Raw genomic sequence first — 55,711 nt, 5'->3', positions numbered from 1 at the left:
TATATAATATTTTATTTATAAATTTGTAATTATTTATTAATATTTCTAAATATATAACTTTTATATATTATTAATATATATTTATTATAATTTTGAATATATTTAATTTATATATAAAAATTATAATAATAATATATATAGTATATTAATTATTATATATTTATTATATAGCCGAATTTTTAATTGGTGAACGTATAATATTCGTATAAATCACGTATTCAAATAATTACCAATCCATTTTTTATCCATATTTTTCAACGAATTTAAAAATCAAAAAACGAATTTTATCCTAATTATGCTCGTACCGAATTTTTTCCGAATCAGAATTAACTAACTAATCTTATCATCACTGTCATTATACATCTACATTAAATGCAAACTTAGCCTCCCCAATTAGTTTGTTTGTTTGTTCCTTCCAAACAGGTTTCTTGGGTTGTAAGGACCATTTTTTCATGCCTTCACTCCCACATCAAACCCCTTCTCTCTCTCTCTCTCTCTCTCTCTCTCTCCAATCCAAACCCAGCAAATCCCAACCCCACCAACACCCAATTTGTCTACTATAAAATCCCATGCCTCCTCTTTCCCTTCTCTTCATCCCACCACTAAATAGAGCAAAAGAGAGTCAAGTTTCATAAGCAAAAGCCAAAACACAACATTAGCAACAGCATCAAGAAAAGGGGAAAAGGGAAAAAAGAAGCACCCATGGCCAACTCTTCTTCTTCTCTTCTCCTTATCATATTCCCCTTCATCTTTTCTCTTCTCATTGTCCCCTCGCTCGCCGCCGATCCCGATATGCTCCAGGATATCTGCGTCGCCGATCTCAAATCTAGTAAGCTCAATCTACTCTTACAAGTCTCATATTTAACTTTTCATTTTCTTCTACTTTAAGTGAGTTAGATAATCTCTAACTCGGTCTGCCAAAACCATCCATCTTATGCAGACGTGTTTAGCAAAAAAAACAAAAGAGAAAAACGATCTTTAATGTTAACTCGAATACTAATGATTAGCGAATACTCAATTGATCTGCAGCTGTAAAGGTGAACGGATTTGTGTGCAAGGACAACGTGACGGAGGACGACTTCTTCTTCAAGGGGCTGGCCGCCCCGGGTGCCACCAACAACACCGAGGGTTCAGTGGTCACCGCAGCTAATGTGGAGAAGATCCCAGGTCTCAACACCTTGGGAGTCTCCCTATCCCGCATCGACTACGCTCCCGGTGGGTTGAACCCTCCTCACACCCACCCGCGTGCCACCGAGATGGTGTTCGTCCTGGATGGCACCCTCGACGTGGGCTTCATCACCACCGCCAACAAGCTCATCGCCAAGACCATCACTAAAGGCGAGATTTTTGTGTTCCCACGCGGCCTCGTCCACTTCCAGAAGAACAATGGCGACGTGCCTGCCGCGGTCATCTCTGCCTTCAACAGCCAGTTGCCCGGCACGCAGTCCATCGCCATCACCCTCTTCACTTCCACGCCGCCGGTGCCCGACAACGTGCTCACAAAGGCCTTCCAGGTCGGCACCAAGGAGGTGGAGAAGATCAAGTCCCGCCTCGCCCCAAAGGAAAGCTGATTTTATCACTGCATAGACTTTATTTTTTTCATTTATCTTTATTCTATTTACATGTATTGCTTCGTCTTGTATGTTGGTCCATGGCCAAAGAGAAGAGGGGCATGAAATATTACTTTCTTGTAATAATAATGATTATCTTCATTCGATCATTCCATCATAATAGTAATGATAATGATTTTTTCTTTTCTGCCTTCAGAGAATACTCCTCAGTAGTACTGCAAAACATATGATCACTAGGGAGCTTCTGTGCCACCTATTTTGACCGACCCAAAACCTAACTGTTAAATTTCTCACCACAACAACAAACGGTAACTGTTAAATTTTCCACATAGATTAGCATTAGTTGAGATAGGGACCCTTGAGAGAGAAATCCAGCTTCTTCTTCTCCTCCTTGGCTGTTTCCCACTAAAAGCACTGTTAAGATTTGTCCACATTGGGACTTATCTAAAATATTTCTAATCCATATCTATATGGGATAAGAAATAAATATTTCTTATTATCTGTTATATTCCTAGTCCACATGAGATAAGGAATAAATCTAACAGATAAATTCTAATCTGTTTAAATCTCTACCTATGTAAGATTTAGTTAAAATATGATTAGGATTAACGTCTCCCTTATAGCATATAAATACATGAGGTATTGACCACATACAACACACAAAAGAAAACAAAAAAAAAAAAAAATAGAATCATCTCTCCACAAAATTCTCTCTCTTGGGTTCGTTCTAGGACACCATAAAAAAACCCTAGGAATTTGGGCGGTGTGCGACGATCGACTCTAGTAGCCGGATTGCAACGAGCAAGAACAACGTGCAACAAATTGAGACAGATTTTCGACGCATCGAAGAGTTCGTAAAATAAGACGAGATCAGATCCTGATAATCACAACATTAATTCCGCAACGCAAAGAGGTATGCAAAAATCTATGTGATTTTTGTGTCTTTGTCTTTGAGTATTTAATTATTTTTATCCAACAGCGGTATCAGAGCCATATAGTGCTTGTTTTCGCTCGATGATTTTTTCGGATATATTTTTAGATTGTTAAAAATAAAATGAATCGCATATTAGTTGAGGCAAACTGCATGCTGCCCGCTCTGGGCTTGGGAGGCCTGCGGCCTGAGGGGGCCCGCATGCGCAGGGCCTGCCCGTGCAGGGCCTGAGGGGGCCGCATGCGCAAGGCCTGCGGCCTTGAGAAGCCGCCCACGCTGGGCTTGCTGGGTGGCCCGCCCTCTCTGGGCTTAAGGGCTTGATGGGTAGCCCACCCGCACCAAGCTTTTCACGTACTAGGCTTGCGGGCTCGCTGGGTCCACGTAACATAGGCCCTAACGCACTGCCTGTGACAAAGCCGTAATGGGCCGAGAAGAGGCCCAAGCCCAACCTCAACCCATGGGCTTGCAGGATTCTATTAAAAATAATAAAAATATGAATATGCATATTCCGATAGCTTTGGGACTCAAACCAACACCTTCAGCTCCAAGCTACTTGCTCTTATCCATCCTGACCAACAAGTACATATAAAAATTATGCATGTCTTCAGTTTATATGTAATATTATGATATGCAATTATTATTATTATTATTATTATTTAATATATTGTATATTAATTAATTTATGTTGTGAATTTATTTTTGATTAATTTGATATATTATTTTAATCTGCATTGGATGAAATGATTATTAGTCTTTTCAAAGGCAAAATTTTCGATTTGAAGATGCAGTGAGAAATTATATTATTAAATTAAATTGAGAATAAGATTATGGATATTTGTGCCTAATTTAAAATTATGTGCATTATTGTAGTGATATATTGTTTCCAAAAATCTTTCCATCGCGGATTTGTTAAATCAAGATAGACTTGATGGAACGAATTATGATATGTGGCATAGAAAAATTCAATATCTCCTAAATGAGAAAGGGATACTTAGCCATTTAACCAACAGTATGGTTCGGCCTGAAGAAGGCACGACGGCTCAACACCATCGCGATTTGCAAGCCTATAACAAGTGGCTTGAGAAAGATCGTAGTGCACGCTATACAATGTTGAGCTGTATGCACGATAATTTGATCAAAGAATTTGAGAATTATGAGACTGCTAAAAATATGTGGGAGCAGCTTAAAGTGACATACGGGGGCACGTCAACCACAAGACTTCGTGCCTTGAATCTCAAATTCAATCAATACATGTTGGACCCGAAGCATTTTATGGCAGAGCACTTAAGGGTGATGTCTGCTATGATAAGAGAAATTAAAGCAGCTGGTTGCGAGCTCACTGACGAACAACAGGTTCAATCAGTTATAAGGTCCTTACCAGATTCATCTTGGGATCAAATCAAGATTGTACTGACTCATAATGAAGGTATTAAGACCTTCAAAGATATAGCTCGACATTTTGAGTTGGAAACGGAGCGCAGAGAGGCGAATCGTGCCAATGCACTCGTTGCCCACGGTGGACAGCGCAGAGGTAAGTGGCCTAAGCACAAGCGCCGAAATGGAGAAAGTAAATATGCAAAGACTGGGAACCGCGCGCCAAATGAGGGCGGAATTGAAAAGCGCCGCAAAGGCAGGCGCGGAAAGAAAAAGTTAAATAAAGTGAAATGTTATAACTGTGGAAACATGGGATACTTCGCTCGTGATTGCACTGAGCCGAAGAAGGTAAATCCCAATCCTGACTCTCTTATTTATGTATGTTCGCATGTTTTTATTGCTCACGCTCTCTCTGATTGGATTGTAGACACAAGAGTAATAAAGCATGTAACGAGAGATCGAGCAGGATATGTGAATTATCGTCGGGTGTCTGCTGGCAGCCATTATGTCATGATGGGAAACGGGACTGAGGAAGAAGTCCTTGGAATTGGCGCATACCAACTTAAATTGCGAAATGATCGTTATTTGATATTACATGATGTGCTGTATGCACCGAACATCCGATGTAATCTACTGTCAGTTTTAGCGTTACTTAGATTAGTTTTTTTTTTTTCAATTTACGAATACTCAGTTAGCTATTTATTTGGGCAAGGACTTTTATGGTAATGGCTGTTTAAAGAATGATTTCTTTGTCTTAGATTTGGACTTGAATTTTATTAATAATAACAATAATTCTGCTTTATTATTTTTTTTCTGATATTGTGTCTGATTCTATCAAATGGCATGCAAGATTGGGTCACATTGGACAAGAAAGAATGGCTCGACTAGCTAGAGAAGGTTGTTGGGGTCACTCGCTAAACTTAGCCTACCTCCTTGTGAACCATGTTTAGCAGGAAAGGCCTGCAGAAAGCCTTTTGGTAAGGCACGCAGAGAACTCATCCATTAGAGCTAGTTCATTTAGATATATGCGGACCTATGAATGTGAGAGCACGTTCAGAAGCTTTAGATTATTTTAAACGCTTCTTAGTGGAGGTTGAGAACCAAACAGAAAGAACTCTAAAAATTCTACGTACTGATAGAGAACGAGAGTATTTATCAGACCAGTTTAGGAAACTATGTGAGGAAAAAGGAATACGCAGACAATTAACTATTCCCGGTACTCCGCAACAAAATGGTGTTACAGAGAGGAGGAATAGGACACTTTTGAAAATAGTTAGGCCTATGATGGCGCAAGGCAACCTCCCAATTGGTTTTTGAGGTGATGCGTTGTTGACTGCTGCCTATATGCTTAACCGAGTACCCTCTAAGTCAGTTCCTTCAACTCCCTATGAGCTATGGCATGGTATAAAGCCAAATTTGGAAGGCTTACGACCATAGGGATCGGCAAGATATGTGCATAATACTTCTCATAAACGCCCTAGAGCAAATAAACAAATTTTTATTAGATATTCTGATTGCTCTAAAGGCTATGTGATGTATGGCAAGCATCCTGATGGAGGAATGACTAAGATAGAGTCCCGTGATGTGGATTTTCTTGAGAATGATTTTTCAGACATTGGTGAGATTAAAAAGAACCTTGCACTATACGAGTTGCAAGAACCTAATGGAAATGCCCCATTGTTAGGCGAGAATGAGGCACTGAGGCCACATGAAGTAATAGCCCAAAACAGTGGGAGTGATCCTATGGTCAGTGGGAGTGTGCCGATTGACCATGGCTCACAAAGTTGATCATTACGGAGAACTAAACGTGGAGGTGTTCCCCGTCGTCGATTTGAGATCGAAGGGGAATCATTTATGTGTACTTCTACGGATGTTGATGAGCCGGCATCTTATGCTGAAGCTATGAGTTCACCAGTTTATGATAAATAGCTAGCTGTTATGGAGAATGAGATGAGTTCTATGGCTAAGAATAATGTGTGGGAGTTAGTTGATCTTCCGTCTGGACGTAAAACTATTGAAAATAAATAAATTTTTAAAATAAAATGGAAGGCGGATGGATCAATTGACAAATATAAGGCCCGACTAGTGGCGAAAGGATACACCCAAATGGAGGGAGTAGACTATAAAGAGACATTCTCCCCAGTGGTGAGGTTTGTCTCAATTCGCCTGATTCTGGCTATCGTCGCACATTTAGATTTGGAATTATTCCAAATGGATGTAAAGACTGCATTTCTCAATGGAGAACTAGACGAGGAGATTTATATGAATCAACCTCCTGGTTTTATAGCCGAAGGATAAGAGCGCAAAGTGTGCCACTTAAAACGTTCCATTTACGGCTTGAAATAATCGTCTAGGCAAAGGTATCAACGTTTTCATAGAGAAATTATATCAATAGGCTTTGTGATGATCGAAGAAGACCATTGCGTGTACGTTAAAAGGGAAGAAAAAAGTTTTCTTATCCTTTCACTATATGTAGATGATATCTTGTTGGCCGGAAATAATATGGAGTTAATAATCACCACACAGAAGTGGTTGTCCTCTACTTTTGAGATGAAGGATATGGGACAAACGGATTATGTATTGGGAGTCAAGATCCATAGGGATCGATCTCGAAAATTCTTAAGTTTGTCTTAAGAGGCTTACATTAAAAGAACTTTGGAGCGATTCCGAATGCATAATTCGAAACATGTTGACACTCCAATAAAAAAGGGTCATTATATTAGCCTTGAACAATGCCCTAAAATAGAAGAAGAGAAAAAACAGATGAAAAAAGTTCCATATGCGAGTGCAGTCGGCAGCTTGATGTATACAATGATGTGTACTCGGCCGGACATATGTTTTGTTGTTGGTATGATTAGTCGATATCAAAGTAATCCTGGTGCAGCACATTGGCAGGCAATTAAAAGGATTTTCAGATATCTGCGAGGAACTGCGAACCTTGCTCTATGCTATCATGGAGGAAAGCTTAGATTGACGGGATACACCGACGCTGATGGATCCGCAGATAGAGATGAACGCAAATTTATCTCGGGATATGCGTTTATACTTGGAAGAGCTGCTATTTCATAGTGTAGTAAGAAACAACCATGTGTCTCCTTGTCGACTATGGAGTCGGAGTACATTGCATGTACAGCAGTAGTACAAGAGGTTGTTTGCCTAAGAAGATTTATGATAAATTTGAGTGTAACAGCACGTGCAGATGATACTGTTATTATCTATTGTGACAACAGAGCAGCGATAGCTTATGCGAATGATGCAAAGTATCATGGAAGATCTAAACATATTGAGACCAGATATCACTTCATTAGAGATATAGTTGCACAGGGACAGATTGTAATTAAATTTGTATTTACTGATGATATGATAGTAGATCCTTTTACCAAACCCCTTGTTAGAAATGTTTTTCATAAACATGTTAGAGAATTGAATTTGTGTAGGACTTGACTCTTCTATATCTTGTATTAATAATTTTGCTAATAAATATTTTAGACGTCTTTTTTCATTCATATACATCTTTTTGAACGATCCCGCAGTACATGTAGAAGGAGTTCTTCGGATTCTTCACGATCACGATCATCCCCGGCAGGAACAGCGGAAGCTCCAGCGCCCGTTACTTCGGAACCTTCGTCCCCGGCGCGATCCCCACAAGCGCTTCCTCGTCCCCAGCCCCCTTTCGCGGAGGAGGGTTCTCCTCGATGAACCGCCTTAGGCCCTTCTCGCCCCCCGGGAACCCTCCCGTGAGCCCTAGGAACTCCTTCTCGAAGGCCCCGTCGTCGATCCCGAGGGGCGAGGGTTGTAGCTGCGTCGGCGGCGGAGGAGGAGAAGGCGCCGCCGCCGCCGCCGCCTCCGCTGGGCGGGTGAGCTCCTTGAGGAGGCCCTCTTCGCCATTGCAGAGGCCATGGCCGCCCATGATCTCGGAGAGGCGGAGCTTGGCGGAGAGGCGGAGAGATAGCGATGAGGGAAGGGAGAGGAGATGGTGGGGTGGGGCGGAGAGATGGCGATGGGGGAAGGAAGAGGAGATGGTGGGGTGGGGAGGGTTTCGTGGCTCTGCCACGAAGGAGGGAGAGGAGAGGGTTTTGGATCGAGTGGAGGGGATAGAGGAGGAGGACGACGCCATTCGAGACGCTTGCGGAGGAGCAGCGGGAAAAAGACAGTGTCAGATGTAGTACGCGACGAGGACGATGAATACCACAAATTGCGCATCATGTGCTTAGCACGTACCGTGGTGTATGGTGGGCGAGAACTTGGGCCAGGTTTACTTAAAATGTAAACGGATTGGACCCGCCCATTAGATAATGGCCCGACCCGAAAGATGATAAGAATCGAATCATACGTTTTGAGCCTTTACTGTATACTAGTTGAGCGTACGTGCAAATGTACGTAACAATTATTTTAATTTATTTTAAATTAATAAAAATTTGTAAATTATATTTATTCAAAAATTTAGAATAAAATATTTTATAAATTTATATGTTATATTTTATTAAAAAATACCTATAATATCAATTTTAAATTTTAATATAAAATAGATTGATAGATTTGATATTCAAAATCAAAAATTAAATTTAATTCACGATTTAAACTCAAAGTTAAATTTAATGTAAAATAGATGGATAGAGCATATTGATATTCTGGCAAAAATTTGGATAAGTATGAATTTATTTCTATTTTAGAGATAAAAAGAAATTAAACAAATTTTGAATTAAAATATAGATTCACAATAGATATCTTTCGGTTGGCAAAAACTTAAATAGATATTACAGTCCAAGCATCCAAGGGCGCTTATTTTTTTACCTGTCTCATCATTTTAGGAAAAAAAATTAAAAATTCAAAAAGTTTTGTGGTCACTAGGATACATGAGATATGAGATTTACACTTTTATTTCTAATAAACTAAATAGATTCTTTCTATTGTGGTTCAGACACATTGAATTGGAGCTTTTAGTTTTGTAGACCTAAAATTTCATTTCTATTTTTCACTGCGGGAGCACATTTTCTTTACCAAACACTATAAAAGGCCATTAGCAAAAGTGTCACGGAAAAAGAGTTTTTCTGCTTTGATGCATTAAAATGATCGTAGAAACCATCACCGAAAAAGCATTACCATTCCAAAAAAAAAAAGAAGAAAGAAACAAATAAACAAACTTTCAAATTTATGGCTCTTTCATTGTGACCCTAATCAATCGAACTGAAAATCGAGAAAATATCATATACAAAAGTATGTAGGTTTCTATCAGGTTTGTTGGTGCTCCCAGAAGTAAGATTTGTGCAGTAACTTCTAAGTTCAGGTTGGTCTCCAAAGCCAAGTATTACAAGTATATAGTGTAAAGTATTAATTATATTATGTTTTGAAATTTTAATTGGGGATTGTTACTTTTTTCTGTTTTCTATTTAAGATGGTTTGGTAAGATAAGGAACTTGTCTCCCATGGGAATATAACAGCATACCACAAAGAGATGTGTCAAAGTTCCGTGAAGTTTCTTTTCTCCACTCGATGTGTCAGTCTCGATAACTGTTCTCTTTTTATTAGATGGTTAGTGAGCCTGTTGTGTCATCACTGTTCTCTTTTTATTAGATGGTTAGTGAGCCTGTTGTGAAGGACTAGGAATTTTTCACCCACCCATCCCTTTACAATAATCCCTAAACTTCAAGGGAGCATTGGTTTGGAGGTTTTGCTAGATCTTTCTAGAAGCATCCGCAAAAGCTAGACGTAGTCCATTGGGAGTTCGTAGTTGTTTGTTTTGGCATATGATTTCACATCCTGGGATGACCCTCAAGTAATACAACTCAAATTTTTCCAAAAGTTTCTCTCTCGTATACTGCGAGTAGAGATAGACTTGCTCAATTTGCGAAAGGAAGCGAGTGCCGCGCGGACTTTTGCGAGCGAAAACCAAAAGTTCTTGTCAGTTGTCACTACTATGCTAACCATGCAAAGAAGAATCCTCTAACAGTAGTAGATGAACCTACTGATACTACTATTCACCATCCAAGAAAGCTCATGCTGATTGTTGACTGCTCAGCTGACTAAACAATGAGACCCTACAGAAATAACTTACCATCAATGTTCGTAAAATCGGTAATAATGAGACCTTACGAAAATAACTTACCATTAATGTTCGTAAAATCGGTAATAATGAGACCTTACGGAAATAACTTACCATTAATGTTTGAAAAATCGGTTCGAACCGGTCGATTGAACTGGCTGGACAATAAACCAGTGCTCAAGACAGTCCGAGTCCACTCATAGAATTGTAAGACTTTGAAAGGTGCCGTCAAACTGATCGAACAATACTAATAGAACAGGTTTGAAAAATCAATATCGCATTACTCCCGTTTTTGTTTAAATATTAGCTCACTCTTATTCTACCAATTTTTAATAAAACAGAATCATATTTTTTATTGCTTCGTGATATGTACAATTGAATTGATATATTATAATTTATGATGTCATATTGGGATCTCCGGTTCCCGTAGTAGAACACTAGTAAAACACTAGTCGAACCAGCGAACCTTGAAGCACTAACTTTTTTCATTAATAGTCAGAAATTGAAAACAAAGCATTGCTTACGATCTTTAAAGAATGCGGAGAAGTGGAGACGCAAAATGAAATGAAAGAAACAGACCATATAATATTCAAAACCTCGCGGATACGCGCCTTCATCTGTCTTATCAGTCTGTACAAGGTAGAAATTAATCCTAATCAACGATTAGAAAACCACATCTTTCTTATCATCATTGTCATTATACATCTACATTAAATGCAAACTTAGCCTCCCCAATTAGTTAGTTTGTTTATTCCTTCCAAACAGGTTTCTTGGGTTGTAAGGACCATTTTTTCATGCCTTCACTCCCACATCTCTCTCTCTCTCTCTCTCTCTCTCTCTCTCTCTCTCTCTCTCTCTCTCTCTCTCTCTCTCTCTCCAATCCAAACCCAGCAAATCCCAACCCCACCAACACCCAATTTGTCTACTATAAAATCCCATGCCTCCTCTTTCCCTTCTCTTCATCCCACCACTAAATAGAGCAAAAGAGAGTCAAGTTTCTTAAGCAAAAGCCAAAACACAACATTAGCAACAGCATCAAGCAAAGGGGAAAAAGGAAACAAGAAGCACCCATGGCCAACTCTTCTTCTTCTCTTCTCCTTATCATATTCCCCTTCATCTTTTCTCTTCTCATTGTCCCCTCGCTCGCCGCCGATCCCGATATGCTCCAGGATATCTGCGTCGCCGATCTCAAATCTAGTAAGCTCAATCTACTCTTACAAGTCTCATATTTAACTTTTCATTTTCTTCTACTTTAAGTGAGTTAGATAATCTCTAACTCGGTCTGCCAAAACCATCCATCTTATGCAGACGTGTTTAGCAAAAAAAACAAAAGAGAAAAACGATCTTTAATGTTAACTCGAATACTAATGATTAGCGAATACTCAATTGATCTGCAGCTGTAAAGGTGAACGGATTTGTGTGCAAGGACAACGTGACGGAGGACGACTTCTTCTTCAAGGGGCTGGCCGCCCCGGGTGCCACCAACAACACCGAGGGTTCAGTGGTCACCGCAGCTAATGTGGAGAAGATCCCAGGTCTCAACACCTTGGGAGTCTCCCTATCCCGCATCGACTACGCTCCCGGTGGGTTGAACCCTCCTCACACCCACCCGCGTGCCACCGAGATGGTGTTCGTCCTGGATGGCACCCTCGACGTGGGCTTCATCACCACCGCCAACAAGCTCATCGCCAAGACCATCACTAAAGGCGAGATTTTTGTGTTCCCACGCGGCCTCGTCCACTTCCAGAAGAACAATGGCGACGTGCCTGCCGCGGTCATCTCTGCCTTCAACAGCCAGTTGCCCGGCACGCAGTCCATCGCCATCACCCTCTTCACTTCCACGCCGCCGGTGCCCGACAACGTGCTCACAAAGGCCTTCCAGGTCGGCACCAAGGAGGTGGAGAAGATCAAGTCCCGCCTCGCCCCAAAGGAAAGCTGATTTTATCACTGCATAGACTTTATTTTTTTCATTTATCTTTATTCTATTTACATGTATTGCTTCGTCTTGTATGTTGGTCCATGGCCAAAGAGAAGAGGGGCATGAAATATTACTTTCTTGTAATAATAATGATTATCTTCATTCGATCATTCCATCATAATAGTAATGATAATGATTTTTTCTTTTCTGCCTTCAGAGAATACTCCTCAGTAGTACTGCAAAACATATGATCACTAGGGAGCTTCTGTGCCACCTATTTTGACCGACCCAAAACCTAACTGTTAAATTTCTCACCACAACAACAAATGGTAACTGTTAAATTTTCCACATAGATTAGCATTAGTTGAGATAGGGACCCTTGAGAGAGAAATCCAGCTTCTTCTTCTCCTCCTCGGCTATTTCCCACTAAAAGCACTATCACTTCAACAAGAAGCAATTTCTTGGACCATGCCCTCCACCAACCATTATAATCATGCTTTACTGAAGATGGGGGCTTTACTCCAAATCACATTGTACGTTGCCCACACTAAGCATCATTAAGACCCAGCACTATTATCTGTAATAATATAATCTTGTATCCTCTGCTAAAATGAGAATGTAGTGTACCTGATACACATATTTTCTCCTTTTATTCCTTGGGCAACTTTTGACAAGAATCTGCAGCAGTGGTGATGAGCTCTTCTTCCACAATGCCCACCCTAATGCCCTACCTGATTTCACTTTCTTCTTTTTTATGTTTTTTTTCTTTTCTTTTTTACCTGTCAGAATAATGAAAATGCTCCACAACATCCTCCAAAGATTCCAACTCCTATAGTTTGCTTTATTATCAATTTATGCAACTGTCCTTTGCATTTACTATGTACCAGGAAACGTCCTTTGCATTTACGATGTACTAGTCGCACACACACACAACTTGAGCAAATATCCTTTGCATTTACTAAATGCTAGCATATGTTCTTTGCAATTAGGTACTAGTCGCCCGCGTGCGCGCGCACACACAATTGTGCTATCAGAATTGGTATTGTTTTGTTGGTCCCATAATATCAAAAATAACTATGAAATTTCTTCTTATTGACGCTTGTAATTTGTAAATAGGATAATTGGTCTTGTTTTGTCGGTCCCACAACATCAAAGATGACTAGGGAGAGATTTCTTCTAATTGACACCTGTAAATAGGATCAACATTTAAGCTTGTTGGGGCAAAGGATCTTATAGATGCACCCAATCAGTGAACTCGACCAATCTAGCTTTGCTTAGTGTAATAATATTCTCTCTTACCAACTAAAGCATTTGCCATGTTTTCATACATCCCAATAGGCACAAATATATATCGAATTCCAATAGCCTTCGGAATGCAAATCATGTCAAATAAAAGAGACACGGTAGACGTAAAACAATTATTTCCAACTTGGGAGATATAGCTAGTGTTGTCGACAATTTATTATCAAGCATAACATACAATTCTTCGCGTTTCCTATCACTCCAAAGAAACAACCAGCAGATCAATCTCGATAATATGCAATACTCTTATCAATTACGTCAAAATACGAAGGATGCAACATAAATGCATTACCAAAAGGAAAAAGCTGTACAATTTACAACTTAACCTGTAACGAAGAGTAACATTCCACACAGAAGCATGCAATTATCAAGATAATTCTGATGCATTGATCATCACAAGAGACATAATAGATAGAATTGAAACAATTAACATACACTATACAGATCTAATTCAAACAAGCAATGAGATATACCAGTGGGGATCGACGTCACGCCGACTTGGTGACGATGGATTCGAGGACGGCCGACTTGGGATTGACCATCGGCGGGCCTTTGTCCCTCCGCTCGAGCTCGTCGAGGCGGAAAGTGATGAGCCTGTCCCAGTTCCCTCCCTCAAACAAAACCCCCACTTTCCCATCCGTAACCCTCTGCACGATCCCGCAGTACATGTAGAAGGGGTTCTTCGGATTCTTCACGATCACGATCATCCCCGGCAGGAACAGCGGAAGCTCCGGCGCCCGCGGCTTCGGACCCTTCGTCCCCGGCGCGATCCCCACAAGCGCTTCCTCGTCGTCCCCAGCCCCCTTTCGCGGAGGAGGGTTCTCCTCGATGAACCGCCTTAGGCCCTTCTCGCCCCCCGGGAACCCTCCCGTGAGCCCTAGGAGCTCCTTCTCGAAGGCCCCGTCGTCGATCCCGAGGGGCGAGGGCTGCAGCTGCGTCGGCGGCGGAGGAGGAGGAGGAGGAGGCGCCGAAGCCGCCGCCGCCTCCGCGGGGCGGGTGAGCTCCTTGAGGAGGCCCTCTTCGCCATTGCAGAGGCCGCGGCCGCCCATGATCTCGGAGAGGCGGAGCTTGGCGGAGGGGCGGAGAGATGGTGATCGGGGGCGGGAGAGGAGATGGAGAGGTGGAGAGGGTTTCGTGACACTACGGCGGAGGAGGGGGAGGAGAGGGTTTTGGATCGAGTGGAGGGGGATAGAGGAGGAGGACGACACCATTGGAGATGCTTGCGGAGGAGCAACGGGAAAAGGACTGTGTCGGATGTAGTACGCGACGAGGACGATGAAACACCACAAATTGCGCATCACGTGCTTAGCACGTGCGTAGTGTATGGTGCCCGAGAACTTGGGCCGGGTTTACTTAAAATGTAGATGGATTGGACCGGCCCATTAGATAATGGCCCGACCCGAAATATGCTAAGAATCGGGTCATACTTTTTGAGCGTTTATTGTATATATGTTTGTACATATAAAGCAAATAAAAATTTTAAATTCATTTCTTTCAAAAATAATTTTTTTGTTTATAAAGTATACTTATCTAAAATAATTATTGTAAAAATAATTTTTGAAATTATCAATAAATATGATTTAAGTTTTCAAACGAATTAAATTTAGTAAACTGAGTTTGAGTAATTAATTATAATTCTTTTTATTTGTCTATAAAACTTGATGATGATTACAATCAAGTAACATTTTTCACTTAAACAATTTAATTTTTTTTAAATTTAATTAAATTTAATAGATAAATCTAACTTAATTAAATGCACTAAGGGTGCGTTTGGTTCGAGTTATCCTGGCAAGATTACAGGCAATCCTGCCAGGATAACTATGTTTGGTTAATCCGCTATATAATCTAGTCATGAATGTAGCATTACAAATCGAGCAGGATTACATAAAAAATATTAAAAAATATTAACGGGAGGGAGGTCGTGTATATTGCATTACTGAAACCCGTTAATACTACATATTATGTAAAATGATAATTTTACCGTCCAACAACCCCAAATCAAATTAACAGCATTATTTTCATCTCTCTCGCCTTCCCCGGCCCTCTCTCTCGCATGCCGCTTTCTCTCGCTCTCTCTCTCTCGACGTCTCTCTCTCTCTCTCTCTCTCTCTCTCGCGCGTGCGCACGCACGAACACCTATCATCTTCTATTGCGTCGTCCTCCCAAATAATCATCATGATCTCCTTCCTTCCATTCGTCATTTCTGCAAAAATAATATTCAAATGACCACAACAAAGGCAATTTTGAAAAAAACTATACTTTTATATCATGATTACTAAATTTTATAAACTGAACCAAACATATTAATGCTATAAATACTGTAATTTAGTATTACATTACTGTATTAAACCAAACGCTCTAATACAGCATCAGTAGAAATCTCATGCCGAAATTCAAAATACCTAGATATATCGAGATACTTTGCAATATTACATAACTCGAACCAAACGGGCCCTAATGTTATTCCTACTCTGCAATATACATAGGTAAAATTATTTTTTTTTAGCTTTCTTTTTTCTTTTGTGCAAAAACTAGGATGTGTATATTAGATTATCAAAATTTTAATAGGTTATTACATGCTGCATTGAGCCTTTTTAACCCATAGAGATAATATAATAATTAACTTTAGCTTTTTGCACAAAAGAAAAAAGAAAGCTAAAAAAAAATAATTTTACCTATGTAGATTCTATTATAAGACATATTTAAATAAAAAAAAAAGACTAGACATGCAAGGATTAATTTACAAAACACTAAATTTTTTTTCTTAAAAAGCTATTAAAGTCAGAGAGATGAGTACAATTTTCACATAACGAAAGAAATAAAAGCAATCCACAACGCTTAAATGCGCATTCAATGAATAAATAATATATTGACTTAAAAGCCTACCATAAAGACTTTGCGGTGTGGGGCCCGCGCTTCTAAATTTCCATCATCAACTCAAAAATTCAAATTTACTCTCTCTCTCTCTCTCTCGCTCTATCTCTACTCTCGAAACGAACGAAAAATTCTAGAATGCAGACGGGTATATTAGTTGACGTGGCGTTAAAACAATCATTATATCTTTTAAAATATATGTCCCATCGATGATGTAAAAAAGTATTTTTATTGTACTTTTGTTTAAAAGAAGGAAATGTATTGGCTTGTTATTGATGACGTGGTGAGTTGTGACAGTGTAGAATTCCTATATATATATATATATATATATATATAATATATATTATATATATATATATATATTATATATTATATATATATTATATTTTAACACTATTGAGCGTACGAGTGTAAATTCACGTAATAATTATTTTAATTTATTTTAAAGTAATAAAATTTGAAAAAATATATGTATTTAAAATTTTAGAATAAAATATTTCTAAATTTATATGTTACAGTTTATTAGAAAATATTCTACATATCAAATTTAACATTTTTAATATAAAATAAATGAATAGATTTGATATCAAAAATCAAAAATTATATTTAATTCACGATTTAAACTCAAATTTAATTTTTAATGTAAAATAAATGGATAGAAATACTATTTTTTAATCGTTCATTTTTATTTTCGCTATTTTTAACCAATTAATCATAACCGTTTATAGAATTGAATTTATAGATAGATATAAATATTTTTTAAAATAAATTGATGATAACTGTTCATTCTTATTTGAGATAATTTTTTACAAATTGATCATAGATTTATACATCATATTAATTCAAAATTATGATTTGCAAATTTATCAATCTATCTATTTTTTAAATTATTTCTGTTGTAATATATATTGATAGTCCTAAAATTTAAATTAATTTTTAATTTTGAATTGAAATATAAATTTACAGTAGATATTCTGATAAAAATTTGGATAAGTATGAATCTTTTTTCTATTTTAGAGATAAAAAGAAATTAAACAAATTTTGAATTAAAATATATATTCACAGTAGATATTTTTTGATCGGCAAAAATTTGGATAAATATATATTTTTTTTTTCTATTTTAAAGATAAAGAGAAATTAAAAAATATGTTTCATTACGTTATTTATTTTATATAAGAAAAGAAGAATTATTTTTTTTTCCTAAAAAAATAGGTATGTCGACAGATCGAAATTTAAAATACGTGTTTTTATATTTAGTATAAAAGATATAGTATAGATATATATATATAATAAACATTTTAATTTAACTAACTTTAAAATAAAAGAAAAATCAATTGGAAATAAAATAGTATAGGAGGGGGTCTCGAGTCTCGGTAAATTTGTACCCAACGCACACGAATGATTCGTGAATCCAAATTCAAGTACGACTCCGACAGAAACAAATCATTATCACATTCATATTCGCTGTTGATTTATAGCTGTATATTTTCCTTTTATAAAACCCTATATATATATATATATCCCAATTTAGAACGCTTCTCCATCATCTATATCGATCATCGCCTCCGCATACATTCAACGTCATAAACAAATTAAAGAGAGAGTGCTGCAGGGCCGGGGTCGGATCAGGAGAGTAATTCGGGGGTGCTGCAGGGCCGGGGTCGGATCAGGAGAGTAATTCGGGGGATGATGGCGGCGGCGAATGCGACAGCGGTGGCGGTGGCGGTGGCGGTGGCGAATGCGTGCCCGGGGCCGATGAAGGCGACGTCGAACGGGTCGTGGCAGGGGGACAACCCGCTCGACTACGCGCTGCCGCTGGCGATACTGCAGATCTGCCTGGTGGTCGCCCTCACCCGCACCCTCGCCTTCCTCCTCCGCCCCCTCCGCCAGCCCCGCGTCATCGCCGAGATCATTGTACGCTCTCCTACTCTCTCTTTCTTCCTCTCATACTCTCTATCAAGTAATATATTTTGTTTTATATTGAAGTCGATAAAAACATTTGATGCTTTTCGATTGGGTACTCTTTTATCTCTGCATTTCTTTCTTTCTTTCTACCATACTTCTCATCATCATTGTTAATATTTTTTGATTTATAAAAAAATGAAGTCGTTTTCTTTTGTTCGCGTCCAACGTTTTTCGATTGAATAGGGATTTTGTCATGATGCTGGCATGTAGTTTTGTTTTCCTTCGCTTGAAATCAAAGATTAAAGTATTCAAATTTTGATATGAAAACTATTGAAGCGAGCATTATAATATATTTTTAATTATTTATAAAAGAATACTAATCGTGTCCACGTACGAGGAATTTTTTGGTAATTTATTTTTTTTTTACCAAAAAGGCCTCTATATCTAATACTTATCTATATCTATATCTATATTTATATCCATATTTTTATATTATTTTTCATAAAATTTGTCACAGGGCACTTTCTCTTTTATTTTTGCCGAAAAGATATTTTAATATTATTTTCTATCTCCACTCGATGTTGAGTTTTTCCACCCTCCCACTTTCTTCCACCCACTTTCTTCTATCTCCACTCGATGTTTCATTTTTCCACACGTCCACTTTTTAATTAAAACATAATTTATTATTATCTAAATTAATCGCTTTCATAAAAAAAATAAAATAAATTTTTTTTATATTTTTTTTCTCATATTATTTATATTTATTAATTAATGTAAATCAAAAAATTTTAAACTTTTTATCTTATTAATTTTTTTATTTTTTAAAGTATTAATCTATCATAATGTACGGTGACTTCACTATTTACATTTATTTGCATTGATAAATTTGGTACCCTTCCTTTTCCCGAGTGCGCGTGAATTTTGACCGGTAACAACGTCCCGTCCTTTAATGAGCTCCTCCGCTTAAGAAGGAGACGCGTGGGACGACTCTGACTTTGCGCGGCGCCACGGGAGCGTCCCTTTTTTTTTTATTATTTCTCTTAAATTTAAATAGAATTTTTTAATTTTGAAAATTTTAAGTATTTTGAAAGAATTAAGGGGTGTTTGATTTTCCCAAAAAAATTTTCTAGCTTAGATGGTGTTTGGTTGTTTGTAAAAACACTCGGAAAATTTTTTTTTCTAAGTTGTCGGGAAAATCTTCTTTTGCGGATTCTACGGTAAAAAATTGTGGTCACGAGAAAAGCCTGATTCCTGACTGCATGAGTGGTCCAAACTGTGACGCACTCAGCCACTCTTGTCTCTCTTTTTTATATATATATATTATATATATATATATATATATATATATATATATATAGTAAAACGCTTTTTTTACTATTAATTTTTTAATCCTTGGATGAAAAATTGTATGATTAGGATGATATTAGTCGGTTAGAGTTGAGTGGTCCCCCTAGGGTTGAGTGGTCCCCACTAGGTTATAATATTTAATCCAATGGTTAGAAATAATGAAAAGAGTTGATCCAAAGGCTAAAAATCTGGTAGCAACAATGGGATTTTGCTACTAATAATAGCCAAGTCCAACTCTATATATATATATATAACTAGGCTACTATACTATCGGTAGCACGGAGCGCTCCGTGCTACCAAGTTGTTTTCGATGATGCGACTTTCAAATCGACGATCGGCTCCGCTAGACTTGATCTACACTATTAAAAATATTTAGAAACTAAATTTCATAATTTTTCGATATCATTTACCTATCAAACAAGTAGTCTAAAATTGAATGGCTGAAAATAAAAATCTCATGAAAAATGATGATAAAAGATTTTAATTCAAGATCAGGTATACTGATTTTACTCTAAATAGTGAAAAGAATTTTCTATAAAATTCTCATCGCATTTGGATTGTTTTACATCGTTAAACTCACAAACACACCACATCGGCCATTAAAATTGTCAATTTTGAGATCTTTTGATCACTAATCAAATAATGTCGAAAAAATCTGAAATTTAGTTTCCAAATACTTTCAATAGTGTAGATCAAGTCTAACAGAGCCGATCGTCGATTTGGAAGCCGCATCATCGAAAACAACTTGGTAACACGGGGCGCTCCATGCTACCGATAGCATAGTAACCGGACTCTCTCTCTCTCTCTCTCTCTCTCTTTATATATATATATATATAGTCCGGCTATGGTGCTTGTAAAAGCACCAAGCACTTGGTACTTGTAAGTTTTTTACCGTTAGATCTACGTCTTTGATCATTTTCAACCGTTAAAGTATACTATTCAACCAACTACCCACTCAACCCTAGGGGGCTCACATCATCATAACCGCACATCCCTTAATCCAAGAGCCGAAAACTTACAAGTACCAATGACTTGTACTTTTAAAAGCATAGGAGCTTAATTCTATATATCTATATATATATATATATAAGATGGTAAAAAATTATTATACATATTTATAAATAGGGTTATTTGCATACACGTCCCTGCAAATATAGTGAATTGCGGAAATATCCCTATAAAACGGAAATTCCATAAGTTGTCCCTACAAAAGTCCTAATTTATGCAGATATGTCCCTCTGATTAACATCTGTTAGAAAACTGTTTTTCTTGTGAAATGACCATTTTGCCCTCACAAATATATCCCTCCAAAAGTATCATCTTCCCCTTCTCTTTCTCTTCCTCTTCCTCTTCGGGCCACCGGAGCGGATGGTGGCGACGACGCGGGTCGAGCTCGCCGGCGACGAAGAAGAGGGAAGAGAAAGAATGAGAGGAAGAAAAAAAGGGAAGAGGAAGAGGGAGAGGAAGAGGGAAGAAAAAGATGAATAGGGAAAGGGTTCGTCGTCGCTCGCCGCCGCCGCATCTCCTCCCTCGCCGATGACGAAGAAGAGGGAAGAGGAAGAGGAAGAGGAAAAGAAAGAGGGAGAGGAAGAAGAAGAGGGAGAGGGAGAGGGTTCGCCGCCGCCGTCGCATCTTCTCCCTCGCCGGCGATGAAGAAAAGGGAAGAGGAAGAGGGAGAGGAAGAAGAAGGGAGAAAAGGGAAGAGGAGGGAGAGGAAGAAGGAGGAAAAGAAAGAGAAAGGGTTCACCATCGTCGCCGCCGTCGCTGCCGCCGCCGCCCTCGCCGGCGACGAAAAAGAGGGAAGAAGAAGAGGAGGAAGAAGAAGAAGGGTAGAACCGTAAATTCACATTATAATTAACAATGGTTAAGTACTTTAACCGTGGTTAACGAAAATTTTCTAACAGTCCTTAACGGCAGGGACATATCTGCATAACTTTAGACTTTTGCAGGAATAACTTATGGAGTTTCCGTTTTGCAGGGATATTTCTGCAATTCACTATGAGAGAGAGAGAGAGAGATATAATATGTATCAATAAACGTATGTGCAGGGATGTTTGNTATATAAAATATATTAATTATTATATATTAATAATATATAATAAAAAATATTAAATCGTTTTTTTTTTTCCAATCAAACAACCGCTATGAAAAATTATTTTTCTTTTCCTACTATCCAAACACTAACGATGTAAAACCATTTTTCCACCGAAAAATTTTTTCACTGAAAAATTTTTTTCTACAGTTTTATATGGAACCAAACACACCCTTAGAAAAATTATTTTTTTCTGAAAAAAAAAGTTAGATTTTATAAAAAATTTTGTTCAGAAAATGAAAAATCAAACATCCTCTAAACAAGTTATAGATTCTCACGCTTCTCCGAGGAATCAAGTATGGGGTAAAGCATTTATCAGAGAAAAAGACAAAAAAGAAATTAGTGGAAGTACACTTCAATATGATATGGATAGTTTCATGTTAAAGCAACCCTATATAACCCTATTCTATTTGTTATTCTACTACTTTAGTATCTATACGTATTATTCCATCTGTCATTATATACGTTGCCATCATACGACAGATACTAAAGTAGTAGAATAACAAATAACATGAAACTATCCGTATCATATTGAAGTGTACTTCCGCTAATTTATTTTTGGGTTATTTGCATATACGTCCCTGCAAACATAGTGATTTGCGGAAATATTCCTGCAAAACGGAAACTCCATAAGTTGTCCCTGCAAAAGTCCTAATTTATGCAGATATGTCCCTCTGATTAACATCTGTTAGAGAACTGTTTATTTTTTAAAAGTTTTCATGTGAAATGACCATTTTGCCCTCACAAATATATCCCTCCAAAAGCATCTTCCCATTCTCTTTCTCTTCCTCTTCCTCTTCCTCTTCCTCTTCCTCTTCGGGCCGCCGGAGCGGATGGCGGCGACGGCGCGGGTTGAGCTCGCCGGCGACGAAGAAGAGGGAAGAGAAAGAATGAGAGGAAGAAAAAAAAGGAAGAGGAAGAAGGAGAGGAAGAGGGAGAGGAAGAAGGAAGAGTAAGATGAAGAGGGAAAGGGTTCATCGCCGCGCGCCGCCGCCGCATCTCCTCCCTCGCCGGCGACGAAGAAGAGGGAAGAGGAAGAGGAAGAGGAAAAGGAAAAGAAAGAGAAAGAGGAAGAGGAAGAAGAAGAGGGAGAGGGAGAGGATTCGCTGCCGCCGTCGGATCTTCTCCCTCGCCGGCGATGAAGAAGAGGGAAGAGGAAAAGGAAGAGGAAGAAGAAGGGAGAAAAGGGAAGAGGGAGAGGAAGAAGGAGGAAAAGAAAGAGAGAGGATTTGCCGTCGCCGCCGTCGTAGCTGCCGCCGCCGCCGCTGCCGCCGCCGCCCTCGCCGGCGACGAAGAAGAGGGAAGAAGAAGAGGGGGAAGAAGAAGAAGGGTAGAATCGTAAATTTACGTTATAATTAACCATGGTTAAGTACTTTAACCGTGGTTAATAAAAATTTTCTAACAGTCCTTAACGGCAGGGACATATCTGCATAACTTTAGACTTTTACAGGGATAACTTATGAAGTTTCCGTTTTGTAGGGATATTTTCGCAATTGACTATATTTGCAGGGACCTGTATGCATTTAACCCTTTATTTTTTGTCTTTTTCTCTGATAAATGCTTTACCCTATACTTGATTCCTCGGAGAAGCGTGAGAATCTATAACTTGTTTAGAGGATGTTTGATTTTTCATTTTCTAAACGAATTTTTTTATAAAATCTAACTTTTTTTCCAGAAAAAAATAGTTTTTCTAAGCTAGAAAATTTTTTTGGGAAAATCATCAAACACCCCCTTAATTCTTTCAAAATACTTAAATTTTAAAAAGTTAAAAATTCTATATTGTTTTTGACTTTTCTTTCCTGGGAAAAACTCGCCAAATTTTTGTTTTTTACGTATTGTTTCCGATTAGGGGGCATAATCTATTATTCCAAAATAAGAATTTAGTTTGTTGGGTATGTTCTTAACAATTAAAATGATAAATTCTGAACACTGATACAAATCAAATCAACCGATAGTTCTTTGTTTATATATAAATTTTTTTATCTTACCCGTAATAGATATTAAATATTATAATTTCCATTTCCATTATATATTATAGGTTTCCTGGATATTGTAGGTTAGGTTTAAAACATTGGTCATCAAATATTAAATGTGGCCAAAAGGGAAAACACTATATTAAGTTTTTGTTTATGCTCTAATATGATCATTGGCTCAATGATCATATAAACGCTTTAACCTATGTTCATAAGCCAATAAAAAACTCATATATATTGTTTATACAAGAGTATATAAACATTATATAAGAGCAGCATTACTCAAAAGGGCCATATACATTTGTTTCTTGTATTAAATTTTAATTTAGGTACAACTTTACATAACTTATTTGAACTATGAATCATTTTGAGTTAATTATCTAATATTTCAAATTTTGAAAGATTAGATAGTCAATTTAGAATGATTCATAAGCAAAACAAATTATGCAACTTTTTACCTTTATTTTAAGAATGTGCTAAGCTAATTGGAGTTTTCCACTGACGCATACGGCATATGTACATATATGTCTCCAATTTGAAACACAACATATTTTATCTGCTTGCTTGTTCATGTAAAGGGTGTGTGTGATATAATGTATCGTAACTGTTTTTCAAACCTGTGTGATAGCCGTTGCCGTTGTTGGTTGTTGGTTGTTGGTTGTTGTTGTTGTTGGGTTCTCCTTCTTTTTGTTTCTTGGTAAGATGAATGAATGAATGAGTGAATGAATGAATTGCAACTGCAATTGCCACTGCAGGGGGGGATTCTGCTGGGGCCGTCGGCGCTGGGGCGGAGCAGCAGGTTCCTGGAGACGGTGTTCCCGAAGCAGAGCCTGACAGTGCTGGACACACTGGCGAACGTGGGGCTGCTGTTCTTCCTGTTCCTGGTGGGGCTGGAGCTCGACCTGCGCGCACTCCGCCGCACGGGCCGGCAAGCCCTGGCCATCGCGCTGGCCGGCATCTCGCTGCCCTTCGCCCTCGGCATCGGCACGTCCTTCGTGCTTCGCGCCACCATCTCCCAGGGCGTGCGCGAGGGGCCCTTCCTCGTCTTCATGGGCGTCGCCCTCTCCATCACCGCCTTCCCCGTGCTCGCCCGCATCCTCGCCGAGCTCAAGCTCCTCACCACCGACCTCGGCCGCATGGCCATGTCCGCGGCCGCCGTCAACGACATCGCCGCCTGGATCCTCCTCGCCCTCGCCATCGCACTCTCCGGCTCCGGTTCCCCGCTCGTCTCCCTCTGGGTGCTCCTCTCCGCCGCCGCCTTCGTCGCCCTCGTAGCCCTCGCCGTGCGGCCCGTCCTTGCCTGGATGGCCCGCCGCTCCCCCGATGGCGAGCCCGTCAAGGAGACCTACATCTGCGCCACGCTCGCCGCCGTGCTCGCCGCCGGGTTCGCCACCGACACCATCGGCATCCACGCGCTCTTCGGTGCATTCGTGGTCGGCGTGGTCATCCCCAAGGACGGGCCCTTCGCCGCCGTGCTCACCGAGAAGGTGGAGGACCTCATCTCCGGCCTCCTCCTCCCACTCTACTTCGCCTCCAGCGGCCTCAAGACCAACGTCGCCACCATCCGCGGTGGGCAGTCCTGGGGCCTGCTCGTGCTCGTGATCGCCACCGCCTGCCTCGGCAAGGTCGGCGGCACTGTGCTCGTCTCCCTCGCCCTGAAAGTGCCCGCTCACGAGGCCGTCACGCTCGGCTTCCTCATGAACACCAAGGGCCTCGTCGAGCTCATCGTGCTCAACATCGGCAAGGACCGCAAGGTGCTCAACGACGAGACCTTCGCCATCCTCGTCCTCATGGCGCTCTTCACCACCTTCATTACCACGCCCCTCGTCACCGCAGTCTACAAGCCCGCACGCCGTGCCGCCTCCGGCCGCAAGCACCACCGCACAGTGCAGCGCTGCAACGAGGACGCAGATGGCGCCGAGCTCCGCGTGCTCGCCTGCTTCCACGGCAGCCGCAACATCCCCGCCATCATCAACCTCGTCGAGTCCTCGCGCGGCATGCGCCGCCGCGGCCTCACCGTCTACGCCATGCACCTCATGGAGCTCTCGGAGCGGTCCTCGGCAATCTCCATGGTCCACAAGGCGCGCCGCAACGGGCTCCCCTTCTGGAACAAGCGTCGGTCCGACGAGGGCGGCGACCAGCTCGTCGTCGCCTTCCAGGCCTATGGCCAGCTCAGCAACGTGTCCGTGCGCCCGATGACGGCCATATCTGACCTGCACACCATCCACGAGGACGTCGTCACCAGCGCGCAGCAGAAGCGCGCTGCACTCATTGTCCTGCCCTTCCACAAGCTCCAGCGGCTCGACGGCGCCATGGAGACGCTCGGCGGCGACTACCAGCACGTCAACCAGCGCGTGCTCCGCCACGCCCCCTGCTCCGTCGCCGTGCTCGTCGACCGCGGCCTCGGTGGCGCTGCGCAGGTCTCCGCCAGCGAGGTCTCCTGCACCGTGGCCGTGCTCTTCTTCGGGGGCTGCGACGACCGTGAGGCGCTCTCCTACGGGGCCCGCATGGCCGAGCACCCAGGGATCGCGCTCACCGTAGTGCGGTTCATCCCCCCGCCCGGCCGGTCCAATCTGCTCGAGGACGGCAGCAATGGAAGTGTCGGGATCGGCGTTGACGCCGACGACCAGGCGGCAGACGAGGCGTTCCTCGCCGAATTCAGGGCCAAGCCGGCGGCGGCGGCCAACGAGTCCATCAAGTACGAGGAGGTGGCAGTGGGCAGCAGGGCGGAGATCGTGGCGGCCGTGAAGGCGGTCAGGCGGTTCAACCTCTTCGTTGTGGGGCAGTCGCCGGCGTGCATGTCATTGACGGACCGGAGCGACACGCCGGAGCTCGGGCCCGTCGGGAGCTACCTCGCGTCGTCGGAGTTCTCCACGACGGCGTCCGTCGTCGTGATCAAGCAGTATGACCCCACCGCAGCTGCCGCCGCTGCGGCGGAGACCTCCACAGCAGTGGAGGACGTGGCCGATCAGTATGATGTTCCCGACACGCCGGTTGCTACCGACCGTTCCCGCCATTAATCAAATAAGTAGCCGTTCAAATCTGCGTTCTACTTGGTAATTAATTGAAAAACTAAAGCAATCTCATATACTGAAAAAAAAAAAAGAGCAGTGGATGAGGTGTGACAATGTTTACTTAAGTATATTACTCAATTTATTAGTACTTTACATAGTTGTAGTTTATGAAATATTGGTGTGTGGATTGAGGAGATAATCCACTCTATTTTCGATTGATAATTTATAACGAGCATGAACATGTTTGGTAAATTTGAAGTGAGAGATGAAAAAAGTAAAGATCAAGAGAGAGAGAGATATAAATATAAGGGAAAACTTCAAAAACCCCCTCCGTGGTTTCACACTTTTTCATTTTAGTACCCTGTGGTTTAAAGTATATCAAGTTAGTACCCTGTGGTTTCTCACTTTATCACTTTAGTACCCTGTGGTTTAAAGTGTATCAAGTTAGTACCCTGTGATTTCTCACTTTATCACTTTAGTACCCTGTGGTTTAAAGTATATCAAGTTAGTACCCTGTGGTTTCACACTTTATCACTTTAGTACCCTATAGTTTAAAAAACCACAGGGTACTAATTTGATACAAAATCAAAACCACAAAGTACTAAAGTGATAAAATGCAAAACCACAGGGTACTAACTTGATACACTTTAAACCACAGGGTACTAAAGTGATAAAGTGAGAAACCACAAGGTACTAACTTGATACATTTTAAACCACAGGGTACTAAAGTGAAAAAAATTGAAACCACAAGGGGGGTTTTTGAAGTTTTCCCTGAATAATCATTGACGAGCTGAAATGAATAATCATGTTGACTCTCTCTTCCTGTGCTTGTTCTTTATCCAATCTACTATTCATTCAGTCCTTGGATCTCCTAATCTTAATAAATTTCGTATGTATCAGAGATTGATGAGCAGCCCAGGGGTTTCCCGCTGAAAGAGGGGAAACAACTATTGTTTCTGCAGCACGGCAAGGCTTCTAGAGAGGTGTTAGGAAAGGTTTTGCTAGGCTGAAGTTACTTGTAGACAGAGTAGCTCGATTAACCCGTATAATTCAAATTTCACATTCAAAGGACTAAATCCGATATAAAGAGCAAAGTAAACCCAAATTAAATCCAAAGTTAGACAAAATCATTCAAATATTTAACAACTCTCAAATATATTTACTCTGCTTCTACAATCAAAGTCAAATAAAATCACACCAATCTTTTTCTACTAACTGACTACATTTTAGTTTGATAATGAGACACCTCTGGAAACCCATAGGCCCAAATATGATGAAAACATCCCCAGTTCATGCTGATTTTAAGGTTTGATAGAATATTTCATCTGCAAATAACATAATTAAGTCAGTTGTCCTGTCCTAATAAAAAAACAGTGATGTATATGTATGTTAAAATGTATGCTCACCCAACAAAACAAGTTACTCTATTTGCACCAGTGCACCACAAAACTGGATAATTAGAATATTCCTCAGTTGAATTTATTCCAAAGTTTTGAAGAAACACTCGAGTATTATACTACTATTCATTTATTACAATGTTAGTGTTACTGGAATTCTCACGGAGGTGGAAGGCCTCCCTTATTGTAAGGAGTATCAAAGTTGTAAACCCATTCCAGGATGAGGCATGACTTGTTAGTTATGCGACTATGGGTTTTCACTAATGTCAGGAGCATGTGAATTTGCCAGATCAATTAAAAAGTCTATGATTTAGCGGCATATACAATGAGAAAGCAGCATATTGAAGGCCAACAGCTTCTAGCAAGATGATGTATTCTTTGTGGAGATTACCATGAACAAAACATAAGGAAGAGACAGAATACAAGCTTTAGATAGAATGACTCGTTAATATTAAAACTCAGTTTTATCTCACCAGAGAATGTAGAGTTCTTCACACAGTTCTCCCTCAGAAAACAGCAATCTGTAATAAAAAGGAGAAGAGTAATCAACATGGCAATAATATAGATTAAAATTACATGTTTCCAAAGAGGAACATAGATCAAGTGATGTAGATACACTTTAGCTAGACACACCTTATGAGAAACTAGAATATTGGCAAAAAAGTGACTGTCGCAACACTGCCTTTGTTGTTGCAACAGTTTGGAGATTGTTTACTCAATGAAGGCCAATAGCTAATGGCAATTGAGAGACTTAAAAGGAAAAATATGATATCTACAGAATGACCAAGATACAGCAGCATCATAGAAATAAATGTCACAAGATAAAAAAGGCAGATAGCTTGCAAAAATCAATTTTGAAATATGGAAGACATGAAATTCTTTTTTATTACCCATCAAACATTAACAAAAGAGAATATATAGGCTGAGATATACATGGCTTTCGTATTTACAAAGTGAAAAATTGGCGTCACTGATACAAAGGAGCATCAACATGCCTAATTCCTGATCATGTCTCGTAGGTCTTCCACTACTCCCTTAATTTCACAGAAGAGGAGTGCAAATGGTTTGCATCCTCTCTGTTGCAGCCAAATGACGAAAAGCCAATGGCTCAGAATGGAAATCATCAAGCACAAGCCGTCAATTCATCATCCTAGGATGAAATCAAATGCTCTATCCGCAAATCAACAGACAAACCTATATAACTGGATAAAACTAAATTCAGATCACACCTCACCTGTCTCGGATGTGATATCTTGGTGGACATTGCAATTCAAAGAGCAGAAATAGTTATCAGTGTTGTCGCTCAGCGAGAGGATGAGTAGGGAATCTGGAGGGCATTGACAGTGGTTGAAGCAGAGGCAGGAAAACTTATCACCGCCGCCGAAGTACCTGTGTTTAACCTCCCACCAAGGTCAACTTACTTGAAACGTATACCATATACATGGATTGCATCAAACACTCCTTGTCTTGATGAGATCATCATAGGACTTCATATGGGTGCCCCTTGATAAATCTTGAGAGAATCTTCTTTCATAACATATCACGCCAAGTCCAGCAGTTAAATATGCGATAACAAAGCTTCAAGCTTTGATTTTTTTTCAGAAATTAAATTCAACGAACGACTTAACACCAGGTTTGCTCAAATGTAAAGGATAATCCACTGATTTCACAACAAAACGATGTGGTAATTGCAGAAAGGCATCTTAAGCACCTTTTCAACACTGACGAGAACATAATATGATACAGTAAAATAGGGATTGCATCTTTATCTGCTTTAACAATGCATTTGCACAACAATTTGGAGATTGTTTAATCAAAATAAATGACAACAACAGGTACTGCAAGATAAAATCACTAATTTTGAAAGAATCATGTTCCAATATGGAGGGCCACAAAATCTTTACACCTTTCCATAGAAACATTAACAGAAGAGAATACAAAATCACAAATATACAGAGCTTTATTTACTCACAAACTGTTGGACAATTGGCGTCAATGCTACAGATAAGCATCAACATGCCACAAGTGCTGATCAAATCTCACAGTTCTTCCGCAACAAAGCCTATAAATTCCTCAATTGTAGAAAAGGAGGGATTTGGATGCTCTGTTCGATGCCGAATAATAGGCAAAAGCAGGATCTCTTTCCACAATCTATCAATTTATCTGTACCCACACAATACTCGCAACAAATCAAATTCTCTGCATATGAACCAAAAGGCAAAACCATAGAATCGGATGATAAAATTCGGCTCAAACCGATCAGGGATCATCGGAGTCGGAGGTGATGTCTCGGTGGACATTGCAATCTCTGGAGTAGAAATCGTTGCTCTCGAGCAGAGACCTCACGAATTCGTGGTAAGTGGTGGGTTTCTTCGTTACCTTGGGATCGTCGCCGCTAGGGTTCGGCGCGATGAGTGGGGAATCGGGAGGGTATCGGCTGGGATTGGGATTGAAGCAGAGGCACGATGAGCACCTATATCCGCCATCTCCGCCGATATCGGGAGGGGCGGACCACCGAGGCGGCGGCGCCGGTGCCGGCGCCGGCGGTGGTTGAGCTCGCTTCTCCTTCCTCCTCCTCCGGCCGTAAATCTTCCTCGAGAGGCTTCGCACGGCCCTTCCGATCGTCCTCTTACGGCGGCTCCGATCCTCCTCCTCCTCCTCCTCCGCCTCCGCCTCCTCCGCCTCATCCTCGGCGATGCGAGGCGATGGAGAGCCCCTTCGATCCCCATCCCCATCTCCTCCTCTTCCGTTCGTTCTCGCCTCTTCTCTCTGAGGCATATACCACCGACGCGATCGAGGACGAAGCAACTAGGGTTTCTAGAGCGAGAAGAAGCGGAGGTGGTGGTGATGGTGGTGTAGAGAGAGAGAGAGAGAGAGAGAGAGAGAGAGGGGTGTGGACACGTTGCGGGGAGGTTAGAGACGATGAGGGGGGACGGGCGAAGAACCCGATTCTCGCTCACTATTCAACCACTGAGCATTTTTGTTTTAACTATTTATTAATTAAAATTAAAAAATTTATTTAAAAAGCTTATTAATTAATGGGAACAAGTCAACAAGAAAGCGAAAACTATACATTTATTTAACTAATTAATTATCGGAGTGGGCAAAATTAGTTTCACGCTAACCATGTCGAAGTTGGGAGTAATCCCCCTGAGCGGCAATCAAAACGCAATGAGGAGGCGACGCGTGGCACCCGTCCGGTTGAGTTTACGTGCGAGGATATTATCCCACGTGGCATGCTGACGTCGGTGGCCTCGGTCCCCTCGGTTTTGGATTTGGTCGAACCCCGTCGTGGTCCCGCGCACGGGCTCATAGTCGTGTACTCGTGTTTGAGTTGTTTCCGTCAAAAACTGATTACTCCTGAATCTACCTTCACGTGTGCTAACTTTCACGTGCTGTAACATTTGGATAAGTTTTTATTAAAATTAATTTTATACATATTCATATAAATTATAAATATATTTTTTAGAATAAACTTCAAATATTATTTCTATAGTTTTGCAATTTCTCATTTTAATATCCTATGATTTAAAGTGTATCAATTTAATACTCTGTGGTTTTATTTTTCTCTTTTCGTCAACTCCTCTGCTTTTTATTAAATCATATACAAAAAAAACTTTAGATACCCCACCACTAGTTTATTGAATATTCACTTTAATACTTTTTAGTTTTTACTTTGTCATTGATTTAATAAAAAAATTAGCGAAAGTGATAACAAAAAGAGAAAAAAATTACGGGGTGCGAAAGTGATACACTTTAAACCATAAGGTATTTAAGTGCGAAAATGTGAAACCATATGAGTGATATTTGAATTTTTTTTTAAAAAAATAAGGCCAATTTGCATAAAAAATTCACTAAATTTGGGTTTTTACAAAAGTGGGCCACCTTTTTCGTTTTTACAGATTCGGTCCGATTTTTTAGCAAACTGATCAAAATACCCTTATACATTTTTCTCTCTCCTCTTTTTTTTTTCTCTCGTTCTTTTTTTCTTTCTCTTCCCAGAGAGCGGCGAAGGCAGAAACGCCACCCCCCTGCCCCTGCGATGTCGCCCTCGCCGACTCCTGCGACGTCGTCGGCGACGAGCCCGCCTCCCCCGCCTCGGCCTCTCCCCCGACCCCTCCTCCTACCGCGCCCTCAGCCAGGCCCTCTGCTGCCGCGGCCAGGCCCGCTTCGCCGCCTCCTTGCTCGACGACATGCTCCACCGCGGCCGATCAAGCTGACCCAATCCCGCCACCAATACAGCCACCCATGCCATGGCCAAACCCACCGCCAGCCCCCTCCTCCTTCTCCGGCGCCGCCCTCGCCCGCGCGCTCACCTCAACGCTCCCCAACATGAAGAGTACCACGGCGAGCGCCATTTTTCCTCCGCCACTTCCCATGACCGCTTTGTAGCAAGCACGAATTCTGAGGCCGAGTGGGTGGGGAGTGATGCTGCGATAAGGCTGGTGGGATAGGACGAGCCATGGTTGGGGTTCTTGTACAAGGCGAAAATTGAAAGAGGAGGGAGAGGAGGAAGAAGTAAAAAAAAAAAGAGAAATAGTGTAAATTTCACCTAAACAGTGCAGTTCTGTCTTAAAGTGTGTAATTTTTAAAAAAATTGCACTATTTTATATAAAATTTACACTATTTGAGACAGAATTTATACTCTTTGGGACGAAGTTGCACTCTTTAGGTGAACGTTGCACTATTTGGGTAAAATTTACACCATTTCGGATGAAAAAATTATACTTTTTAGACTAACGTTGCACTATTTGGATGAAATTTACACCATTTTTTATTCTCTTCTTCTTCCTCCTTCTTTCCCTTGGTTTATTCTCTTTTGTTTTCTTCCTCCTTCTTTCCCTCGGTTTATTCTCTTTTTTTTTTTTCTTCCTCCTTCTTTCCCTCGGTTTATTCTCTTTTTTTTTCTTCCTCCTTCTTCTACCTCGAGAAGCTTTGGAGCCGCCTCGCGCGCCTCCGCACTGAGAACCGCAAGCTCGCCCCATTGTCACGGGTCGATCGCTGGGATTCGACCGTGACATCCTTGGGGGCCACATGTGGTAGGCACTTAGGTTGACGAAGTTATGGAGTTGCGGAGTTGAGGCGTTCCATCAGGATGGAGTCGTTGTCCAGTCAACAGAGGCAATTCCCTAGCAATGGCCCGTGCCATGACTAGGATTTTGGTGCCGCATGCGGGGTTTCAAAACTTACCCCTCGGTGAGCACCTTTGTACCCCCGGGGTGCCAAATGGATGGATGCCTTGTAGGGTATATAGAGGAGGGGTGGACACTTCGTAAGTGGCCCCGACTCCCCCGTCGACCCAGAAGACATGGGTCGTCCCTTCGCTAGCTGAGTAGCCAAGCCTAGCGTTCCGTGTGATCGGGTATTGGACGGTTGAAGAGACACGGGCCTAGGGTAATGTCGGAGACGCGAGAGGTCGACGCCATTACAGAGCGGGGAATACCGGGAGGCTTTCCTCCTAAGATCGCTTGCGCTATCTTATGCCGGCTTGGATCTCCGTAGTGGAGCGTACGAGCGGATGAGGGATAGTCTAGCGACGGATGGTCCTCTGTAAAGGACAAGGCTCGCGAAGGCAAGTGTGCTTAGCGGGGATTCATGGGGCGCGGCGCCCACGAAGGCCAAGGAGGCGGAACTCAATAGGAGTGCTAAAGGGAGGCACGCCGAAGGAGAATTCGTATGACGGGAGGTCTACGAGACTCGAGGGGCGGAACCCAATGAGACAAGCAGTATCGGTATCTATATCGTGAACCTTGATAGACTGGACCAATGGTGTGAGCGGCCAGGCATGGTCGGGCTAAGGACGGGGCTAGTGGCTAGCGATGCGGAGTGAGACCGGTTCGTTTGTATCGGCCCTTATGAGGCGAACATATGGGAGTCAAGAGCGCGGAGCGCCATGGCAAAGCGAGAGTTGAGTGGACGATCGAGAAGCACGGTGTGGACTTATTGGTTCCCTTGCCAGGAGCGTTAGGACACGAGAGCAGTACGGGTTGGATTCGAAGCACGGAAGTGCGAAGCATGGGCGTGCGGGGTGTCACGCCTAGTCCCTGGCATTGGAAGACAGGCGAGGTTGTGGCGCACACTTGGGTGGCTTTTCGGATATATGCCGTTGGACCGAGCGAGCAAGCCGCGTATGCGGTATGGCCATGGACGTTATCAGGCGCATGAGGCACGATAGTGAGAAATATATGGTTATGAGTGCCCTTCGTGGCATGCGATGTTGCGAAGCCCGGACCTTGACGCTAGAGGCGTGCAGACTAAGTCGCAGGAGCAAAACGCGTGGGAGGCGAGACGCTTGGCTATAGTCATATGGCACAAGTTGGGGGAGAACTTGTAATGTCCTTGGGGCTAGTGATGAAGGTAGCAAGACATTCGGTTATGAAGCACTCTCGAGGAGAGATCGGTTGGCAAGACGAGATGCACCTAGCTTGATGGCCAACCTCGGTATTGGGGTTGCTCGTTGAGAACTCGAGGAATCCGACGAGGGGTTCGATTACAGGCGAAGGGTCGGGCTATAAGTCTCACAGAGGAGCAAGCTTGGCAAAATGCTTGGATTGGTATTCTACTGTTAAGTCTGGGAGACTTATCCGTGGAGAGGACTCGAGAAGGCTGGCTCGGGTGTGCGACACTTGAGTGCCGCGCGGGGCGGCGCCACCTACCTCTCCGCGCTCCTCTCCCGCGACTTCGACTGGCTCCGGGCCGAGTCTGCATCCCTCCGTCGTCGTCTTGCGTTGGCGCGCCGACGGAGAAGGAGAAAGAAAAAGGAGGCCGCAGCGGAGCATGTCGTCGAATAGGGAGGCGGCGAAGCGGGCCTGGCCGCGGCGGCGAAGCGGGCCTGGCCGCGGCGGCAGAGGGCCTGGGCAAGGGCGCGGTAGGAGGAAAGGTTGGGGGAGAGGCCGAGGCGGGGTAGGCGGGCTCGTCGTTAGCGACGTCGCCGGAGCANAGAGAAAAAAAAAAAAAAAGAGGAGAGAGAAAAAGATACAATGGTATTTTAGTCATTTTGCTGAAAAATCGGATCAAATCTGCAAAAAGAAAAAAGGTGGCCAACTTTTACAAAAGCCCAAAATTAGTAAATTTTTTATGCAAATTAGCCAAAAAATAATTTATAAATATATTCATCTAAAAATTCTAATTCGTTCGCATATATCCTTGACGCCGCCGCTATAGATCTTGCCGTCACTATAGATAAAGAGGAAAATGTGAGAAAGATGACAGGACTCAATATTGAAATACAAATTATAAATGTAAGGGATAACAAGTATATTCCGACCACACTTAAGTTATCATATTTATTTCTCTAAAAATCGTTCCGTCTGTAAATATATCATTCTGTCAGCAAAATTTAGATAACTATAAATTAAAAAATATAACCACGGTTAGTTAAGAAGTAAAATAAACTTTTTATCCCTTACATTTATAATTTGTATTTCAATATTGAGTCAAGTTATCTTTCTCATCCTCTCCTCTTTATACATGGTGACGGCGAGATAAACATGAGATACGTCGCATGTACTGCAAAAAATGCGAGGAGAGAGAGAGAAAAAAAACTTTTTGCAAGAATAAACTTATAAGAGTAAAATAGTTATTTTATGCATCCATCGTTAAAAAATTAACGGTGAATCAAACGACATNATATATATATATATATATATATATATATATATATATATATAAGTTAAAAAAGTTATTTTACCCCTTAAATAACTATGTTAGCTTTTTTAACTCATAGTTATCTAAATTTTGGTAAATGAAGAATACATTTATAGACGGAAAAAATTTTGCAGGTATAAATCTGATAATAACTTAAGCTTTGTAGAAATATATTTGTTATTTGATATCTTTGCAGGAAGTGATATATAACTATCTCTTTTTTATATTTTTATATAAATTAATTAAAAATTGTAAGAAATATGAATAAATTTATAAAAATAGTATAGATTCCGAGATAGTTGATATACTCTCTGTATCATGGGTTTGAATATTTTGTTCATAAATAGACATAGTCCATTAAAAATAATGTAGAAGCAGATTACCAATTTAGTTGAGAGAAAAAAAAAGATTTAACTAAAAAGTGAAGCAAGTAGGCTTCGCATTTATATATCTTTGCTAATGAATTATTGATGTTTTCCATCACATATGAAAAATAATATAATATACTTATCCTCCGTATTATATTATAATTATAATTATAATAAATTTATTATTTGGGAACTAAATAAAAGGCTATAAAGTGATATGTTGTTTACTTAAAATTTTCAAAGTTTAAAGTATTCATCCTCCTAAAAGGTCAAAAAAAAAAATAAATAAAAAAAAAAAAACTTACGAGGTACTCATCGTTTACTTTTCTTTACTTCTTTTATTTTTGGTTGACTTAGCTCGAATTAAGAAGTTACATTTTAATCAGACGTGGTCCAGTGATTTTTTGGACCATGTTTTGACTTGCGATAGACATAAAAAAAGTCCAACCCATAAACAATTCGCCCGGCCGAAAGTCTGAATATATCCAAATTTGGCCCAGCCCAATTAGAGATATGTAAAGATCTAACCCACTAAAAGATTAATAGAATTAAACGTGATAAAAATAAAGTAATTTTAAGATAGGTAACTCTCTGAATAGACGCACGTCACAAGCTGTATATATTATCCGAAAAGCTTTTTCATAAAAAGGCAATCTAATTCATTGTTTATCACATAAGGAGATTGATTAGATTGAAATAAAAATTATGAAGTAACGCTTGTGTACAACAACAAAAAAATTTATATTAATCTTGGACATTTTCTTCTAATAACTAATATGTTATATTTATCTTATCAACTATCTTTTTCTAATATTAAAAAACTTTACAAAATTTAAATTCTATAATTAAGGGATGTACAGTATTAAAGATTGATAAATGACTGATTAGATACTCTATATAAATTTTAGCTTTAATTATAAAATTAATTTTGTACCTTTTCTTCTGCGAAATAAAAATGATTGGACAATGTCGAATCTATCTTTAGTCTCGTGCCGATCATTTAAAATTTTTGTTAATTTTTTAAGGGACGAGATTATTTAACATTGACAATGATTAAATTTTCAGGGGTGAATGGTTTTTTTATGATTTCTCTCGAGTTTGAATACTTAAGAAGCTTAAATAAGTGAACATAATTACATACGATATCAAGCTATCAACACGCCAGTTTTAAAATTAACAATAAAATATTTATACGGAAAAAGTTTATTTAAGACATGCCTAATCTGGGTATCCCAATTTGCAGTCATCCAACCGTGCTTTTCCAGCGGCTGCTGCCGGCTGATTGCTGCTCGCCGCCTTCCATCCTCTTCCGTGCTTCCTTCTCGGCTGTCACCACCCATCGCTTCCACTTCAAACTCCATGGCGGCGACGACGACATTCCTGCTAACACCTCGCTCTCTCCCCTCCAAATCCAACCTCCTCCTCTCCCTCCTCTCCTCCTTCCCCATCCCCTTCTCCCCCCTCCGCCGCCCCTGCTCCGCCGCAGCACCACTCTCTCCTCTCCGTCCCTTCCTCCACCCCTTCTCCTCCACCTCCTCCTCCTCCTCTCCCCCACCTCGATCCACCATTACCAACACCTCCGCCTCCTTCGACTGGTCCGACGACGACGAGCCGTCGAAGCTGCCCCCTCCCTACGACCCCTTCAGCAAGAAACCCGCCGCCGGCGATCCCCGCGACACCTCGGACCTCGCGGAAGTCTTCCACCGCATGCGCGCCGACGGCCTCACCGACTACGCAGTCAAGATGTTCGACGGATTGTCCAGGGACGGCCTCACCCACGAAGCGCTCGAGCTCTTCGCCGTGATCAAGGACAAGGGCGTCATGCCCGACGTCGTCGCCCACACCGCCGTCGTCGAGGCCTACGCCGGCGCCGGCGCCGGCCAGTCGCTGCACGCGCTCCGCGCCTTCCTCCGCATGCTCGCCTCCGGCGTCGCCCCCAACGCCTACACCTACGCCGTGCTGATCAAGGGCCTCGCGAGGGACGGGAACCTCGCGGAGGCGCGGCGGTATCTGGTCGAGATGGCGGCGAAAGGAATGCGGCCCAATGTGGCCACCGTCGTGGCGGTGTTCGAGGCCCACATTGCGGCGGAGAAGCTCGCCGATGCGCGGGCGCTGTTGGATGAATTGAAGGGGAAGGGGTTCGTCCCCGAGGAGGCCGCCGTGCGGGAGCAGCTCACCAAGCGCGGCCACATGTTCCGGAGCATCATGAGCTTGCTCTTCGACAAGTGAGAAAGAGAAGGTGAGGTTGTGCTAGTTTTTCTTCTTCTTCTTCTGTTTTTTTTTCGCTTTACATAGAGAGTGAACTTAGTTAAGATTACTACTAAGCATGTGTTTAACTTGTCGCGGTCCTGTGTACATTATTGTGATTCAGGGATGATGTGCTCTCATGTTCTTAACTTACTTTTCATTTGTGCTGAGTGCTAAGTAATGTTGGTTGAAGGTGCTTTGGATCTTATTTAACTATATACCCTGGTAATCTTTGGTTTTTCTTCTTGTAGCAGTTTCACTGTTTAATTTGCTTATGGGATCTTTAGTATCATACTTTGTAATCTTATTACTCTGAAAAGATGAATGTAAGAATCTCCAAGTAAACTATAGAGATACCAAGTGGTTATTCAACTGGGGAAAAAATTAACTGTAAACTAGATTAGCTATAACTTGTTGGCAAGATCTGAACATTAGTTAATTGAACTTCAGCATTGAACTTAACAAATCATTTCCTCGTAGAGCAGCGAACGTGTATATGGCAAGAGCGAACAAATCACAGTATATTCTTGTCAAAACATCAGTAAGTTGAACTCCAGCATTTACGAACTTGCTCGGTAGAGTAGAACCTAGGGAAGGTATTCAAACAGATGTCATCAATAATTGGAAATTTTGAAATTTGTTATAACATGCAAAGGTTCAGGCTAGGCACTGGTACACGATGGCTATAATAATGTACTTTAAACTTAGGGTAAATCACCGTGGTCGCCGTCGATGTTGACATTCGAGGCATGATTAAGTTCACATGAGAGTTAAATGTGTGGGAAGAAGGGTCTAACAGTCTTCGAGAACCGGACTTCATCCCCGTTTGATTGCTCAGACAAACATCTGTTCCTAGATGGTGAATAGGCTCGTTTGGTTATCGACAAGTTGAAGGGAGCAAACCTGTAGGATTAGTGGCAGATCGATAAACAAATGGATGGGGCTTAGTATGTGGTGGTCACTTTGTCCTAAGAGCTTATAAGTTTAGTTTTTACGATAGGCTTATGAGTTTAAAACAACGCAGAATACATCCAGGAGTTTGACGATCTCACACTTTGCAGCAATCTTGCTGATTTAGATAAGAAGAATATTGGTGGATTTGGATCAAACTTGAACTAGAACAGAGTAATAATAGCCAAGGGTTGTTTATTATGAGAACTTGAGTGCATTATTATTGTGGCTTTTCGGGTATATGAGAATCTGATAGCTTGAACCAGAAAAACACACTCTCAAGCCAAGTGATTTACACTATTATCTTGCCCAGTAATTTTCTTCTCATTGGCTTGCGCTATCCAACATACTAAGAACGGAAAAAAGGCTACAATTAATTATAGCAGTGGCTTCAATGTTACAAATTTAAGCAATCTCATTACTTAGCCTCTAAATGTTCGTAACAAGGATCAACAAAGGCGGTGATGATCAGGATCCTGTTGAAGAGCAGCTATACTAGATAATGAGCATAAACTGGAGGAAGTTACTTTAAAAGATAACCATGGAGCGAGTCTTAGTTCCATTTTCATCTGATACTGTTGGTGTATGGTTGAGGAATTTTAGCTTAACTAGTTGTCTCTCAGATTGACACGGTGCAAGGAATACATACATCAAATATCATTCCAAGTAATTGATAAAAGTGGTTCTCATGATACACTGCATCAGACATTAGAAATGGTCGAATCTGATTCACATGATGTCACAATGCACATCATTAAAGGGTGGTTAAAATGATTCAAATAATTTGTGTTTTTCAATATTAAAGAAGGGTATATAGTTTGACAAAGTTGAAATGGAACAACTGCTTTTTTGACACAAAGAACGCATAATTGCCAAATATATTTATTGACCTTCTCAGTAGGGGATTCTTCCTCCTAAAGCCAATTTCTTATGATAGTTTTTCAAATTCAAAAACTTATGAAAAAATCGCTTTGCCGGAAATTTAAGATGTACGCTGGTTATTTTCTTTCTGAACAAAGTTCTCTGTAAAACTACCAGTAAAAAATGGTTGCTGGAGAATCTAATAAGAGAATCACATTGTTTTTTGAACTATTTACATTAAAAAAGAGAACAATGATGGAACAAAATGCTTTCAATAAAATTCCAATGTTCCTGGCGGAAGAATCAATTGAGTGCAATGATATGAACAGAGTAATAGTATTCCCTTCTGTAAATAGAAACCGATCAGTTTCTAATTCCCCTGCAACCAAGCATTCCTGATCTGCGACTCGATCGCCTCGCCGAAGCACTTGGCCCGCACGAGGCTGAAGTGAGTGCAGAACCCGACCGACGACCTGACGCGGCAGGTGTTGAGCACGTAGCAGGCGGCGCAGTCCATCCCCCGCCCCTGCACCACCAGCCCCCACGTCTTGCAAGCCGAATTGGGGCCTGCTGCTGCGCACGGCGGCGTCGGCGTCAGTGGCGGCAGCAGCGGCCCACGCTCCTCGTCGTCCTCCTCCTCCTCGATCGCCTCGACCAGGATGACCCCGTCCGGGGTGCCGCCCTCGCGGTCCCACCGCCTCGTGATCTGCGGCCAGCTGTCGGGCGACGCCTTCTCCTTCTCCAATCTGACACCGCCCTTTCGGCCGCTGCCGCCTCTGCCGCCAGAAAAGATGTGCACCAGAAAGGGAGCCTCTCCAATGTTCCTCACTATCTGCAACACAACCAATCATTTTAGTTTTTTTTTTTCTTTTAATATATATATATATATTTTTTTATATTCACTCATTGCGAGGCATTATCATTGATATCAACATCGGAATCAGAAAAAAAACGTTGATATTCACTACTGCTATCGACATCAAGAGCTCGGAAAAAGAAAATCACTTCGTAATAATTAGAAAACGATGTAGATCACAATAAATGAATACCTCTTGGATTGAATCCCTCATCCACATATCCAAATCCTCATTGCTAACGGGCTCCCTCTTCTCCTCCTCCACCCTATCCACGCACCGGGGCGCAATTGGTCCCAACAATGAGGCGGAGGATTGGGACGTCGTCGTCTTCGTCGCCGTCGCCGTCGATAGCGCTGCTTCGATCCGCCGCATCGGCCGAAGCCTCAGCGGAGGGATCGATCGATGCGATCGGTTTCGGCAAAAACGCAACGATAGAGGAGAAATCGAAGAAGAGGAAGAGGAAGAGGTGACATGATCTCCTCGTTGATCGCCTCCTCCCATTAGAGGAGGGCACGTCGCGTGTAGCTTCATCAGAGCCATGGAGATGGGGAAACTAGGGTTTGTGGGGTGTAGAGAGAGAGAGAGAGAGAGAGAGAGAGAGAGAGAGAGGGGGGTTGGTCGATCGATCGATCTCGCTTTCTCTCTCTACTCTTCGCCAGGGCGGAGGAGACGATGTTGAACGCTTTATAATTTGGAAGTTGGGGGTTGGGGGGTTTTGTGGGCTTCGATACGCAACGAACCGAATCCTACACGCAATAGGATGTGTGCTTGGGTACGTGCCTCTCTTCGTATACCTATCGCGTAATCCGACGTGGCGAGGCGTTTCGCGTACGTGGCGGGCTGGGATTGGTCGGACCGCTGTGTGGTGTTCGGCCACACCGAGGGTTCGCGTGCTCGTGTTGCGCTGCGCCCGCGCACGTTCCCGCACGCGCCATGCGCGCAGCGGGTCGGCGCGCCACGCGTACACGTCAGCAACGACCTTGCCACGTCACCGATCCTACTACGTTGTAATTAACTCCCCCGACCTGGCCCGCCACGTCATCCGTGGACCTTGCGAGCATCCGTCCGTCGATTTTCATTGTTTCTCAATCGACACCGTCCGTTTCTTGTAGTATTGGACGGACGGTTGGATGTTCTTCAGCGTCCAGGGATTACGTGGTGGACCAAGTCCACGGGATTTTCATTGTTTACCAATCGTCACCGTCCGTTTCTTGTAATATTGGACGGACGGTTGGATGTTCTTAAGCGTCCAGGGATTACGTGGTGACCAAGTCCACGGAATAATTGCACCATTAAACGCGCGTCCGTGTTGTCATAAACCCGAATTAATTGCGTTTTATTAATTCTTTATTCTTAATTAAAAAAACATCGAACCAAATATTTTATGGAAACCAACACACTTGAAGTCAACTAGGATTAGCATAATACGACCCAACGTGATTGACCGATCTAGTCAAACCCAAACAATAACCAAAATTCAAATAAAAAGAGATAATTAGTTCGAAATTTCGGATCAGGATAAACTTTTTTTATTCTCTGTATCAAATTTGGACAAAAAAATTCGGACAAATCAGATCAACAACTTAGATTTCATAGTAACAGTGTAAGTAGTATAAAGCGGAATTATTAAATTTAAGTACTTTATTTTAAAATGATATATAAAGCGTTACTTAAACCTGATTCGGATTCAAACATAATATGTTGTGTAAAACTTGCGTTTTTGGTTTGGTTAATGCTTAGTTTAGTATTGTGGTTTATCTAACGCTATTAGATAAAATAGAATTAGGATAAAAGTATATAGGGGTATACTTCTACGTTCTCCGGTGGCACCACAGAAAATATATCGTAATATGCAGAACGCAATATTATATACGAAAATAAATAAAATATTTTTTTATCGTATTTTTTTACCGCACATAATACAATATACTCTCAATCCCAAATGAAGTCTAACTCTAATGATTGTCAAATCGGGTTTTGACTTAGACTTGAACTCGAGTCAACTGTCTTTAAATTTGTCCATGAAACTTGAATTTTTGGTTGTTTAAATTAATTTAGTGTCAACCATATTATCGGAGATTGCGATACATGCTAAAATATAATTTAAAAAATAAAAATAAAAGTGTATAAAATTTAACTGAACTGTAGATTATTTTGATTTAACTATCCAGTCTTTCAAATTTTCAATTTTATTATCCAATGTTTTAATTTATTTAATTTAAATATTTTGATAGCTCGTTGAATATAAAATTTACATTAATTTTTTATTTTAATAAATTTATAAATTTATAAATCATATAAAATAAACTAACTAAACCTATGAAAATAAACGACACATTCAAATTTAAAATTAAAGAATCACTAATTAATTCGAATCAAACAAATTTACAAGATTAGATAGTAAACACAAATTTTTTTAATATTTGGCACTCAAATCCAAATAGGTAATAATTACGATAAGTTTTATGCATTTTTTTTCTAAAATTTCATGCAATTTAATATTGCGTAATAAATCAGTTAAGATATAATTTTAGTGGTCATCCCGAAAAATAGAGGAACTACTAATTTACTCATTTTCACAGAAGAGCGTTTGCCTAATTATAAGATTGTGACTGCCTAATTATAAGATTGTGACAGCCAACGGAGGTCAGAGATTGAAAGCTCTGTATTTGCATAAGTTCAAGAAAAAAATAAAATAAAATAAAGAGGACACAATTTCCGACATTGATAGCGAAAAATCCTTAGTCTACATCTTAGGAAGCAAAAGAATATTTTCAAAAAAATCTGACAATTCTTAAGATAGTAAAATTTAATTTTCCTTCATATACCAGAAAAAAAAGAAAAAAGAAAAAAAAATCCTAAAGCAGGATAGCCTCACAGCATTCATGCACATCACATTCTTTGATTTTTTTTTTTTTCTTTTCTTTTGTTAACATCATCATACTCCTTTTTATTTTATTTTCGGAGTATTAATGCACATGAACATGGCATTCATGGCGACGTTACATAAATAAAAGGAAAAAAACACATGAATTTTAATAAAAATATGTCCCATTAGCACGTGTAAATAATGTCACATTAGCCCAGCAACGTGAGCATTTCACCATGGATTCCAAGCGCTACGAAATTGATGGATTATTATATAGAAAGGAACCGCGTTAAGTACCAAAATTGACTTTTATATTGACAAATAGATTTATTAAATTTTATCGTTATATACTGAATTCAACCATATTCAATAAATCTGATACAAATCAATAGAAAAATCACCTGTCAACTTCCGCTCAGTAACAGCAGTAAGTAATCGAACGCAAAAAATTTCGACTGAAATGCAAGTTCAACTATCAAAATTTTTCTGAAACAGGAAGTGAAATTTTACAGAACATAACAACACTTTCACAAAGGATAATCACCAACATCGCATCAGTAGCAACGATTAAAATCATCGAAAATTAAATGACGAATAGAAAAACTCGGAGGAAACAAAGAATACCTCCGCCGAAGATTGAAAAAAAAAATCCTCAGAAATCTATTCAGTTGCTTCCTTTTATCTCTCTTATAATACCTTCTGCGAGTGCATCTGCATCATAGTTCTTGCCGAAGAATTTAACAAAGTCCATTTTGGGGTTCATCAGGTACCTGAAAATATAAGAAAATTCAGAAAAAAATAATACTGCTCAAACTTTTTTTTAAAAAATGTTATCAATCGTGCATGTATGAAAACAAAATCATTGCTCGACAACCCACATTGATGATCTGCTGCGTGCTCGTGATTCATATAAATTTAGTGTATACGGATTACGTACATGACAATAGAGTGATCTACAAGATAATCGGAGTCCTCCTCCTCGGTCTTCATGTAATAAACTCGATATGCACGGGCCACTTGTCGTATCTCATCCGGTGTGCCAGTTAATCCTATTAAATCTGGATGAAATTCTGCATAGCAAGAGAAAAGAAAATATTTTCAACAGTGCAACAAATAAAATAGTGTCATTTAAGTGCACAAACATAATCCTAAAAAAATAAAGTAAAAAAATAAAGTAAAAATGCCATGTGATATGATGACTTTGAGCATTACATTCAAGAGAATCTAGAGAAAAATGTTGCATTCCCGCTACCAAAATAAAAAGATGAAAAACCACCTTTGACATAATCATGAACCTGCTCAACGGTGTCTCTCTCTGGATCGACTGAAATAAAAACAGGTACAATTTCTATCCTTGCCTTTTCTTCTGCAAGAAACAGGACGAGAAAGACACATTGTGACACTATTAAATGTCGAACGAATTAAAGAGAAAAGAAAGAAAGCTTTCGATTAAACATTTGTGTGGGTGATGCTTGGGAATTGCCCTGTCTTTCTCATCTCGATCTGGGTAAGGCTTCGCTTCGCTATTCATATGGGTGGGTGGTGGGGTCTAGCTCCACGCGTGTAGAATAAACCTTCAAGGTTTATTCAAACGCGTACATTCCAAAACGCTGAACTGCTTCAGTAAATGAATATCGAAAACGAAGGCCAATTTCGGCATTGTTTATGTTTCTGTTATTGTTTTTCCTCTCAAGTCCTGTGTGATAATTGACTGACATATTTATGCCGGTGATTACAAGAATACCGCATGCTTCAGATGGATTAACTTTTCTCCGCAACCGACCGTCCGTAGCGCAAGTGGCAAAAGGGTTTGGTGGTTGGTACCCGAGACCCAAGTTCGAATCCTAGTTGATTCACATTTCCAGCTTAGTTTGTTTCTAAATGAAGTAAACGAAGCGGGTAGCCTGCTACCTTTCTCTCAAAAAAAAACTTTTCTCCGCACTTTCTGAAGTCCAGAAAAACTTATAGCTCCATCAAAGAACAGCAGGGGTGAGCGACTTACTAATCTTATCAACAGCAGCAGCCATTTTTTGGAGTTCATCAGGACAAATGTCAGGGCAGTGGGTGAAACCAAAATAAATCAGCGTCCACTTCCCAAGAAAGTCCTTTTCGGTGACAGGTTTTCCGACGTGGTTCACAAGCTTAAATGGACCGCCAATAGCAGCAGTGCCTACGGACGGTCCGGGCTTCACCACGCTTGATCTCGCCTTCAATTCTGGAAATACGGGACCCGGCATTAATAGATAAAAGTACGGAGAAAAAAGGATTCAACAATAATGTGTTCGTAATGAATTCCTGTCAACAAGTAATCTACCTTCGATGTGCCGTTTCTTTTCTCTGTCGTAATAAACAAGTAGTCCCCCTCCAGTCAGAACAAGCAAAACAAGGCTCAACCATGACACAGGCTGCAACATAAGCCCAACTGATCGGTTGAGATTTAAGGAAAAATAATCCTCCAAATTTAATTGACCGGAAATCTAATCATAGTAACTAAGCAAGCATTTTGGCATCCAAGGAATCATATGAGCATGCATAGTAGGCAAAAACATAAGGAGGCATATAGGTGCTAAAAGCTGAAGACTTGTAGATGTTCGAATGTATCAAAAGATTTGCTACAAAAATACGTCCAAATAGCTAATGATCAGAGAGAAAAGAAAAGAGACTCGCAGCAAAGAAGAATATGCATTAGGCATTAAGTACATAAAATCATTATCTTCTACTAATAAGATGACAACAATAAGAATTATGTTTCCCAACCATACAAATAAATTTATCTACCATCAACAAAAAATGATAAAGGAATTGTATACACCTCCAGCAGCGAGAAGAAGGCAATTAGCGTAACGGAAAAAAAAAAAGATAGAAGAAAGGAACAGGAACGAGCTGCCTCTTCTCCAGATACAACTTATATCTTCGATTCTCCATAATTTATCCAATCCATATCCTAAATGAGATGGCAGGGTGGGATTCACAGGCATTTACAACTAAAGGACACACTCGCGGATCACCAATGCTACGAACACATATTAGAACCATGAAAAGAGGTTCTCACAAGGTAGAGTTATGTAAATATAATGCTCCATAAGTCAATGGCTTCTTGTAACATTTCATATAGCCACTGGAGCAGCTAGAGCAATTAGAAGCGACACATCATGTCTCACTTGTCACAGAAGATCTCTCACTTAGATTAGGCGTGTTATATTCATACCCCTCCGCGAACAGGCTTTTTATCAGATTCTGTCTTATCAGACTCTCCCGTCTGTTTTGCATCATTGGAATCTACCGTTGGCGGCGTTCTCGCATTGCTTTGTTCTGAAGTTGCAGCAGAAACGGTTAAATATCGAAAATATTTAGTTGAAGAACCGCCAGAAGCTGACAAAGGTATAACCTGTAACACATGAACGGTGGTGCATAAGGACCAGCTCTTGTTTACGAACAGCTGACAATAGTAAGGGTTGATAAAAGCACCGAAAACTAGTCATTCACAAATAGACCTCACATATTGAGTGGAAAGATCTGTGAAATTATTGGGAAACATAATGCAAAACATATCAAAGAAACCAACAAGCTGCCAAATTGGAGAATATTAAAGTCCAATAAATCGTTCAATAAAAGTCTTCAAGGGAGTGAGATATGTTAGTAAATAATTCCTATGTTACCGTTACTATCAAAAATCTCCCGGCATGCTGAGCACCTGCTCATAAACCTCTGTTCTCCAAAAGCTTAATATGGTATCAGAGTACAAGATCCTGAGTTGAAGTTTCTCCAAACTCCTGGCGTTATTTACTTTTCTCCCATTTAAGCCCATGTCTTGCTCTATCAAAATATTTTGAGCCCCAACATGAGGGGAAGTATTGAATATAAAAATATAAAAACATCCTTCTCTGATAGCTTAATCTTTTAAAGAAAAATAATTGTTACATATAATTTAACAGACTCAAAGTCATCAGAAATTCACCGTATATAAGGAGGAAAAGAGAAAAACTTTTAAGGAAATTTAAAAACAGCTGAAACTAGGTCCATTGTAGTTGCGGCACCGTAGCCTAAAAGCTTTGGGATGATGGAATTAAAACCATGCCTAATATGACACAGAGCGATCGCCATAAATCAATAACCGACCGCACTAAAACATATGAAAGAGTGCTGAAAAGAAGAAAAGTATCGTAACCTGACGAAATCTTCCCCGAGTAATTGATTCAAGAAACCCAGGAAGCCCCTTGAGCCTGGCCATTACTTCCACCAAGCCTGTGAAAATAAAGAGAACTTCGTCAACAAGCGGTTAAATTGCACGGCGCATAAACTGTATGAACATTTGTTGTGTGCTTCTCTCAAGAATCTACCATTTATAATTGCTAACTATTCCTTTCAAATTTGGAGATATGCAGGCTTAATTTCGCCTATTCAAGTAGCTGGGTTTGTAGTATGTCCTTTCATATGCAATCTTTTACCAACTGAGAGTGAAAAAAAGAATTAAAAAAAAAAATCTTCTGGTGAATCCACACACATGGATTTTGTTGGATTTAGGCAAATTTTGAAATTGCCCCAAACTTTTTTTTTTCTTTTGATTTGTATGATTTTATTCAGTTAAACTAAGGATTTTATTAAATTCAACATTGATTCAGCTAAACTTTTTCTAGCAAATAAATCTACAGCACTCAAGGAAACAAAAATTTTCAATTTAATGAAGCATAAGAACTCAGAAAAGCAAGCAGTTTGGGGAGGGGTCGATCCAAAAATATGGAGTTGAGAGAACTATTTCGAAATAGTCTGAGGGTGTCTAATTACATTTTTTGAGAAAAAGAAAAATATAAAACTAATAAAAATAATGACCTGAGACGGCGGCGGCCGCAGAGAGAAGCGAGAAGTGGGCAGTCCGCACTCGAACTTGAATAAGGGGTGGGCAGTCTGCACTCGAACTTGAAGGAGGGGAAATAAAGAAAAGGAAGAAAGCTGAAGAATAGGGGAAGGCCTTCCTCAATTTCTTTTTCTAGAATATTGAAACAATTGCCTGCACCCGGTGCATAACCACAGCGTATACACCGCTAGTTTAAATCCCCACAAATAATATGGGCCAAAAAAAAATCTAAAATGCAGCGGTCACACTGAGGACGTGGCCTCTCCAATTGATTAAATTATTTTTTTAGAGTTGAACTCATCTCATTATGATTTTAAAAAAAATTATTTTTTTATATTTTTATATCAAAATAAAAAATATAATTGACTAAATGTAGATGATGTGGTGTACTGCTATATAGTAGACTTCCTCCCGAGCGAGGGCTCAAATTTTGAAAGAGTTTTTAACAGTTATACCATGTAGGATATACTTCAATGAAAATGAGTCTAATCAGAAGTAAAATAATAATTTTATATCAAAACGATGTTAAAAAAAATTATTGTACTGTTGTATGATGATAATGTCTTTGATTAAATATCATTATATATATTTATTAAATAACTACTATAAAAAAAAAAACTTTCTAGTATAAGATCTCGAATTTGAAAAAATTTTATTATATTATTATATAACTAATGCACCACATAGAATATACATTAAAATAATTATGTTGTGCCATACGAGATAGTTAAAAAAAATCTAATTTAAAAAAAATATAATAATTTTACATTAACATAATATTTTAGAAATATTTACCTCCATACTTTTATGCAATATATAGGCATTTTGATTGAATATTATTATTTCAGCGTAGGACAACTGTGACAGAAAATACTTTCTCCTTAAATTCTAAAATATAGTCACAAAAATTTAATAATCCTATATTATATATTATTAATAATAAAAGACACAATTATTCTCAAATACTAATTTTTCATGAATCAAATTCTTTCTTTCTTTTTCCTTTAGTTGAGGCTTTAAATCATCAAATTTTTAATGATTGTATTACGTGCTGTGAGAAAGTACGTTGAAAAAATACTCTGTTTGTTTACATAATTAATATTACGTTCCGCATATCGTGGTGAGTCAGTTACGATATATTTTCTACGATCCCACCGGATAATGCAAAAACATATTCCTATATGCTTTTTCCTTAACTTCATTTTATCTAATAGCGTTAGATAGGACTTAATACCAAACTAAGCCTGAATCACTAAATTTTTAATAGAATCTCTTTAGATATTTTATGTCACGTTTATTGAATTATATTGGAGTGCACATATGTACACCGGGTGCATTCAATAAATTTTCCTCTAGAAGGGTAATAGGAACGGACCGAAAGGTACACCCACGACTCAAGTTTGGACCTGAACAAAATCCGTGCCAGGCCAGGCTCAAATCCACGGCAAATTTACTCAGGCCATGTCGACCCGGCCCGAAACAAAGCTCATAAAATTTCGCCCCAGGTGGATCAAACTTTACAAAGTAAATAAAAGTTTCGTGGAAAAGAACAAAACATATTGTTTCTTTTCGTGTATAATATCGCGTTCTGCATATTATAATGAGTCGATTACTATATATTTCATGTATTTTCCGCACCGACGAACTCAGAAACATATTAGCATATGCTTTCGATCTGACTCTTTGTTTTTTTATTAGCATTAAATAGATCTCGATACCAAACGAGCCCCACCGTTCAGGCCCAGACCAACCTGATTTATTGGGCTGGACCTCTCCTCACTTGTATCGGACCGATTTAGCTCAGGCCCATCTGAGATCTACTTGGAAACACAAACTCCACTTCCTTAAGTTTGGAGAGAGTAAATTGCACCATTATCTAACTTAGGAAAAATTTTAGAATGCACCAATTATATTGGTGATGTGATATGATGTTCTCAACCAATCAAAAAGATTCTTTTGGGTTAATATGTCACATCATAATTATAAAAAATTATTTTTGTTATACTTTTTTTCTAAAAGAAGAGATATGATTGAATTGTTATTACTGATGTGGTGTAAATATGACACACTAAATTTTCTCCCAACTTGGACCTTTTTAGATATCGAAATTTGTTATCTGATGATAACTAATACAACAATAAGATTTTTCTCTCGTAATTGAGAGCTAAGAGTTTGACATTTGCTCCTTAAAAACCTCAACATCAATAATTTGATAGGATAGTGTGTTTTACTTAAAAATTGATTTATCTTATTGTCAAAAACATGACTCGAAAATCGGATTATGTTATTTCAGTATAAATATTTGATCATATTTCTAGCTTTACAAGAATGTTCATGATATTTAAATGTTTGATGGATGGATATATGTATGAATATATATATATACACACACTACAATTTTTTGTAATTTGAGGGTGTTATTTGTTCTTTAATTGAAATAATTATTACAACAAAAAAAACTATTTTATATCCTTATTTATTTGAAAATCAATAGCTTTGAAACTATAACTATTCCACATATTGTATCTAGTTTACTAAAAATATTTACACTAGTAAATAAAAAGATTAAAAAAAAATTACAATAGAAAATTTTGTTATTCTTTGGCAAACTTAATTCTGATGTCTAAGAAAAGTAGAATTACAAACAAAGTAAATTTATAGTGAATTAAAAAAATAAAAAATAAGTATGCAACGATCAAAACAAATTTTATTTTGTTTTATTTTCAAAGCCAAAGCCTGTTTGTAGTAGACTTATGCGTTAACTACAACTTAGGTGTAAATTATTTTTCATCTATTGTTTATTTATATAGTTTTTTGTTTAGTTAAAAGTGAACAGCGCAAGAATTTAAGCGCCAATCGACATGAGCCGCATCTACCGTGACATATCGTGTCAATAAAATATTGGTACAATACAACCTCCGTACCGATGGCATATCTCAAAACACTCTATTATTTAAATTAGTAATTAATTTTTTAATAAAATTTAAAATATTTAATTAAAATATATAATAAACAGTTAAAATATTTTGTTGCTAAAGAAAATAAATATTTCATATTATTATGTGTCAACACACATAAATTTTTTGTTATCGAAACGCATCGGTACTAGGAATGTCAACGGGTCGGATTCGGAGCGGATATTTTAAAAATCCATATCCAAATTCAAACTCGACCAAAAACCCGAACCCGAAATCCGAACCCGAAGCAATTATTTATCTTTTCAATATTTCAAAATATATTATATTAAATTTAAAATTTTAAAATATAAATGTAAATATAATATCAAATTTTGATATACATATTATATATAATATAAAATAAAGTCGGGTTCGGATCGGGTACAGTCAAAATTTATATCTGTATTCATATCCGCCGAGTTTTTATTTTTGATATCCATATCCGAAACCATATCCATTTAGCATCCGATAAATTCGCTCCGTTCAGATTCGGGTTCGAATAAAACTTTGGATGTTCGTATCGATTGACATTCCTAATCGGCACGGTTCGGCACGCACCGTACCGACAAATTATTGGCAGGATCCCATATCGCATTACTTAAATCCTTAGAATAGCGTCAAAGTTGGAGCGCGACGAAATCAATTATGCTATTTTGAAAAATATAATTTTCAAGTGAGGATGAAATTTTAATAAGCTAAATAATAATATTAATTAAATATTTATGGTCGAAAAAAAGCGAGGTCCCAAACATGTGATACACGCTTTTGCTTATTCGCATATGGATGAAATGGGGGATTTGAAAGGGGATCCAAAAGAAGCGCCTTTTTTGAACACAGCTGGCATGCAAACGACATATCGCTCGCTTTTTTCTCTCTCTCTCTCTCTCTCTCTCTCTCTCTCTCTCTCTCCGAATTTACGATCCAACCCAAAATCATTATAAGATAAAATTAAAAAAAAAAGGAGAAAAATTAAATAAAAACCAGCAGCGACCGCGTCGGTCCATTTCAGTATAATGAGACCGTTCGCTAATCCCGGAGCTTTNGGGGGGGGGGGGGGGTCGTTACGCCGAGTTCGTTGGATGGACCCGGTCCACCAGGTCAGATGCGCCCGAGTTATTAATGCTAGTAAAACAACAGGGAATAGCACATAATTTTATTCTTCTTTTTTTATGTTAAGAGACCCTTTGATAAAATTAATTACAGTTAAACTGTTGGAAAAAGGCAAATAATTTCCATGGGTGAGGTGGTGGACCCGTTCCAAGCAGTGGTTTACGATCATTACGAGGCGATAACCATGAATCTCTTTAGCCTCAGCACGGATGGTGACCAGTGACCTCCCCCATGAACACAAAATTATTATTAATAATGATTAATTAATAGTTAATAATAATAAGACCATTTTCGGTTAGTGGGGACGTTATTGGGCACTTGTTTGGTAGTACCAACACACACCCTTACCAAGAATATAAATACCGTCGAAAACTGAATCAGTTATTAGCTGTCGCTTACTCATCACCTCATAACAGTTCCCCCCGAGTTCGATCGATCTCTTTCTCCCCTACCCCAACCGTTTCAAATTTTTAACGTTGGAGCAACTGGGAATTTTTAAAATAAAAAATTTGAAACAAGTAGAGAAAAAGAGAAGGAATAATAACTTAAGAAGAACACACAAACACAACCTACAAGATGAAAGAAAAACAAATTGCATCAAATAGTTTCTCTTCTTTTTTCTTTTTTTTTGTTAGATCCGAGCGATCTCTAGATTTCTCTTCTGTACAAAAAACAAACCAACCAACTTATTGGTGTTGTGAGAAGAAATTTTGAACTCCCTGAAGGAGGAGAGGGAAAGAGAAGAGGAGATTGATTGAGAAGAGACTTAAATAAACGGGAAAAAAAAAAAAAAAATCCTAATAAGAGATATAAGGTAGAAGCCGTCCTCTACTGCACATCGTGCCTCCTCCTTCTTCGTTTCTTCGAAACCCTAGCCCTAGTCGAACTTCGCGACGCCGATCCGCTTCGCGGCGGCGCCGCTATTCTCGAGGCCGAGCATGTAGCTCCGCACCTCGTCGCGGATCATCTCCTGCATCAGCGAGACGAACTCGGAGCTGAACTGGAAAGGCGACGGCGACGGCGACGGCGACTCCGTCGCGGCTGCGGCGCTCGGCGGAGGCGGCGCCGGCGCCGGCGACGGCGCCGGCGCGGCGTCGCCCTGGTAGGAGCCGGGAAGGCTGAGGGTGAGGGAGGTGGCGGGGTCGTCGGCGGCGGCGGCGATCGGGTGGAGGGAGGCGGAGGGCGCGGTGGAGGCGCGGTAGAGCTGCGCGGCGGCGGGATGGCTGTGGTGGCTCGAGTCGCTGAGGTCGGACCCCGCGGGGCTCCCGGGGCTGAAGCAGAGGCCCGAGGAGAGCACGGGCCCGACGCTGCTCGCGCGCTTCAGCGGCCGCGCCGCCGCCTCGTCCCTATCCGCCGCGGCGGCTCCGGCGCCGGCGGAGCGGCGATCGTCGGAGGGGGAGAGCTTGCGCTTGAGGGTGGAGTTCCAGTGGTTCTTGACGGCGTTGTCGGTGCGGCCGGAGAGGAGGCGGGCGATGGTGGCCCACTTGTTGCCGTGGTGGTGGTGGGCGCGGAGGATGGTCTCGTCCTCCTCGGGCGTGAAGGGGCGGTGCTCCACCTGCGGCGAGAGCTGGTTGCACCACCGCAACCGGCACGACTTCCCCGACCTCCCAGGTATGGATTTGCTGATCAGCGACCAGTTCCTCGCCCCGTGCTCCTGCACCAGCCGCTGCAGCAGCTCGTCCTCCTCCGGGCTCCACGGCCCCTTGATCCGATCCATCGCCATCATCGCCTCCTTGCTCCTGCTCCCCGTCCCCCCCGCCATACCCAAAAACCCTAACCCTAAACCCACTTCCACCGCGATCGAATCCAACCGGTTCGTATACAAAAAAAAAAACAAAAAAAACCCCAAACCCTAACCCTAATTTTTTCCTTTTGCTTCTTTTTTTTTTTTTTTTTTTTTTTTTTTTTTTTTTTTTTTTTTTTTGGTTCCGAACGAGCCGAGGGAGGAGGGAGACGAGAGGGGAATGGGGGGCGTTGAGGAGCGGGTGCGGGGGGAGGTTAAATAAGAGAGGGAGCGGGGATGGGTGACCGGGAGCAGCCGGTAAAAGGGGCGACCGGTGCCAGGGGGGCGGTTGCTTGCATACAGCTGGCAACTGCACACGCGTCGTCCAATCACTCCCGAGTCCCGACTCCACATACAGCCGGTAAACACTCTTCTCTTCCTCTGTTCTACTAACTTCGAAAATACTACCTGAACCCGGTGTATCTACTTGCATCTCGTACACCACTCTTGATATTTCGCTAAAAAATTTCTAATCTAAAATGTCTTTTTTTTAAAAAAAAAATCTACATATAAAAACCCACCACTAAAATATCATAAGAATGTTTTTTTTTAAGATAAAAATAGCATACTATCCGAAAAAAAATCCACATATAAAATCCACCACTAAAACATAAGAGGTAGTATGCTACGGCTTCCGTTTCGTTTATTTAAATGTGAATCAGTTAGGATTTGAACTTTTCAGTTTCGTTTATTTTTTAAAAAAAATAAATTGAGCTGGAAATGTGAATCAGTTAAGATTTGAACTTGGGACCTTAGTTACCCACCATCAAGTTCTTTGCCATTTGCATTAGGGACGGTCGGTTCCTTCGTATGTGTGTAGTTTAATTTAAAATTTGATTTTTTAAGTTCGGATTTATTTTATACTTAAAATTACAGATTTTTTTTTTGATGTTTGACAATATAGAGGCAATATCAATATATGCCAAATAATTTTAAAAATTATAGAATAAACATGTTATTTAATTTTATAAAACAGATATGAAATTTAATTTTATACGCAACTAATAGTATATATATTAGAAGTAAATGCAAACAGTATAATTACATTCCTAAAACAAAATATATATATCCAGATAAATAACAAAAATTGAAAAACTGCTACAATCAGTGGAGAATTAAAAAACTCGTATATACAGAGAATAAAAATGCACAAACTAATTATAAACGTGTGGCGCGCGGTGCACCGGGTGTATCCACACCCGCACACTCGAATAATATCTGCGACCTCCCCCGCTTCTCGAGTAGCGGAGCGACTCTCGCCCTCCACTTCGGAAACGCATCTTCGCTTGCGGAACCGTTTCCCGTTTCCGCTTTTCCGTTTCCCTCCTGACGCAGCCGTTGGGAGTTACGAAGTGGGGTCGAAAATTTCTACGCACGGAGGACACGGAAATTTGAAACCGAATTCGGGAGTGAGCTGTTATTTCCCTTTCCAGAATTTGACCCGAAACCGGTTTTTAATTCGATT

The 55,711-nt window shown here is 40.3% G+C and overlaps 9 protein-coding genes across 9 annotated transcripts; 5 read left to right on the top strand and 4 right to left on the bottom strand.

Annotated features, from left to right (window-relative positions):
* On the top strand, positions 510-1,762 carry LOC109720234 (germin-like protein 5-1). Its single transcript, XM_020247194.1, has 2 exons — positions 510-829; positions 1,030-1,762. The coding sequence occupies exons 1-2, from the start codon at positions 703-705 to the stop codon at positions 1,569-1,571; spliced, it is 669 nt and encodes a 222-aa protein (XP_020102783.1). The 5' UTR covers positions 510-702; the 3' UTR covers positions 1,572-1,762.
* On the top strand, positions 10,792-12,049 carry LOC109720236 (germin-like protein 5-1). The gene is made up of 2 exons (XM_020247195.1): positions 10,792-11,116; positions 11,317-12,049. Exons 1-2 carry the CDS (start codon positions 10,990-10,992, stop codon positions 11,856-11,858), a joined length of 669 nt encoding a protein of 222 aa, XP_020102784.1. The 5' UTR covers positions 10,792-10,989; the 3' UTR covers positions 11,859-12,049.
* LOC109720233 (NAD(P)H-quinone oxidoreductase subunit S, chloroplastic) lies at positions 12,902-14,452 on the bottom strand. Its single transcript, XM_020247193.1, has 2 exons — positions 13,613-14,452; positions 12,902-13,024 (listed from the first exon to the last, which is right to left on the bottom strand). Exon 1 carries the CDS (start codon positions 14,435-14,437, stop codon positions 13,628-13,630), a length of 810 nt encoding a protein of 269 aa, XP_020102782.1. The 5' UTR covers positions 14,438-14,452; the 3' UTR covers positions 12,902-13,024; positions 13,613-13,627.
* On the top strand, positions 17,431-26,596 carry LOC109719977 (cation/H(+) antiporter 19-like). Its single transcript, XM_020246834.1, has 2 exons — positions 17,431-17,927; positions 24,086-26,596. Exons 1-2 carry the CDS (start codon positions 17,700-17,702, stop codon positions 26,348-26,350), a joined length of 2,493 nt encoding a protein of 830 aa, XP_020102423.1. The 5' UTR covers positions 17,431-17,699; the 3' UTR covers positions 26,351-26,596.
* Positions 30,868-32,133, top strand: LOC109720027 (lysine-rich arabinogalactan protein 19-like). Its single transcript, XM_020246887.1, has 2 exons — positions 30,868-30,882; positions 31,744-32,133. The coding sequence occupies exons 1-2, from the start codon at positions 30,868-30,870 to the stop codon at positions 32,131-32,133; spliced, it is 405 nt and encodes a 134-aa protein (XP_020102476.1).
* On the top strand, positions 36,933-38,256 carry LOC109719993 (pentatricopeptide repeat-containing protein At4g38150-like). Its single transcript, XM_020246851.1, has one exon. It carries the CDS (start codon positions 37,116-37,118, stop codon positions 37,983-37,985), a length of 870 nt encoding a protein of 289 aa, XP_020102440.1. The 5' UTR covers positions 36,933-37,115; the 3' UTR covers positions 37,986-38,256.
* On the bottom strand, positions 39,987-41,369 carry LOC109720775. The gene is made up of 2 exons (XM_020248088.1): positions 40,865-41,369; positions 39,987-40,647 (listed from the first exon to the last, which is right to left on the bottom strand). Exons 1-2 carry the CDS (start codon positions 41,210-41,212, stop codon positions 40,186-40,188), a joined length of 810 nt encoding a protein of 269 aa, XP_020103677.1. The 5' UTR covers positions 41,213-41,369; the 3' UTR covers positions 39,987-40,185.
* On the bottom strand, positions 43,979-48,497 carry LOC109720831 (protein SCO1 homolog 1, mitochondrial). The gene is made up of 8 exons (XM_020248168.1): positions 48,372-48,497; positions 47,710-47,786; positions 46,750-46,929; positions 45,856-45,946; positions 45,544-45,756; positions 44,818-44,907; positions 44,479-44,611; positions 43,979-44,311 (listed from the first exon to the last, which is right to left on the bottom strand). Exons 2-8 carry the CDS (start codon positions 47,770-47,772, stop codon positions 44,206-44,208), a joined length of 876 nt encoding a protein of 291 aa, XP_020103757.1. The 5' UTR covers positions 47,773-47,786; positions 48,372-48,497; the 3' UTR covers positions 43,979-44,205.
* LOC109720287 (transcription factor MYB44-like) lies at positions 52,989-54,372 on the bottom strand. Its single transcript, XM_020247298.1, has one exon. It carries the CDS (start codon positions 54,223-54,225, stop codon positions 53,341-53,343), a length of 885 nt encoding a protein of 294 aa, XP_020102887.1. The 5' UTR covers positions 54,226-54,372; the 3' UTR covers positions 52,989-53,340.

This window comes from Ananas comosus, linkage group 14 (assembly GCF_001540865.1).
Source record: "Ananas comosus cultivar F153 linkage group 14, ASM154086v1, whole genome shotgun sequence".
Classification (NCBI taxonomy): Eukaryota; Viridiplantae; Streptophyta; class Magnoliopsida; order Poales; family Bromeliaceae; genus Ananas; species Ananas comosus.
The sequence above is the reverse complement of the archived record's forward strand: the minus strand, read 5'-3'. Positions and strand labels throughout refer to the sequence as shown.

Coding starts and splice junctions, on each gene's coding strand:
- LOC109720234 (XM_020247194.1), top strand. CDS start 703: ATGGCCAACTCTTCTTCTTCTCTTCTCCTTATCATATTCCCCTTCATC. Junction 830..1,029: donor CGTCGCCGATCTCAAATCTA/GTAAGCTCAATC, acceptor ATTGATCTGCAG/CTGTAAAGGTGAACGGATTT.
- LOC109720236 (XM_020247195.1), top strand. CDS start 10,990: ATGGCCAACTCTTCTTCTTCTCTTCTCCTTATCATATTCCCCTTCATC. Junction 11,117..11,316: donor CGTCGCCGATCTCAAATCTA/GTAAGCTCAATC, acceptor ATTGATCTGCAG/CTGTAAAGGTGAACGGATTT.
- LOC109720233 (XM_020247193.1), bottom strand. CDS start 14,437: ATGCGCAATTTGTGGTGTTTCATCGTCCTCGTCGCGTACTACATCCGA.
- LOC109719977 (XM_020246834.1), top strand. CDS start 17,700: ATGATGGCGGCGGCGAATGCGACAGCGGTGGCGGTGGCGGTGGCGGTG. Junction 17,928..24,085: donor GCGTCATCGCCGAGATCATT/GTACGCTCTCCT, acceptor TTGCCACTGCAG/GGGGGGATTCTGCTGGGGCC.
- LOC109719993 (XM_020246851.1), top strand. CDS start 37,116: ATGGCGGCGACGACGACATTCCTGCTAACACCTCGCTCTCTCCCCTCC.
- LOC109720775 (XM_020248088.1), bottom strand. CDS start 41,212: ATGGCTCTGATGAAGCTACACGCGACGTGCCCTCCTCTAATGGGAGGA. Junction 40,648..40,864: donor TGAGGGATTCAATCCAAGAG/GTATTCATTTAT, acceptor GTTGTGTTGCAG/ATAGTGAGGAACATTGGAGA.
- LOC109720831 (XM_020248168.1), bottom strand. CDS start 47,772: ATGGCCAGGCTCAAGGGGCTTCCTGGGTTTCTTGAATCAATTACTCGG. Junction 44,908..45,543: donor TGCTGCTGTTGATAAGATTA/GTAAGTCGCTCA, acceptor TGTTTCTTGCAG/AAGAAAAGGCAAGGATAGAA. Junction 44,612..44,817: donor GGTTCATGATTATGTCAAAG/GTGGTTTTTCAT, acceptor CTTGCTATGCAG/AATTTCATCCAGATTTAATA.
- LOC109720287 (XM_020247298.1), bottom strand. CDS start 54,225: ATGGCGGGGGGGACGGGGAGCAGGAGCAAGGAGGCGATGATGGCGATG.